Source organism: Gastrolobium bilobum, unplaced genomic scaffold, assembly GCF_033153095.1.
Source record: "Gastrolobium bilobum isolate Gb01-03AN ecotype WA unplaced genomic scaffold, APGP_CSIRO_Gbil_v1 utg19765, whole genome shotgun sequence".
NCBI classification, from domain to species: domain Eukaryota; kingdom Viridiplantae; phylum Streptophyta; class Magnoliopsida; order Fabales; family Fabaceae; genus Gastrolobium; species Gastrolobium bilobum.
This window is the reverse complement of record NW_026897847.1, coordinates 72,444-144,532: the sequence shown is the minus strand read 5'-3', so window position 1 is coordinate 144,532 and position 72,089 is coordinate 72,444. Positions and strand designations below refer to the sequence as shown.

General features: G+C 33.4%; 3 protein-coding genes and 1 pseudogene across 3 annotated transcripts; 2 read left to right on the top strand and 2 right to left on the bottom strand.

The window, feature by feature from the left end:
- Positions 1-19,978: 19,978 nt before the first annotated feature.
- LOC133310810 (pentatricopeptide repeat-containing protein At1g12300, mitochondrial-like) lies at positions 19,979-26,644 on the bottom strand (annotated as a pseudogene).
- A 995-nt stretch (positions 26,645-27,639) lies between these two features.
- LOC133310809 (pentatricopeptide repeat-containing protein At1g63400-like) lies at positions 27,640-38,686 on the top strand. Its single transcript, XM_061511798.1, has 5 exons — positions 27,640-28,507; positions 35,941-36,113; positions 36,472-36,769; positions 36,857-37,766; positions 38,567-38,686. The coding sequence occupies exons 1-4, from the start codon at positions 27,655-27,657 to the stop codon at positions 37,753-37,755; spliced, it is 2,223 nt and encodes a 740-aa protein (XP_061367782.1). The 5' UTR covers positions 27,640-27,654; the 3' UTR covers positions 37,756-37,766; positions 38,567-38,686.
- Positions 38,687-55,274: 16,588 nt separating this feature from the next.
- LOC133310808 (uncharacterized) lies at positions 55,275-55,811 on the top strand. The gene has a single exon (XM_061511797.1). It carries the CDS (start codon positions 55,275-55,277, stop codon positions 55,809-55,811), a length of 537 nt encoding a protein of 178 aa, XP_061367781.1.
- Positions 55,812-67,582: 11,771 nt separating this feature from the next.
- Positions 67,583-67,927, bottom strand: LOC133310807 (protein GLUTAMINE DUMPER 6-like). Its single transcript, XM_061511796.1, has one exon. It carries the CDS (start codon positions 67,925-67,927, stop codon positions 67,583-67,585), a length of 345 nt encoding a protein of 114 aa, XP_061367780.1.
- Positions 67,928-72,089: the final 4,162 nt, after the last annotated feature.

Here is a 72,089-nt window from a genome sequence, read left to right as displayed (position 1 = left end):
AGCATGATTGAACACCTCAAAACCTATAAAGGTATTGTGAATCAGCTGTCAAAAGCTGAGATGAAAATTGATGATGAGATGCAGGCTTTGCTGCTGTTGAGCTCGCTGCCAGAAAGCTAGGATACTCTGGTGGTGACTTTGAGTAATTCAGCTCCAGAAGGAAAGTTGAAGATGGATGTCGTGACAGACAGCCTCCTGAGCGAAGAAGTCAGGAGAAGAGAACGAGGTGTTTCAAGCACGTCTGAGGCCAACATTGCTGAGAACATAGGGAAATCCGACTCTCGGGGTAGAAGCAAAAGTAGGGGTAGATGTCGTGACAGACGAGAAAAATCCTGAGGTCGGTCAAAGCCAAAATATGAGTTGAAGTGCCTTTACTGTTGAAAGACAGGTCATAAGAAGCCAGACTGCTGGACCGTGCAGAATGATGAGAAGAACGGCTCTGTGAAGCCGGATCAGATTATTCCCAAGAAGAAGGAAGACAAGCACTATTGCGGTGGCTGCCAACTAGAATGCCGAGATATTCCTCCTTGGTGAGGATAATGATGTGCCTCTGGCAAGTGTGGTTTTTCTGTGTTAAAATTGATAAGAATTGAGTCATAAGAGAGCAATTTAAATAAATATTTGCTATTTATATTGATTCTTTCTATGTCAATAATATTCACCTTTTGGTTGTGTTTTTACAGAAAAAAGAGGAGTGAAAATTACAAATTATAAAAATCCTCTTAATGCAACTCCACACGGATGTATCACAGTACAAATGCCAGCAGAATGGCGCAGAATGGCGCCACACTGGCGCACACCCGCGCCAGTTTCTAGATTTCACAGCGGTACCTTGCAAAGTGGCGCCAACCGGGGCCGGTATCGTGAAGAAATAAAAAGTGGCGCCACTTACCGCCAAACCATGCTAAGTGGCGCCAAACTCAAGCAAAATGGCGCCATGTTCCATGCCATCTAGCGCCAAGGTCATGAAGAAAGCAATGTCACAGTAACTTGGCACCTAGTGGCGCCAACTGGCGCCGGTTTGCGGGAAAGAAACACCGCGTTGTCTGAAGGGTACTTTTGGAAGAATAAAAGAGACTTATAAATAGGATCCTCAAGACAGAATTAGGGATCTAGACCTATTCTTCTGAAGAGAGACGACGACAGAGCTCTGAGAGGATTCTGAAGAGCAAGTTCTTCTTCTTCTTTCTTTCTCTTTAATTTTATGCTTTCATTGAATATTGGATTTTTAGCTATGATTATGATTGGCTAATTTACTTTTTATTGTAGTTAGGGTCACGAGCCCTATGTGAACCCTTTTTACGCTGGAGTGATTTATAATTCTTCGTTTATATAATTATCTTTATCTCTACCATGTTCGTAATTTATATTTTCTTTATTAGAATTGATCACTCTAATAATTGATAATAGTGTTAGGGTTAGATCCCTAGATAAGAATATTGGGGTTTTCATCCTGAAAGGGGATAGGATAACGGTTCGTATGCATGCTAGGAATAGATGTGTATTGAATTGAAGATGCCTAAATTATTGAATTCATTGCTTAATTTTCATGAGGGGTTGCTAAGGGATTAGGATTCCAATTGAGATTAAAGGGTTAAATTGCCAAGGGATTGGGATTTAACTAATTATTTTAGATAATAATTTATCCGAGTAATTTTATAAATGAATATTGTAAGTCAACCAAAATAAGAAGTGGGGATCATAAGGTGAGTACGCTCTAGCTACAATGTTTTTCATACATTTAGAAAAATCAATTCTTATTTTTATTGTCTGTTTCTCATAAACAAAAATTACAAAAAAATAAGTCTTTAATTTCAGTTCTCAATTTCAAACCAATCGACAATATTTGTCACAACCTTTGAACTCTTCCATTCTTAAAAGGAACAATTAATTGATATTCGACCCAATCCATGTGGAGACGATACTTTACTTATCGCTGTGGATGAAGAAGTTCCTTATGGAACTCGGCCATGATCAAGACAAGTACGAGCTGGGTTGTGACAATCAAAGCGCAATCCATCTTGGAAAGAATTCGACCTATCACTCCCGCACTAAGCATATTGATGTGAGGTATCACTGGATCCGGGATGTGGTGGAAGGTGGAGGCTTGAACTCGTCAAGTGCACACTGACCGAAATTGGTCCGATATGATGACAAAGCCGGTTCCAGCAAGGAAATTTGAAGACTGCTGTGAAGGAGCTGGGTTGATGCTGAAGCCGACGCATTGAAGTCGGAGGGGGAGATTTGTTGGGCTTCCTCCTTCAATTCTAAGCCCAAGCCCATTGAGGGGTTTCCTAAAAATCCTAACCCTAGATCTCACCTCCTCTATATATTCATTAGTTGTGGGTGGAGGCTAGGCTAAGTGAATGAGAGAGAAAATTTGAGAGATAATTATTTGATTGTTTGAGCAAAGCTTTATGCTTTGCATTTGAGAGATCTCTAGAGAGAGTTTGAGTGAAACATCTCTAGGGAGGTTTGATTATCACCATTGTTGGAGAGGTTGAGTTAACCACCACATTGGTGATTCTGATTATTTGTAACCATTATTTTTAATATTGGATTTTTGATCTGGACTAGGTCCCGTGGGTTTTTTTTTGTACGCTTTCTTTAGCTAATTAGTTTTGGATTTTGTCATCCAGACACTTTTTTTTTTATCCAAACCACTTTAATTTGGTTTGAGAATAATTGTACCCATATTAGGACATTCCTCTCAGTATTATTTTTATTATTCTCAAGAGTGAAACTTGAGATCGCTAGAGGAAAGGAATAAGTTTTTCACTGCTTAAACGAATAATAATTGGAAATTACATAGATTAAAGTTATAAAAGTATCTTTATACCACCCAATAAGCTCCATACACTGGGGGAAAAAAGAATGAAGGAAAAAAAAAGTTTCTTTTCTTAAAGTTGCATGTGACAACTAACTTATATATACGGAGTAAGTAGGAAGAATTGAAAAACTAGGAAAAGAAAGCCTAAAAATATCAGCCCTCGCAATGACTAAAAAAACATCTCTGGATTGGTAGGGTTAGATGTAACACTCTGTGTGCACCTGGTGTATTAAACACACATATGGCAGTAGCTGATAACTCGTATTTTATTACACTTATTTGTTACTCTTGATTAGTATTTTTAGGATTTATTTGAATAAAATAATGATGTTTTGAGTTAATTTACATTTTTAGTTTTTGATTGGGTTTAATTTATTTTCGTCAGAATTTTTCAGTTTTACGTTACTTCTGTATTTTGGCCATATCTCAGTCCACAGTTGTTGGATTGACTCCGTTCTTGTTGAGTTTTTCAGATAACAGAGAGGGCTACAATTCTTATGAAGAGTTCGAAGCCCAATTCGAACTAGAAGCTGGTCGATTTCCTAAGCCCAATTTATTGGACTTGACGTAAGAAATCGACCAGCTTACAGTTTGAATTGGGCTTCGAACGCTTCATAAGAATTGTAGCCCTCTGTGTTATCTAAAAAACCCAACAAGAACGGAGTCAATCCGACAACTGTGGACTGAGATATGGCCAAAATACAGAAGTAACGTAAAGCTGAAAAATTCTGACGAAAATAAATTAAACCCAATCAAAAACTAAAAATGTAAATTAACTCAAAACATCATTATTTTATTCAAATAAATCCTAAAAATATCAATTAAGAGTAACAAATAAGTGTAATAAAATACGAGTTATAAAATTTCCCCACACTTATCTTTTTGCGCACTTGGGCAAAATCTAGAATAGAAAAAGAAAGCAAAGAAATAAGAAGAGAGTGAAGATCAACTTATCCTTCCTAATAATTAACAAGTATACAAAAGATAACAAAAATCACAAGTCTTGAACAGATAAAACAACCAGGACAAAAATTCTTTAATCTCAAATCATAAGACCTGTCAATTTCAACTACAACTGCTAACTACACAAAAATGGTTCCTCACAGGATGCTCTCAATTTTTCTCTCAAGTGTATAAGTTAATTCAGTATATCACTCAAATCAACTCAAGAAAATCATCCTACCATAGGCTTGCTCAAGTTCTACTTCTCCACTGCTAATAACACATGCATGCACAAAACAAGAGGGCTTTATGCAGGGTTGTAATGGGGCTGAGGTAAAGGTATGGATGAATATGAAAGAGAAAGCTAAACACCCCAGAAATTTACAAAGAGCAAAAGTTAAGAACTAAACTAAGAACATAAAACAAATATAATGAAAAGATAGAAATAAACACAATTTTTGTTTTTTTGTTTTTCTCTTCTTTTTTTGTTTTTTTTTGTTTTTTTTGTTTTTTGTTTTTTTTTTTGTTTTTTGTTTTTTTTTTGTTTTTTGTTTTTTTTTTGTTTTTTTTGTTTTTGTTTTTTTATTTTTCAGAAAGTATAATGCAGAAAAAATATCCAGATGGTTACCCCCCACACTTAAACTTTGCACATCTCGGGCAAACCCCCACACTTAAACAAAACACTACAGTAAAACCAATGCTCAGTAAATCCCCAGGGTGTGGAATTAATTGGTTTTTCACTTAGGCTTGTAATGTGGCTAAAGAAATAAAGGATATAAAGGCTCAAAGGGGCTCACCAAGGGATAATAATGTAAGGGATGGCTATCTGGCTAAAGTGGGTAAAGAAAGAAATGAATGCCTCAATCATATTCATGCATGTAAGTGAAAAATGCAGTTTCAAAAAGAATCAGAGCAAGTTCTAGAGAACAAAGATCAAGAGCAGAAGCACACAAGAAAGAAAGCATGGCCAGAAGATATGCCATGTATACAGGTTCAAAACCACACAAAGGTATACCAAATCATGCAATCAGCAGCACAATATCAAGTAACAAGTAATGCAATCCAAGAATCAAGAACCAAGCCTAAACATAAATTTTTATCAAACCCTGTGATTTAAGTATAATCCATGTATAACTCATTAATTACCAGAAATAAGAGAAAAATCTACCTATGAAAGTCAAAAACTAAAAGAAAAATAAAAATGCAAATAACAGAAAGAAAAGAAAAAGAGGGAAGAGAACTCCCTGAACTCCCTAAGGAGAATAAACAGCATCAAGTAGCTTGATTTCTTCCTCATTGGTTTAACCCTTTCTTCAAGCAAAATGCAGTGCATGCACATGGAAGGGCTGATTTCCACATTATCTGCTAAAGTCCATCCAATTGCCTTCTTACTTTCTTTCAGCAATGTCAAAATCTTTTCCTCCTGCTCAGGTAGAAGGTTCTTGGCCACTATCACATGTAACTGTTCATTTTCCTCCAGATATGAATACTTCAGATGGTCAGGCAGAACCTTTAGTTCCAACTTAGGTGGCTGCTCAGTGGATGAGGAGCAAATCAAGCTGCATGTTTTTCCTTTCTCTTTGGACAGTGGAGCTAAGGATTGGTTGTACTACTTGCCACCTTCCTCCATTGTAAGCTGGAATGACATGTCAAGATTGTTTCTTGAGAAATTCTTCCCTTCATCCAGGGCCACCTCAATCAGAAAGGAGATCAGTGGCATAAGGCAAGCTAATGGGGAGAACATGCATGAGTATTGGGAGCGGTTTAAAAGGCTTTGTGCAAGCTGCCCACACCATCAAATTCCAGACAATCTCTTGATTGTTTACTTCTATGAAGGATTGCTGCCTATGGATAGGAACCTTTTAGATGCAGCTAGGGTTGGCAAAACGGGCCAACCCGGCTCGACCCGGCCCGACCCGCATTCAGCCCGAAAAAAATGAGTCGGGTCGAGTTGGCTCGAAAAAAAAAATGAGCCAGAAAACCCAACCCGGCTCGACCCGAGCCGGGTTAGGGTTGGCTCGCGGGTTGGCTCGATAATCAGCTCGCGAGTTGGCTCGTAAAAAAGCTCACGGGTTGGCTCAAAAAAAGCTCGCGAGTTAGCTCGAAATGATGCTAGTGGGTTGGCTCGCGGGTTGGTTAGCTCAAAATATTGGCTCGCTGGTTGTCTCGCGGGTTGGCTCAAAAACTTTAATTTTTGTGGTTTGTTCTCCTGTATAAAATTATTGTATTTTGCAGTCCAACTACAAGTAGAGTAGTTTACAAAATCCAAAAACATTAAATGAAACACAAACCACTCCACTAATCACAGGAGTCATTTATCATGATTTTCTGAATTACTCTAACTCACGATAACCATAAAACGTATATAAAGCCAAAAAATAAAAAATAAAAGAAATCCATTATATATTTCAACGATAAGTATCTAAAATCAAAAGCCAATCATGAAAAAAAAGGACCTGCAAAAGCGACCAATATAGTAAAGTCCATCAGTGGAGAATCCATCAGTAAAGTCCATTGTATTTTATTAAAAAAAAAAAAAGAGTAACCCGCGAGCTGGCTCGTTCAACCCGCGAGCTGGCTCGTTTGAGCTCGGGTTGGCTCGGGTCGGGCTAAATCGAGCTGGCAGCTCATTTTTGCCAACCCAACCCGGCTCGTTTTGTGCGGGTTACGAGCCAACCCGACGGGTTGGCTCATTTTTTCCATCCCTAGATGCAGCTAGTGGAGGAGTCCTGAGCAATAAAACACCTGATGAGGCAAAAGAGTTGATTACTGAGATAGCAGCTAATGCTCAGCAATTTGGCACTAGAGCAAACAGCAGTGCAGTGTTCCAAGTGCAAACTCCTCCAATGCAAAATCCAACAGTGGCAGCAGCAGGAGCATCAAGCACAGATAACCAGAGAATAGAGAACAGACTTGATGAGCTGACATCAATGGTGAGGCAGTTGGCAGTAACACAAACTGTGCAACCTTATGCTCAACAGATAAGCAACTTGTGTGGCATCTGCTGTGATCCTTCTCACCCCACGGATGCTTGTCCTTCTCTACAAGAAAGTGGTTTCCAAGTTGATCAATCTATTGCTGCAGTTTTTCCTGCAAAGCCACGATACCAGCAGATGCAGCAGCAGCAGCAAAACAATCCTTTCTCTAATACATATAATCATGGCTGGAAAAATCATTCAAATCTCAATTGGAATCAGAACCAGCAAAGTGCACCATTCCAGCAGAGGCAGCAGTTTGCACCTTCATAGCAGAGGCAAAATTTTCAACAATTTGCACCTCCACAGCCAATGCAGCAGCCGCCAATGCAGCAGCAAGCCAGTAGCAATGGTCTTTCTTTGGAGGATTTAGTGAAGCAGATGGCAACTAACAATCTGCAGTTCCAGCAAAGGACTGAGTCTTCCATCCAGAATCTGCAAACACAGATTAATCAACTTGCAACATCAATGAGTCAGAATCAACAAGCAAGTGGCAACTCCCTTCTATCCCAGACAGTTCCAAATCCAAAGGGAACTGGCAATGTTAGTGCCATCTCTCTGCGATATGGCAAGCAACTGGAGGAACCAAACCAATCTGCTGTTGAGTCATCTCAAGGAGGTGACACTGGTTCAAGGAAGCAGAATACTGATACTTCTAATGTCCATAACCCGTTACCTTTTCCTCAAAGAGCCACTCAGTCTAAAAAGCAAGCAGCAAAAGCTCAAGATAAAGAGATTCTTGACACCTTCAGAAAAGTAGAGGTCAATATCCCACTCTTGGATGCGATTCAGCAAATTCCAAGATATGCTAAGTTTCTGAAGGAGTTGTGCACAAACAAGAGGAGGCTGAAAAGAGATGAACGAGTCAGCGTCAGCCAGAATGTGTTAACACTCATCTAGCCCATGCCTAAGAAGTGCCAAGATCCAGGGACATTTACTATCCCTTGAATTATTGGAAATTCTGTTTTTCATGATTGTATGTTAGACTTAAGAGCATCCATTAATGTTATGCCTGAATCTGTGTATAAGTCTCTTGGTTTTAGTCCCCTGCGTGCTACTGGTATTGTTGTTCAGTTAGCCAACAGGAGTAGTGTTCATCCTTCTGGTGTAGTTGAAGATATATTAGTTAGGGTGAACAATCTGATTTTTCCTGCTGATTTCTATGTCTTAGGGATGGAGGGTGAGATTCTTAGTAGTACAATTATACTTGGTAGACCTTTCATGAAAACTGCTAGGACTAAGATAGATGTGCATGCTAGTACTCTTTCAATGGAATTTGGTGATAGCATGGTAAATTTTAATATCTTTGATGCCATGAAATTTCCTAGGGAAGAGCATTCGGTTTTCTGTATGGATGTAATTGATGAAATGATTGATATATATTTGCTAGCTTAACTGCTGAATTTCCAGAATTATCATCATTCCTTGATTCTGATCTGTCATGTGGTTGTACCGACAGTAGTAATTGTACTGTTTGTGCTGAGATAGCGGTGTGTTGTTCTGATGTTAATCATGCATTGAATGATGATTTGCACAGTGGTTCTGCATTGAAGTTGAATTCTGAATTTCCTGTTGAAATTATTGATGATTCTTTTTCTGAGAATTTGATTGCAGGCATAGATGTTAATGTGTTTTCTGTAGAACCTGCACCCGCTAGACTTCTCCCATCCACTGAGCAGCCACCTAAGTTAGAACTAAAGGTTCTGCCTGACCATCTGAAGTATTCATATCTGGAGGAAAATGAACAGTTACATGTGATAGTGGCCAAGAACCTTCTATCTGAGCAGGAGGAAAAGCTTTTGACATTGCTGAAAGAAAGTAAGAAGGCAATTGGATGGACTTTAGGAGATAATGTGGAAATCAGCCCTTCCATGTGCATGCACCGCATTTTTCTTGAAGAAAGTGTTAAACCAGTGAGGAAGAAATCAAGTTACTTGATGCTGTTTATTCTCCTTACGGAGTTCAGGGAGTTCTCTTCCCTCTTTTTCTTTTCTTTCTGTTATTTGCATTTTTATTTTTCTTTTCCTTTCTTTCTTTTAGTTTTTGACTTTCATAGGTAGATTTTTCTCTTCTTTCTGGTAATTAGTGAGTTATACATGGATTATACTTAAATCACACGGTTTGATAGAAATTTCTGTTTAGGCTTGGTTCTTGATTCTTGGATTGCATTACTTGTTACTTGATATTGTGCTGCTGATTGCATGATTTGGTATACCTTTGTGAGGTTTTGAACCTGTATACATGGCATATCTTTTGGCCATGCTTTCTTTCTTGTGTGCTTCTGCTCTTGATCTTTGTTCTCTAGAACTTGCTCTGATTCTTTTTGAAACTGCATTTTTCACTTACATGCATGAATATGATTGAGGCATTCATTTCTTTCTTTACCCACTTTAGCCAGATAGCCATCCCTTACATTATTATCCCTTGGTGCCCCTTTGAGCCTTTATATCCTTTATTTCTTTAGCCACATTACAAGCTTAAGTGAAAAACCAATTAATTCCACACCTTGGAGATTTACTGAGCATTGGTTTTACTGTAGTGTTTTGTTTAAGTGTGGGGGTTTGCCCGAGATGTGCAAAGTTTATGTGTGGGGGGTAACCATCTGGATATTTTGGTTGTATTATACTTTCTGAAAACAAAAAAACAAAAAACAAAAAAAACAAAAACAAAAAAACAAAAACAAAAAACAAAAAACAAAAAAAAAAACAAAAAAACAAAAATTGGGTTTATTTCTATCTTTTCATTATATTTGTTTTATGTTCTTAGTTTAGTTCTTAACTTTTGCTCTTTGTAAATTTCTGGGGTGTTTAGTTTTCTCTTCCATATTCATCCATACCTTTACCTCAGCCCTATTACAACCCTACATAAAGCCCTCTTGATTTGTGCATGCATGTGTTATTAGCAGTGGAGAAGTAAAACTTGAGCAAGCCTATGGTAGGATGATTTTCTTGAGTTGATTTGAGTGATATACTGAATTAACTTATACACTTGAGAGAAAAATTGAGAGCATCCTGTGAGGAACCATTTTTGTGTAGTTAGCAGTTGCAGTTGAAATTGACAGGTCTTGTGATTTGAGATTAAGGAATTTTTGTCCTGGTTGTTTTATCTGTTCAAGACTTGTGATTTTTGTTATCTTTTGTATACTTGCTAATTATTAGGAAGGATAGGTTGATCTTCACTCTTTTCTTATTTCTTTGCTTTCTTTTTCTATTCTAGATTTTGCCCAGGAGTGTAAAAAGATAAGTGTGGGGGAATTTGATAACTCGTATTTTATTACACTTATTTGTTACTCTTGATTGGTATTTTTAGGATTTATTTGAATAAAATAATGATGTTTTGAGTTAATTTACATTTTTAGTTTTTGATTGGGTTTAATTTATTTTCGTCAGAATTTTTCAGCTTTACATTACTTCTGTATTTTGGCCATATCTCGGTCCACAGTTGTCGGATTGACTCCGTTCTTGTTGGAGTTTTTAGATAACAGAGTGGGCTACAATTCCTATGAAGAGTTTGAAGCCCAATTCGAACTGGAAGCTGGTCTATTTCTTAGACCAAGTCGGACGCATTTTGCTGAAGTTTTATTTTATTATTGGACTTGTAATTTAAATTAAAACCCAGTTACTTAAGTGGCCCAAAGCCAAGTTTTATTTTTATTTTATTTTATTTCGTATTTTAGACAAATGGGCCGATCAGAACTGAACCCTAACCCGCTTTGGGTAGAGGTATATGACGGCAGAGTAGGAAACATTTTGGGGATTCTGAATTTTCGTATTTAGGGATCAAAACACTTTCTTTGGAGCGTTCTTCGCGTTCTTCATCTTTTTTTTCTTCTTCTTTTTATTTTATTTTAATAATGTTTACCTTAGCCATGCGAGGCTAAGAACCTTTTAATCAACCTAAGGGTAACAGATTCCATGGATTAGTCTTGAGGGTCTGCGCTTTATTTTAAATCAGATTTGTTTCCCTTCGCAACCCAGGTTGATATCGTGCGATCGTGGATATTCAATCTGAGGTTCACGATTGCAATTATAGAAAGGGATTAATCATCAGATTTGATGGTTAGATTGATTGACCCTATGACCTTAAATCAAATGGGCTGATACTCTGCGATTGTATGAGTAGAAGCACCGTATTTGATCAAATGCTAAGTGATCGCTTAGAGAGTGTTGTCAATTGGAAATAAGGATTCTGATTCGATTGACGATCAATCACGATTCTGATATCTTTTTATTCGAGGAAAGATGTAACACCCTCTCTTGTATGCATCCAAGAGAGTTGTTTGCTAAGCGGAATTAGAGTTTGTTCATCATATTTTAACTACTGAAAAATCATTTTCTTGTTGCTAATAAAAGACTTATACTTGAAATTGAGTTCCTTACACAAATCAGAGTACGCTTTCAAAATTTCTTAAGTTGCTGAAAATATTATTTTCCTGTCAGACCTTGTTGTCTTTAAAAATTCGTATAAAATCAAGTTTTCAAAATCCCATTGTAACGTTTTAGTAATCAAAAACTAGACATGTGGGGCTTCGCGTGCATATAAAATAATAAAAAATCGGTCGTTTGCCCCTCGAAACAGAACTCGCAAAGTGCTCGCAAGACTGTTTAAAAACCAACACTTAAATAACACGCCAGAAGTTGTTTTCGCAAACATTTCTAGAATTTGTTTACAAAATATTTGCTGATCATAAAAATCTTAAAACAGTAATAAAATCACAATCTAACAGTAATCAAAACTTCTCAAATTAATACAGTTATCCATCAAATAAACAGCAACAGTAAAAGCCCAAACAGCAGCACATAACAGCAGATATTCATATAATCATGTCTTCATGTGCTCTTCCGTCCTCCTGCTATTTTGTAAAAATAGCAGCCCCAAAGGGGTGAGAAAAATCCCAGTAGTGTGGCAACAAAACCAGTAATGCAACAGTACTGACTAAATACAGAATTACAAAGCAGTCGCATCATCAGTTCAAATCCGACGAATACTAATCATAATCATAGTGCGTATATAACGCCAGAAGTGTACGTTCATAGCACTACTGTGCACGTATCACTAACAGAACAGTGGAGTACCCTGGGTGGCTCCTCAGAAGGGCTCCAACTGTACCTAAGCGGACTGAAGCCAAGTGTCCCATACCCTGGTACCGGAGGGATGCCTATATGATGCGTGCTCAAACGTATGCTTACTTTTCATACTTATTTTTAATTCAGAAAACAACATGAAATTTATGCATGTATGCTATGTCATGGTTCACACATAAACAAAAATCTAAAAATTATGACATGAGTATGCATGACTAGATAATAATCAGAATGGCATATACACCATGGATTTCCAATATCAAGTTGCTGAATATATTTACTTTTGAAAACAGAATATCCAGCATACCATATTCAAGAATAGCATACGAATGACATATACATAATTCGAATCCAAATCATGAGAGCAACGTTCACAATCCATGTACTAGCTAGCAGTCACAGAAGGTAATGTCACCAGACACTTACCTTGGCACTTTAGCTATTTAAATCAAGCATTCCACAATTATCCAAACAGCCACCAATTCAGTCCACATTTAGTGAAATTGCGCACCTATATTAAAAGAAAACAAAACACAATTTTTCAACACTGGCTCATACACGTAACAAGCTCAAATCATGCCTTCAACCCTTATTTTATTTTTGGTTTCTAGAAACCCATAATTCTTAATTTTTCTAACTTCACCTAGTTCTATTTGACTTGTTATCATAAAGATACAGATTCTCCAAGTCCTAAACCGATTCTGTTTCCATAACTAAAAGTTAGAAACTTTCTTTTAATTTTTTTTTTTTGGCAAGGTATAATTTCTCTATTACAGGTCTGTCTTACAAAATGCATATAAAATCGACCTTAATAGCTTTCAGAGATTTTCTACATTATTTAGAAAGTACACTTCACGAGCTTCGTATACATATATAATTTGACTCATTCCGAGTTCCGTAGCCCCGGAAAACAGAACTCAAAAGCAACCTAAGACTATCAGTCCAAAATTCCGAATTTCCTATAAACAGTCTTGAATTTAATTCCAGAAACCCATTTATTCCAAGTTTATTATCCAAATTAATTTCCTACACAATGCAGAGGATAATTTTCTTATTTAAAGGAGACAAAGAATAGAACACTATACCCTTCCTCTTGAAGGTCTATAACTCGGTTTGACAGGGAACAAAGAGGAAGATGAGCTCAGCTCCCTTGATGTTTGTTGTTTCGGCCACGAGCAGAGAAAGGGGGTTGGTGGCTCCTCCTTGGTCTTGAAACCTCGATGAAGGAAGGTACACATGCAATGGTTGAGGTCCATAACCGAATCATGCAGAGAATGGAGTGGACATTAGGATGGTTCTTCCCCCACTCAGCTCACTCACGGTTTTGAGGAAGACAAGAAGATGAGGACATAGGATTTTTCTACAGGTTCTTTTCTGTACTCCCACGGTTTGGAGGAAGTGGAATCTGCTCTTGTATTATGAGACTTGTTGCTCCCCATTCTAGTTCTTAGGTCCGATGGTTTGCGGGGGAAGAAGATGGTTCTGTCTTGTTGATTTTCTGTTTTCAGTTCTAGTGACAAAGAAGACTCCTTGACCGACGGTGAAAGGAAGATTAAAGGCTTGGGATGTTTTCTGATTCAATGGAAATCAAAGAAGGAAGGAAGAGATTATTTTCGACCAATGGAAACGCATGCAAGAGTGGCTTGTGTGTTCATTTTGACAAAGCTTTCAAGACTCAAAGTGTGCAAGATTTTCGGACCAATGAGACAACCTGCAAAGCTGACTTGGTTTTAAGTAATTTACACACAATCAGATTTCTCATAATGTTTCCCTACTTTTGCGCAGACCAAAAGCCATCTCACCATCAGATTTTTCTTTTTCTTCATGGGCCTATATGAGTGTTAAGTTTACACATTATAATGGCTGGCTACGTGGCCTAAGTGATCAAATTTGTGTTTCTTCTAAGCGCATGAACAAGAGGAAAATAAGTGACAAGAAATTGGGCTGACTTAGTGAGCTGGATCAACTAAAAGAATATAGACTTGAAGATTACTCAATACTAAAATAATAAAGATTTATGGGCTGAACCACCAAAAGATGTGGCTTTGGAACATTACTAGATTAGAGTTAGGGCCATACCATGTTGGCCAAGATTTAATTGAATCAAAATTAGAGTTGGGCCAAGTCCTCCACAATCAATATGCATCGGCCATGAGACATTCAAGGGCCCAAAGCTTTGTCCAAAGTTTTCCTACTCAATATTACTTAAGCCCTATTATATTATGTACTCTAATATAGTACCTTAGGGTTTATTATTTTGTTACAGTAAAATTAATTACATACATTAATAATAATTACTTCCAATATTTCTTATAATAATTTCTCCTTCTATGTTTCAATAAAATTAAATATACACTCATGACTAAGATGTCTCATATTTAACATTAAATATTTATTTTCCATTGGAATATGAATTGGTTCCATAATTTAATTTAATTCCATCCTAGCATATACAAGAGCATAATTCTGAAATAAATGTCCTACACCTTCCTAATTGTACTTTAAATAAGGTTCTAGTTAGACGGGATGTTACAAAAGACGTCCATGGAACCCTAGCCTTAGGTTAGTTAATTTTTAAATACGAATTTTTATTCCAAATTTATATTCTGCCTTTTTAATTATTCAATCAAAATCCAAAACCTCCCTTTTAATTTTCTGTCATCATAAGCGATTTTTACCAAAACAATTTCCTTGAGAGACGACTTAGGATTTCCACTTTACTACAAATTTTCTGAACCCTAATAAAAAATAATTTTTAATTTGCGCGAGTTCGACAGCTCGTGTCAGTAGCGCAACTAAATAAATGTGGAAGCTAACTTTTTCTTTTCAATTATGACGTCGTCATTATTAACCAAGTTGATTACTTAATCCTTTTTCGGAGTATTACCTGTATGTAAATTGCAATAAAGAACTAACTGAATAACTTCGTAATATTAATAACTGTGTATCTAGTTACAGAACTACAACAGGTAGACCAGACAATATTCTGATACATTATACAACTCAAAACTAAATAAACATAACATAGTCAATGTGGCATGGACAACCCTCATACTCACCAAATAAGGCAACAAAGCCCACTCAATGTCTCAAAACAAATAACCATATACTAATATAAAAGCATAACAGTATCCAACATGTCAGCACAACAACATGCATATCAACTCAACTCCGGCCTCCTGCCGCTAGAGGTATCAACCCCCGAGGTACCTGTACCTGAAAATGTGCCCCAACACGGGGTGAAATCTGTAACACCCCGTGTATACCCGGTTTGTTATCATGTCATCGTATTAAGTGTTGCTTAATTAAAAATGCGAAATAAACTTTTTCTTTTCAATTATGACGTCATTATCAATTACCAAGTTGATTACTTAATCATTTTTCAAAATAATGTCGGTATGTAAATTGCAATAAAAGCTAAATACACTGAATAACCTCATAAATAAATAAGTGAGTATCTAAATCACGGAACTACAACACGTAGTCCGGATCATAATTCTGATACATTACACAACTCAAATCTAAAATGACATAGTCAAGTCAATGTGGCATGGACAACCATCATGCTCACCAAATAAGGCAACAAAGCCCAACAGAGTCTCAAATCCAATAACATGATAATAAATATAAAACATGTCAGCATCCAAGCATATCATCATAAAGCATAAATCTCAACTCAGCTCCAGCCTCCTGCCGCCCGAGGTATCAACCACCGAGTTACCTGAACCTGAAAATGTGCCCCAAACGTGGGGTGAGATCTCTAAATAGAAATCTCAGTAAGACAAGGGGTCCTCAAGGATTTCTCCACCCCAAGCTCACTTACATGTGCAATATAATTTCAAAAGCAGTAATATAATATAAGTTCCAAAATCAGTGCAATGCAGCAGAATAATCATGTCATGTGTGTCAACTATTCTACTGGCCAAAGATATGCAGAATTTACATACGTCTATTACATACAATCAGTGCAAGACACCACTTGCAACCACCCACAGAATCACCCTATGGTATGTCTCCTATATACACAAGCTTACCGTCTAGGTGAAACAACAGATGCATATCATAAGGCACTTGCACATAACAGCTCAACAACATTTTAAAATCAATACATGAAAACACATTATGCATATAAACCATCCCCCCATGGGCTATGGTGGAACCAACAATGGCTAAACCGAGGACACGAAAGCTTACCTCTCAAGCTATCCATCCAAACCAAGAGTCCACACTGTCCCAAGGTCACCAAACAGCACAATCACAGTCTGTTTATATCAAAAATATCATCAATAACCATACTTTAAAGGTTCATTTCATTATGACAACATTTCCTTTTTCGTTTACATCTTTTCTAGTTCATAATTATCAAGCATTAAATCCCTTAATTAAAGGTATCACTGTTTCCCAATAGTAACACAAACTTCCTAGGCCATCATGCCCAAATGGGGACTTTCCCACGCATAAAACTGGTTTCTGGTCATTTTCACAAGGGTAATCGATTACCATGGACATGGTAACCGATTACCAAAAACAGGGTAATCGATTATTGAACATGGTAACCGATTACCAACGAAAAGTAATCGATTACCATGCGGGCAGAACAGTTTTTTGCAGAATTTTTCTGCATAATCCGAAGTGAAAATGGCTCCCAATGATCCAAGGTTCGGTTTTGACCCGAAACAGATGTTCATTATCACTTATTAACCCTAGATTAACAACCCTAAGCTTGAAAGATTAAAGTTATCTCTTTTCATGACACAAACAAGCTATTTTCATGAAATTTCAAAGAGAATGTTCAAGGTATACCTATGGGGGCTCAAACTCAGCAGAAAAATAGGCTCTTGGAGCTCTCCAATTTGTCCCAAAAATCAGGTTCTACAAAGCCACAAAAATGGTGACCAAAGCTTGGTCTTTTCTCAACCAAAATGGCACCTTGAAGCTTCAAATGGCATGGAGATGGATCCCACACCTCACAACCCCAAAGTCAGTAGCTTTCTCCCCAAAACAAATCCCACAACTCAGAAATGGCTGGACTTTTACCCACCCATAGCTAGAGCACACTCATACAAGGAACTTTGGTGAAGAAAGTTGGGGAAAAGGTGCTCTCTTGGAGCTTTAATGGAGGAAAGAAGGTGGAAGAAGGGGGCTACCTCAAGAAGCTCTGAAAATGTCACGTAGGAGATGAAATTTCTGACCTAGGATCATGTGCCCCTTGTATTTATAGGCGCGCTTAAGTTAATCGTGCAGTATTAGCGTTAATAGCCACGCTTATCATTTTAATTCCCAACTTCATATTCTGAACCTAGCCATTTTTCTAATATTTTTCATATTTTAATTTTTAATTTTTTGCAACACTTTTTTGGCAGGCGTTTTAACGCTGACAGTATTAGTTCTGACACCAGTTCTCATTATTTTGACTTGAAATTTGTTATGCTAGTCATATATATTATTCTAGTGACATATACATACTTTTCATAATTTTCTGGGATACTTCAGCGGTACGCATTTATACCGTGGAGCAGAACCGGTGTCTGCACTTTTCGTCAGAAAAGTGACTTTCAACATTATTAATCACTTACCATAATTATTTAAGCCTTCTCCTAATTATTAGGGTCAATTATGAAATTATCTCATTAAACTCTTAATTAATTAATTAATTAAATTCTTAAATTAACAGTGCGGGTTCTTACAAGATCTCTAAAAAAAATCTCAGTAAGAGAAAGGGTCCTCAAGAATCTCTACACCCCAAGCCCACTTACATGCGTAATATAAGTTCTAAAACAGTAAAACAGTCTAAGTTTCAAAATCTGTGCAATGCAGCATATATACATGTCATGTGTGTAATAGTCCTACTGCCCAGAGAATAAACATGTAGGGATTATATATGTCTACAACCTACAGTATAAGGAACACCGCTTGTACCTCACCCACAGATTTATCATCTTGTATGTCTCCACATACTCAGCTTATCGTCTATGTGGTACACCACATATATATCATAAGGCAATTGCACTTAATCAAATAGCTCAATAACATTTCAAATATTCACCACATAATTTCACAAAACACATCATGCATATAAATCATCCCTCCATGAGGTGTGGTGGAACCAACAATGGGCAAAACTGAGGACACGAAAGCTTATCTCGCAAGCTAACAATCCACTCAAGAGTCCACATCAGCCCAAGGTCCACAAACAGCACAATCACAATCTGTTTAGACTAGAAATCTTATCAACATTCATAATCTAGGAGTTTATGACATTACAACAACATTTCCTTTTTCGTTTAATGCCATTAGGCTTCTCCCAAAGCCTTAAGCCTTAATCTAGGTGATTCTGGCTTAGTTTAATTATTACTGAGGTTCATACTAACCATTCAAGGGTCCAGAAACCCAATCTACACTTCTGTTTAGACAGAACAGTACACGACTCAAAATTTCCAGAATATTCGGATATTTCACGGGGCCATATCCGGATATCTCCAACCCCATGTCCGGATATCAATATCCGGATATCTTAATCAGATATTTTGTGACAGAATGCAGTTTATGCATTTCGCGAAGATATCCCTTCAAGGTCCCTCTTTTAACACCCTTACACATTAAAGCATGCATCTTTAAACCCATTTAGACCAGTGATCATGTTAGCTACTTAATCCTATCATTTTTTATGCCAAGACTTGATGTTTAACAAGGAAACTCATGATCAAAGGTGAGGAACATACCCCAAAGGCTCAAAACAGAAACCACAAGTGCTCTTGGAGCTCTCAATCCAGCCCCAAGGTTCTGACTTCAAAGGTTCACGAAAATGGCTGTCAAGCAAGGTGCTTTCTCTTCAAAGGTAACTTCTTGAAGCTCCAAATGCTAAGACAATGGCTCCCTCCATGAAACTCAAGAACTCAGCCCCTAAACCACCACTAAGTAGAGACCATAACTCAGAAATGGGCTAACTCTCACCCTCACAAGGTTGCTCACACCAAGTTATGGTGATTAGATGAAGAAAGTTGAACAAAAAGGTGATCACTTTGGCTCACAAGGGGAAGGGATGAAGGTGACAAGCTTGGAGAGAAAATGCAGCAGCCACACTCACGTAAGAAGCTGAGGATCAGCCTAGGGTTGTGTGCAAATCACTATATATAGTCTCATTAAGTTATAAGTGTTGGTATTAGCACTAATAGCTCCGCTAATCATTTTAATCTCAAAGTTTGGATTCTGAACCTAGCCATTTTTTTAGGATTTATCATATTTTTATTATAATTTTCGCAGCATTTTGCCAGTACGCGCTTTTACGTAGTTGGTATCAGTCCTGACGACAGTTCTCATTATTTTGGCTCCAGACTTGTTATAAAATTCCTATATATTAATCTAGTAATATTCACATACTTATTATAATTTTTCGGGATACTTCATCGGTACGCTCTTATACCGTGAAACAGAACCAATATCTGCACTTTTCATCAGAAAAGCGACTTTCAACATTATTAATCCCTTATAATAATTATTCAAGTCTCTCCATATTTATTCTACGTCAATTATGGAATTATTTCATAACCTCACATTTAATTAATTAAATTCCTAAATTAACGGTGCAGGTTCTTACATTAGACAACAGATTTATATAAAGGAATTGTGAACCTCATAAGCTAACACCAAAAAGGGCAAGGGGATAATCTGATGTATAAGGCTCCCCAACTAGCGCGTAAGGGTAGATTACATGCAGCTTTACCCTTAGAGACCGCTTCCCAAACTTGAATCCCCTTTGATCCTAAGAAGCAACTTTACGGCTACTACAAAACTTGCACTCAAAAAAGCAGTTCCTGTAGAAATATCATAAACACCACTTGTTTGCATGATACAATCCAGAGAGCTAGCTACTAGGGAAATATTCTCAAATGGTATAACCTAAAAAAGCACCATGAAGCTGGGTCAATTTTAGCTTTTAAGCACAAATATTCAGCTGGCAATAAATCACAGGGACACTTTGGCTCAAACATCTGATTCACAACAGGATACTGTTGATCTCAACTAGAGGCCCAAATTTAACATATGCTCAAACTCCATATCATTGTCTACATATTTGGTCCAGAGATTTTTGTATTGATTCAAAGCAATAAAAAGCCAAGGTTTCATATTTCTATTGTAATGAATGACTACAGCATTGTTGATCTCATCCAAGCTAATACTAATACAGGGATTGTATCGTAGCTCAAGCACATGCCAGGATTTGTCCAATAACATGGTTGTTGAGTAGAAGATGCCCAGACCAGAGCACGAATAATTACTTCAAAAGTTACAACATTAGGGATGCAACCATTGTCTTCCATTTTTGATAGCAAGGCCAATGCTTCATCAAACAAACCCTCTTTGCAAAGTCCATTGATCATAACAGTATATGTCAGGACATCTAGAAGATAGCCTTTAATGAAAAGATCCTGAAAAGCCTCTTATGCATTCTTAAGTCTTCCACCTTTGCATAATCCATCCCATCAATAAGTACAGTAAACGTGAACACATCTAGCTGAATACCTTGATCTTTAATTTTGGTGAATAATGCAAATTGCCTTGTCTAATGATGGTTTTTGCATAAAGAGTCTACAATGGAAGTGTAAGTGATTATATTGGCTGGTTGACCTTTATCATGCATCTCATCAATAATCATACTTTTACAATGCATCTTTTTAAAAAAATTTATGGCTTCATCAACCATTCCAATCTTACATAGTCCATTAATCATGATAGTGTAGCTCCAAACATCAGGAGTCACTCCCCTTTGGACCATAGTGTTGAACACAATTTTCGCATTGTTTGCTTCCTTAACTAAGAAATACTCATCTATTAATGTACTATAAGTAACAAACAACATTAGGTCTACACCTTCTTTTGTCATCACAGCTAAGACACTTTTAGCCTCATTGACCTTTCCTTCCTTGAAAAATGCATCAACCAATATGTTAAAAGTAGGAGCATTTGGGTTGATGTTTTTCAATAACATTTCATCAACCAATTGCCTCTTTCAGTTGACTCAGAATGCAAAAGCCATAGATTAGAGTGTTGAAGGAAACCTTAGGATGGAAAGGGCATACCGTATTCTTGACATTGACATTGACATTCTTGACATTGTTAGCAACTAACGGAGTTAGGGTTTACGCAAAATGAAAACAGAGCAGAGGGCACGATGAAAATCACATGGAAGATCACACCGTTGAAGAGGACTGTGATGTAACGGTGGATCAGTTAACGGCGCAGGCAAGAATTGTAGTTTTGGCCTTTCGAGTTGAACCTTCGGTGATGAAAAGCTGTGAATGGATTTAGGGTTAGAATCAAAGCGTTAGTATTTCGTATATAATGAAGGTAATTAACATTTCTTCGTTATTCATCACCTTTTTATGAGCCATTCGATATTTTGAAGGTAATTAAGTAGTTTTATGAGCCATTAACTAATATTTTTGTTAGTTAATAAGGAAATCACGTAAGGGGAAAGTGTGTGTCATTTCAAATGACACAAGTCGTGTCATTTCATAGACACAATGAGGCGAGACCCCACTTTTTTTGTCTTTATTTTTTTAGTAGGACCTACACCTCTTTGTGTCTAGGGATGAAAGTGGATCGGGCTGGCCTACAGGGGCTTATGGCCTAGCCTATATCAGACCAAGCTTGGTCTATTACATATAATCAAATAGAACAGACCCGAACTTTTAAAGAAGTCTATTTAGAAAGCATGTCATAGGTTTTTTTTACATGCCGGGCCTATAAGCCTATAGGTCAACCTATATCATATTATTTATTTTAAATAAAATAAAATAATATTATTCATAGTAGTACCAAATGATGATAGTTTAGTTGGTGCATTTGAGCTAGTAGGTGGTGGAAGGACCTATGTCTGATCCCCATCAATACTATCTTTGGGAGTATCATAAGATTTGTATCAATCTCTACAGTACCATCAGAATCAATATTTAATGTTGGAGGAAAAGTTATTGATGCCTATCGTTCTAGCTTGGTTGAAGATACCATCCAAACTTTAATATATGGTGGAGATTGGTCACGTAATAAGTATGGTTTGAAGAAAAAACAAAAGGTATAAAAAAAGTTTTTTGCTTTTAATCTTTTTTTTCTATTCTTTAATCTTGTTTTTTGTTTTCTATATTTACAAATAGTTTGTAAACTTATATAACCTTGGAATTGTATTTGCAAGGGAGAGAATATGATGATAAGTTTTTGGCTACTACAAGCATCATGATGCATTTGTTGGATTCATGCAGTTGTTTTAATTTACATAATATGGTTTGATTTGTTGGATATGATGAAATATGTATTTTTTTTTTGGTAAATTAAAAATATATGTTATTTAGTTTGGGCATCTTGCTTCTAAAAGTGACTTAAATGCATATTTTGATATATTGTTGTTGTGATTTATGATTTTGTTTAAACGTTGAAATTGTGATTTTTGTTTTAACAATAAAATTTGAGTATTTTGTGAAGTTGATTCATGTTTTGCTTGGAAGTTAAAAATTAACAGACTAACGAGTCAGACCAAACTAATTAAATTGTGTCTATGAAATAACACAACTTGTGTTATTTAAAATGATACATAATTTTCCCATCATTTAATAGGTATATAGTCCATCAAAATAATATATTTTGTGTTGGGTTTTCCCCCCTATTATTTCATAACTATATATAGTGTTTATAATTTAATTTTTAATTGAAAAGAGAATTTTGAGTTGAGAGTGAATTAAAAATTACAATTGCTTGTATTATTCTTATTTAGGATAACAATTCCACCCAGAAAAGGAGTCATTTGTCCTTCTCTTATTATAAGCTTAGTATACTTCCTTTTCTTAATTTCCTGACCATATACTAATCATAAAAACATGAGTGTTATATACTAATTACTTTACTTGATTTTTAAAGTTTATGAATTAATATCTTTTCGTTTTATTCCTTATTAGTTATTTTAACAAAAACCCATGTTTGTACATGCTTTAATGAATAATTAATTCAAAGGGCCACTAACAATATAAAATTAACATAAAGGAAAAATTTACCATTACAATTGATCAATTAATTTTTTGATATTGTTATTTTGTTCTTTTACCTTTAATTTTTATATTAGCGGTCATTCTTTTGTTAATTCTTTTTCCTATTTTGCAGACAAGTTTGTCAAATAAGTTGGCATTATTTAGCAATGGTATTGCAATCAATGCATAATATAAGCAAAGATGTTTTTCAAACATATATAGATACATAGGCAATTTTTTTTTCTTTTTCTTTTAATTCAGGTTATTCCCATTATATTAAGATTCCAGATGAAGTTATTAAATCACGTTTGCATCATTTAGTTCATACAAGTTCGCTAATTGGGATAACGAACTAGCCGCAGCAGGTTGTCATGTGGCAAAGGTTCCTTTGGAGCATTGATGAAGTTCTGAGAAATTACTGAGGAATGACTAATCAGCGTGTGTCACAGGCTGTGGGAAAAGTTTTTTTTTTGCAATTTTTTTGACAGTGATTGCATGCAGTGAGGCCTTTTGACTCTAGTAATATGTTTTTTAAAACATATCACCGCAATAATTTCATTATGAAATGATATATCATTATAATGCATAACGACGTGGTAGATGAGCAACCATTATAAGACGCGTCCTCGTAATGAACGCGTTTCATGCAACCTGAAGACCGAGCACATCTTTGGTGCTACTGTAGTATGTACTCCTTTATTAAAAGTAGAAAATGGTGATGGTTTTAGGGAAAATAACCATACAAGAAAGGGTAAAATGGTAAAGAAAATATATTATATTTTCTAAATTGAATAAATGATGTACCGAGTCTTCAGTACTACAGTAGTACCGAAGATATTTCCCTGGGGAAGGCGGGATTTTTGTAGTGGTCCTGGATGTACCTGACGCGGCTGGAGAGTACCGTCTTCGAGACGAATAATTCTTTGGTACTACTGTTGTACCAAAGATTCAGTGCATCCCACTAATGAAAATATTACATGTCAATTAAAATTCTTTTTTTCTGTCAAATTTTTTCTCTCTCCTCTGATGTGTAATGTTTTCATTGATGGGATGCACTGAATCTAAGTACAACAGTAGTACCAAAAATTTATTCCTTCCCCAGCAGCTTCTCCCATTGTCGTCGATCAGGGAAGTCGGAGAAAATAGCAGTGTTTTAAAACCCGGCTCGGACCGGGCGGGTCGATTCGGGACTCGGTGACCCGATAGGTTTCCCGGTCCGAGCGGGTAGTTAGACCGGTTATGCAGTCAGTCCGGATTGGACCGGTTGACCTGGCCGAAACCCAGCAACCCGGTTGACTCGGGTTAAACTAGTTTTTCCTTCTTCTTCTTTTTTGGTAATTTTTGTTGTTGTTGATAAGACTTGAATTAAATCATATTCATATTTTATGATGAATATGATTAAAAGTAAGGTGAAAATAATAAGGTATTTTAGATTAGTGTAGTTCGTTTATGTAATTTAGTTGCATTTTATAATGATTTCATGAAGTTAAGTGGTGATAAACACTGATGGTCTCATTATCTCATCTCAACGGTCTAGAGCTAGAAGCTTAGAAGTATATAATATTTGCTATCATTGAAAACTAATTTATTTTTTGAAGCTCATAGATAGTTTTCTTATGTGAATTTTTATTAATATAAGTAATATTTTTAATATGTAAACCGTAAAACTGGTTCAACCCGGTTGAACCAGTGACCCAATGACTCAGTACCTCGACCGGTTCGATGACCGGTCCGAGTTTTAAAACACTGGAAAATAGTGTTTATTTTACATTGCTCAAATAAACAGCCATTGCTCACATTAGAAACTATTTGAATGACAGTTGTGCAATTAAAAAAAAAATGGCAAATGGGTCACTAACACTTTAAAAAATTTACTATTTGAATCACAGTTGAACAATTTTTTTTTAAAAAAAAAATGACAAATGAGTCACTATTTCATAATATTAAATGACACACAAGAGAATCCATAACTATTATTTATGCCTCATCCTTCTTTTTATTTTATTTTTATAACAATAGATGTAATCTTTATATTCTAAGAACATGAGCCACATTTTGAAATATAACCCTTTCATATGGGAATCAATTGCGAAGAAATTTTCACATTCTCATATCAACTATCTTCTTCAATTTCGATATGCAATAGAATCATTTTGTTAAAATAATTTTTTTTTCTTCATAATTTTAATTTTTTTTAAAAAAATCGTTGAAGCGTTTTATTATTATAATAGACATTTATTGCTGCATTTTTTTAAAAAAAAAAACTAAATAAAATTACTATTATGATATTTCAATTTGGTATTTAGAAAAATGCTTTGTAAAAAAATTTCATTAAAATATAGTTTTATAAAAGATTTTAACATATTTTTAATAAAAAAAAAATCAATCATTTTGTTATATTTATCCATCATTTTTATTTTTATTTTGTATCAAAGTTATCCATCATTTTAACCTCCGTTATATTTCAACTAGAGGGTAATCTTTAGGAAAGAATAATTCATCCTCGACACTAAAGTTAATGGATAATATGAGTAAAACTATTTCAAAAAATTATTTCTAAAACTTTTGTTCCCTGGAAAATAATCATAATGATAATAATTTTGTTAGAATCTGCTCATGCTCTAACATTTCATTATTTAAAATTTCAGTATTTTTTAAATAGGATGACAAATGGAAGATGAATGCCTATAAAAATTTGATCTTTCGATAATTATATTTAAGCTTTCTTAGCCACGAAAAAATTTATTATTTATTGTTGTTATTATTACGGTATTTCTGATCTCATAAATTGACATGGGAAAAACTTTGTATTCTCATACGATTTTTTTAGTTAAGCCAAATTACGGATTACGTTAAGAAAAAAATAGACAAATATCTTGAGACTGGGGTTGTGTTTGTCAAGTGAATTTTTTTTTAAGAGAATAAAATATATTAAGGTGATAATAATTAAATTTTTAAAAGATAAATGCTGGAAATACAGCCGTAATAATACACATTACAGACGAATATTAGTTTTATAAGATATTTGTTTGATCCGTGCAAAATTAATGTAATGTAAATATTTTTGAAAAATAAAAGTTTAATGCAATAACTCATGATATATTCATTTTGCTTCATAACATGTCCATTTTGACATTATTTAACAAAGCCTGAAACAAATTTAAAAGAATAATTAATAGGGAAAGAGGTGTGTCTCATTTTAAATGACTCACTTTGTGTCTTTTATTTTCACAAAGAAATAAGACCCACACTTTTAAAAAATTTCTTTCCACTCTCTTTTCTACGATCTATCTCTTTCTCTTATTTTATTTGTTTTTGGTGAAGGGCACAGCCCCAACAAAAACAAAGAAATTACATCAAAGAGTGCCTAGCTCTGTGAACAGAGTTAAAATCAGAAAAGTAGAACCACCTAATATCAGGGGGAACATGAAAAATCATAAAATCTTCTTGGTCTAGCTTTAGCAGAGGAAGATTAGCTAGTCAATCTGCACAAATATTTCCTTCTCTGTAAGTGTGAAGCAGCCTAACAGTCCAGTCCTTTGAGAGCCATTCCCGTATACGAGTCACTAAATGAGACTCACGGGACTCATCACCAAGTTTGGTGAGCAAAGTGATAGCATATGTTGAATCACTCTCCAAAATAATTTTCTTTCAACCCCCTTCCCAAGCTCTTTCCAATCCTTTAAGAATACCCCACAACTCAGCTATAATTGTTGTGCAATGGCCTATTCTATAAGAATAAGCTTCCAACCATTTTTCATCCGATCCTCTAATCAAACCTCCACAAGCAGACATACCTGAATTTCCTTTAGAGGCCTCATCTGTATTAATCTTTATCCAATCATCTTCAGGAGGTATCTATGTATAATATTACCATCTGATTCCACTGATATCATAATCTCCCTAGCAAACAACAAAATAGCATCCAGATTATACCTGTTAACCATACTGCCCGAACCATGCATCATGTCATTCCTCCAAGTCCAAGCCTTCCAAATGGTTATACCAAATAACAGCGCCCAGGGAATATTAAAGCAATTAGATGACAGCTAAAATGTGATACACAATTTTGTATCTTTTAAAATGATACACAATTTTCCCTAATTAATAATGATACATACATATTTTTATATGCCCATCATTTTATATTTGTTCAGTTTTCGATTTTCAATTACAACTAATTTTGGATGAAATTTCAAACACTTAAGGCATACACTCTGATTGCGTGTCAATTGAAAGGAGAGGAAAAAAATGTGATCCACAATAAATATTTCCTAAAATATACGCTGGAAAAAGTTAATATTAATATTAAGGTTCAAACACATATAAATAAGGGATAAGATATTCTTACTATCAAATAATATTACTATTAATATCATTATCATATCTTAACTTTTAATTTCCATCAATCAACAGTAATTATTTTCACAAATTAAACTTATTAATTAATTATTAATTCACAATTAATGATAACTGTTGATTGAAAAAAATCAACAATTAAGATATGATAATAATATTATTTTGCAGTAACAATATCGTTATAAAAAAAAGTCATTTTTAACTAAACATGCAAATTTGAAAAGAAATAATAAGTAGTATTTATTTTACATTACTTAATTAGATTGATTAATTAAGATGGGGGCAACTTCATCTGTAATTTAATTTGTGGCAATAACCTGAATAAGTAAATAAAAAAGGGGTCAACGTGTAAGAGAATTTCTCCTGATGTTGTCACTTACAATACTCTATTCTATGGCTTTTGCATTCTTGGTCGATTGAAAGAAGCAGTTGCTTTGTTTAATGATATGCTATTGAAAAATATCAAGCCAAATGCTCGTACCTTTAACATATTGGTTGACGCATTGTGCAAGGAAGGAAAGGTCAAGGAAGCAAAATATGTGTTAGCTGTTGTGATAAAAGAAGGTGTAAAACCTAATGTTGTTACTTATAGTACATTAATGGATGGGTATTGCTTAGTTAAGGAAGTGAACAATGCAAAATATGTGTTCAATACTATGGTCCCAAGGGGAGTGACTCCTAATGTTTGGAGCTACACAATCATGATTAATGGATTATGTAAGAGTGGAATGGTCGATGAAGGCTTGAATCTTTTTAGCGAAATGCATCGCAAAAAAATGATTCCTAATACGGTAACTTACAATTCTCTTATTCATGGTTTGTGCAAATCAGGGAGAATCTCTTCTGTTTGGGATCTTATTGATGAGATGCATGATAAAGGTCAACCACCTAATATAATCACTTACAATTCCGTATTAGACTCTTTATGCAAAAACCATTATCTTGACAAGGCAATTGCATTAGTCACGATAATTAAAAACCAGGGAATTCTGCCAAATATGTGCACATACACTATACTTATTGATGGATTATGCAAAGGTGGAAGACTTAAGAATGCACAAGAGGTTTTCCAGGATCTTTTGTTTAAAGGCTATCTTCTAGATGTCCAGACATATACTGCTATGATCAATGGTCTGTGTAAAGCAAGCTTGTTTGATGAAGCATTGTCCTTGCTATCCAAAATGGAAGACAATGGTCGTATGCCTGATGCAGTAACTTTTGAAGTAATTATTCGTGCTCTCTTTGAAAAAGATGAGAATGATAAGGCGGAGAAACTTCTACGTGAAATGATTGCTAGAGGCTTGTTGTAAGAGTAAAACTAGGTGAGATGTTTTCTAGTTACACATTTAAGTTATTTTGAAATTTTGATGATGACTAATCTTTATTTCGTTTGATAGTTACACATAAAATAAAAAATAGACTATGCAATGGGCTCACTATCACTTTAGTTTTAATTAAAAGTAATATGTTGTTAGGTTCATCTTGATATTATAACGATAACAGTTGTCAGTGGTCAGTTTTTTTTTTTTTTTTAGTCTTGAGGTAGCTATGCTTTTTCTTACCAATGTACTAGCGATCTGCTTCATCTACTTTTAGGGGGCGTTTGGTTGATGAAATTTTTTTGGAATAGTAGGAAAATGAGATAGATAGAGAAATGATTGGAAAATGAGATAAAGTGAGATGGGTAGAAAAATGTAAAAACAAGTTGTTTGGTGGGGAAAAACTTTACTGGAAAAATTAGGTAATTTTATGAAATCAACAGTGCATTAAAAGTGAGATAACCGATTTTCCAAAAAATCCCACCTTCAAACTGGGTTTCTAAACAGTGCGGATATCTATGTTTCTCTTAAATCCATACAAATTAGATAGATGGGTTTTTGGTGAAAATATGTTGAAACAAACATGGTGTTTCTAAAAGCTATACTTGAGAAACATATATATCTCTTGAAAAGCTCCAAATCACTACTCATCATTACTGTTTCAGATAACAAAACAAGCTGAAGCTAGCATGATATTCTGGAATGCATTTTCTGCTATTGTTGGGACTCTATTTACCCCAAATTATATAAAGTAGAGCTGGTTTCTTTTTTGGCTGTATATTTCTTGTGGTGATTCTACAGAAAGTGAGGATTTTAAAACACAAGCATATTTTGGTTACATTATTTGAGTTGTCTTAGATGTTAAAGTTGCTGATATTTTCCTGAGGTCATTGCCGCACAAATAATTTGAGTTTGTTTTATGGTTTTTAGTTATGTATCAATTACATTGTATTAGTATTCTTTTATATTATTTCATACAGCTGCTAGAGCTTGCAAAACAATCTCTCTCTATACTTAATAATTATTTGAGATCAGTGAGAGAGTCACAAACTCCTCTATCCATTTCTTGGTTTTATCTCTCCATCTGCATTGTTGACTGTGGTAAAACTTAGTTGCTTCGAATCATCAATGCAACTCTGAATTACGAGCTCTTCTTTGTTGTTGCTAATCACACCTTGCTTGATGTTGAGATTGATGCAACATTACAAATCTTTCCAACCAGAGCAATCATAGTTGCTTCTGGCCAGACGGCTAATGTTCTCACTTCTAATCATGTTCTTTATTCTTCAGGCATGTTTGTTACAGAAGCTAGACCTTTAAGCACATATGTTTCCCTTTTGATAACTTCACAACTTGCATTTTTGATGTACAAAACACAAATCTGAGAAATCCAAGTGGTATATATTCTTTCCAATCTCCCTGAAATTGAAGGTATAACCTTTTGATTCTTCAGAGAGGAATGCAGTGGTTATTCCGAGGGGAGGACCGGTAGCAATTGAGTTTAAGGTTAATCTTAATGCATTTCTATCGTGACAAGCATATATCTTTGGGTCTTGCCATGGCTTTTATTGTGAAAAAAGGTACTTCAGTATCATAGTACTTGCTGCCTTCATTGTCCTTCCTGTTCAATCTACTTCAGCTAGCTAGCTACTTGACAAAGTGTGAAATTTATTGATGATTACTTTGGTGCAAGTTAGCTTACCAGAGTTTCTGAGCTCTTATTAGTTTTAGATATTAAGTTGACTTACTTTATTTAGGATAGAAGCAAATGAAGGTTCTTATATTGTGTTAGTTTGACTCGTCAAATTGGTTTGACATCATTCTTTAATTAAATTGAACCAAATTACCCTCCTCTTGTTCATATCCTTTTTCTCTAATCCCAGTTCCAAGGTATTCTCAATTTCTGATATGATGTTGACTTGTAACAAACATAACTTGTGGTATTTACTGGTGTTAGGAAAATTATTCAGATGATATTTTTTCAAACAACTTTATTATGTTTGAAGAGTAGGAGGTGAAGTGATTGATCTAGAGAATGGAAATATGATGGGAATCAAGAACTCACTGCTATGAGGTTTCTAGTACGTTAATACTCTCTTGACTTTATGATTTTTTCCAGTTATATTTGTTTCGCGCTTAAAGGTGGCGAACCGGAGCAGTGGTAAAGCTGTTTTTTCATGACTAAAAGGTCATGGGTTCGAATTCAGGAAATAGCCTCTTTGCAATTATGTAAAAATAAGGGTGGAGCTGGCAAAACAGGCTCGCCTTGGCGGGCCAACCTGCCAAACGGGGCGGGCGGGCTCATTTTTTGGCGGGTTGATGGCGGGCATAGGCAGGCCGAGGCGGGTCAGTGTAAAATAAGCTCGGGCTGGCGGGCCAACCCGCCCAACCCACCAACAAGGCGGGGCAGGCTGAATTTTTCAGCCCATTTCCAAAAGCGGAGCGGAGCGGGCTGACTCATTTTTGGCGGGTTGATGGCGGGGGGGGCGGGGCGGGGCAAGGCGGGCCGCCCACTTTGCCACCTCTTTACCTCCACCCCACACTCGTTAGTCGGGTTTAACAGGAGTGGTTTTTTTTTTTTTTAATATTTGTTTCGCGCTTATAAATAATGTTATAAAAATAGCAAATATAGCTGATATGGCCACTAATCAGGCCACTTCAGACTTCCATACTTGCACACTGAACAGCCTATTCTTTAGGAGGTTTATTTTGTCTATTTTTTGCATATATTTTGTACTTTGTTAAGTGCGTCTAAATTGATCCTGATATAATTTGTTTTAATTTGCATTCTTTGTTTTTATTCTATCGAAGGATGAGGATGATTTGTAAAGTACTGGTGATACTGGAATATGTTTGGGTGGAGCTGGAATATATTGTTTTGCACAAGGTCGCTTAAAATTTGGTGGACTGTTGCTTTTAAATAGTTTTTTAAATTCTTAATCCCCCCTCTCTTGTTTTAAATTAGTGCAGAATCCTAAATAGGTTTAGCTTTATGATCTGGTACTAAAAAACATTGTCAATCATCAAATAACAGACTCAGCTTGCTATGATATAATTTGATCCTCTCATTGAATGCAATTGAGTGATGTTAACTATTGTAATCTATTTGACATTATAAGAGTCACTACAAATTAATTGTCTAATTTTTTTCATGATACCTAATGTTATAACCGATGTCAAGATCCCTTGTATATTTTATTGCTGTTGCACTAAGGGAAATCCCACTTGCAAGGCCAGAGGTGAGAGAAGTCCTTATACTTAACCTTACCCTTCACCCTTCACGTATTGAACATTTCAATTTTTCATTTTCCATAGAGGAGTTTGTGTTCCCAAAAGGATGAAAATAAATCAAAACAATGATTTCAAAAAGCCAACTGGATAAAATCTTCAGAGTTTGGATTTTGGAAACTTGGATGCACAAAATGGACCCTCCAAGCTGAACTATAGCACATGGCCTATTGAAGAATACCAGCATTAGTGCTTTAAAATGTATGGATGGGAAACCAAGTAAAGATCTGTAGGTAGCTAACTCTCTTTTCAAGTGTTGTCCTTGTGTTGAGTAAAACGGGAGATTATTTATATACCTACTTTTTTTATTGATGAACTGTCACATAGAGAAAAAAAACAAAATTTCTCTTTCCTCCATGTATACAAGTTAGAAAATACTAATTTTCCATTCATTGGCTTAGACCACTGAATCATTGATGAGCCTGGACCATATTAAATATTTCCGTAAAACAGAATAGTACTTGCTGGTAAGTTTGAAATCATTAGAATATCCAATGATTGATTTTGATTTCCATGCTCTACCAAATAGGATCAGTGTGTTATTTTTCTCTGTTTCTATATTCTGCCATTATTTTTTCCTTTCAAATTCTATCATATTTCGTGTATTTATAAAAGGGAAAAAGAAGTATAATGTTGTAGGAAAGTGTTTAGGTTATGTTATAGAGATAGAAATTATGGGACCCACACTTTTTTTCAAAAACCAAAAAAAAAAAAAAGTTTGGGTCTCACAATCTCTATCTCTATAACATAACCTAAACACTTTCTTATAAGATTATATTTTCTATTTCCCTTTATAAAAATACAAAAATTGACATATGCCGATCTGAGTTTATTTTCAAATTTGTATTCTTTTGAATACATTTCTCTCCTGATTATGTGATAGAATTCTTTTTTCACATGAGGAGCCAATTACAGAGGTCAATGATGAGACATTCGGTGAGTTGACAGTAAAGTTTACTGTCCTCCATTCATAGTTCAGGCTTTGATTCATAATTTGGATCTAATTTACTTTAACGATTCAGAAGCCTTAATTCAATCATAAACTCCTTTCCTCAAAGACCAGTCATGTAAGTATCTATTAGTCTTATGGTACTCATTATCACATCACAATTTATAGAAGCTTAGTCATCAAGCTGACCCCAAAAAAAGCCATAGCTATTATAGTAAATTTTACATTAATGATATATTAAATTATATTACATATATGTGAATGCTCAAAAATATAAAATCAACTAAAATTAAATATATTTATTTGTGATTAATTTTTTTGTCACTTTCATTCTAAACAGTTACAAGAACATGAAGAAAGCAAAAAGGTTGGTGTGCAAAAAATCCTAAAACAAGAGAGGATGCTTGTAATCATAAAGTACTTAATATTTATTAAAGTGACAAAGCAAATAACCCACCCCGCCCGCCAATGTATTAAAAATATGAATTTTTTTAAAAATTATACTTCCCATATGTATAAAGGTTATTTTTTTAAAAAAAAATAACTTGATTGTTCAACCCGTTCTTACGCAGGACGGGTTTAAATGAATGAGCAAGTTGGAAATCACAATCCAACTCGCCATTTTTTATTGGTTTAACGGGTCAATTAGACGGTTTAAACTTGATTTAAATAGTAGGTAAGAATGGTCTGTTGCAAGGATTATTTTTTTTCACGAAAATATTAGCATATAATGATCTAAATGAAACTAAAACGTACAAGCATTTGTAGATTGAATCTAATTCATTTTAAATTTAATACTTTCTTTTTAATTAAAAATTAAATGGTAAAAACTACAATATTTATATGATAATAAAAAAATACAAGACAAAATACTATATTTGAAACAATAATAAATTTAAATGTATAAATGATTTCTAATTAAATCAAGCCAACATGAAGCATAATTTCAATAAAAAAAAGTACCTTAAATTTATTTTTATTACATCATTCTACTGTTTTTATTAATTTAATAAACACATAAATTAACAAACTCAATTCGGAAGCTGCCAACAACAATGTCAATGTCAAGTTTAAGGTATGCTTTATCCTCGATAAGGTTTTTTTTGGGGATCTATTTCTAAAATATGTAATATGTGATAATTATTTTTATTTTTTTCGAACATCGTTTTCCTTGTCTGCATCCCTATTAGTTTTGATGACTTTTCCTCCTATTAACTTCCTTTTCTTTATAAAATGTTGTGGGCTTTTTCACTGATATTTTTTGAATTTCTCTCATCTTTTAACCGAGCAAATATTCACTGATTTGGCTCATGTGAGCCGAGTAGAGAGAAAAGAGAGGAGAGAAGAAAGAGAGGAAAAAAGAAGAGTGAGAAACGGATCATGCAATTATTTTTCCTTTTAATCAACTAGAGATTCTTAAAACTTGTGCTTAGGCCTAGAGTGTAAATGTTGGAAGTGTGTAATATACACATATCCTTATCATACATCTTAAAAATAAAATAAGAACAGCGGATATACATTTTAAAAAAAGTTCATTCTAAAAGTTTTTTTTTTTTTTTTTTCATTATACATCTTAAAAAAAAAAAATTATTGTCACCCTTATTCCTGGATTTGTTTCCTTCATTTTTATCTCAATCCTACCACCATCTACGATTAAAAGAAATAAAAAATAAATGTCATCTTACTTTTTTAATTAAGATTTTACTTTAAAATCTTAATTAAGATAACATTAGAAAGTTTTCACATGTCTTATATTTTACTTTTTCGTCTTCGTTGGTAGGAACAATGGCCAAAGTGTCACTCTTGGAAAAAAAAAAAACCAAAATGTCATGTCAACAGTAAATTTTGCCAAAATGTCACTTGTCATATTTCGCTACACTGTGTAGCGAAATATGTGTGCAAATAATTCGCTAGACGGTATAGCGAAATATGCCACGTCAGAACCAAAAATGTCACGTGTCAAATAAGCAGAATTTCGCTACACAGTGTAGCGAAATTCTCCCTGTCTGACACGTGGCATTTTTGGTTCTGTGCATTCTGACGCAGCATATTTCACTACACCGTGTAGCGAATTATTTGCATATATATTTTGCTACACATTGTAGCGAAATATGCCACGTGGTATTTTGACAAAATTTACTATTGACGTGGTATTTTGATATTTTTTTTACCCAACAGTAACACTTTGGCCACTGTTCCTCGTTGGTATGCCAAATATAACAATATTCATATAAAATTTCAAAATATTCACATTTATCACTTTTATACAAAATACATTATTACAAGCAACAGCGTTGAAACATAGTGTTTGAAAGCTCAACTCAAAAAAAAATTCTCATGTAATTAACAAAAAAAAATAATAATAATAAAGTTTTATGTACTTTATACACCCTTTTTCAATTTGTATAATTCAGACAGAAACTCCGCATTCTATTTTTTTAATTAAAAATTAAGTTATAAAAACTACGAATAATTACGTGATAATAAAAAATAGAAGATATTACTTTTTAAATTATGAAGAGAAAAAGATATAAGGGAAAAATGTGTGTGTAATTTTAAGGATATAAAATTGTATTATTTTAAGTAAGAGAAAGAGATAGATCATAAAAAAAAAGTAGATAAAAAATAAACAAATGTGTGGATCTCACTTCTTAGTGAAAGTAAAATAATACAAGTTAGGATGTAATTTAGAAGGAAAAACGCTCTTCCCAACATATAAAAGATTCTCAATTATCGACAAAAACAAGTCATTTAAAAAAAAATAGTTATATCATTTTTATTAGTTTATTAAACATTAAAAAGACAGACAAGCGTTCAGGGAACAGTGATCAAAGTGTCATGTTTGGACAGAAAAATTATCAGACTGCCACGTCAACAGTAAATTTTGTCAAAATGTCACGCGGCCTAATTCGCTACACAGTGTAGCGAATTATGTATGCAAGTAATTCGCTACACAGTGTAGCGAAATATGCCACGTCCGGAACGCACAGAACCAAAAATGTCACGTGTCAAATTTTGCAAAATTCGCTATTCTAGCGAAATATGCCACGTCCGGAACGCACAGAACCAAAAATGACACGTGTCAAATTTTGCAAAATTCGCTACATAGAGTAGCGAATTATGTCGCGTGACATTTTGGTAAAATTTAGTCAATCTGGTAATTTTTTTTTTTGTAGAAACGAGGCAAAATGATCACTCTCCCAGCGTTCAGCCAATCCGTATGTCAAGCTGTTTTCATTTTGGATCGGCAAACCCTAACATTACAGTAACACAACTTGTAGCTGCTAACAACAATGTCAATGTCAATGTAAATGTAAATGTCAATGTCAATGTCAATGCCAAGTTTAAGGTACGCCGTTTTCATTCTAAGGTTTCCTTCAAACCCCTCTTTCCTTCTTTGCTTCCCTTCCAACACAAGGATGAGACAATACTCTCATTCTCATTCTCCATTAATTGACAAACCTGATGATAATGATTCTGTTTCCTTATTCAATCGCATGCTCCTTATGCGTCCTACCCCACCCATCATTGAATTTGGCAAGATTTTGGGGTCCCTTGTGAAGATGAAGCATTTCGCCACTGCAATTTCACTTTCTAAAAAAATGGAATTCCGGGGAATCACGCCGAGCATTGTTACCTTGAATATGTTGATCAATTGTTACTGCCACATGTGTCAAATGACTTTTGCTTTATCTGTATTAGGCAAGATACTCAAGAGGGGTTATCACCCAGATACCATAACCTTGAACACTCTTATGAAAGGTCTCTGTCTTAAGGGTGAAGTTAAGAAAGCACTGATCTTTCATGACAAGGTGGTAGCTCAAGGATTTCAGTTGAACCAAGTTAGTTATGGGACCTTGATCAATGGGTTATGTAAAATAGGAGAAACAAAAGCGGCCATACAGTTGCTGAGAAAGATTGAAGTGCAATTAGTTCAGCCTGATGTGGTAATGTACAACACAATCATTGATAGCCTATGTAAAGATAAACTTATAACTCAAGCCTTTGATTTATATTCTGAAATGGTTGTCAAGAGAATTTCTCCTGATGTTTTGACTTACAGTACACTAATATATGGCTTTTGCATTCTGGGTCAATTGAAAGAAGGGTTTGCTTTGTTTAACGAAATGCTATTGAAAAACATCAACCCAGATGCTCATACCTTTAACATATTGATTGATGCATTGTGTAAGGAAGGAAAGGTTAAAGAAGCAACAAATGTGTTAGTTGTTATGATAAAAGAAGGTGTAAAACCTAATGTTGTTACTTATAGTACATTAATGGATGGGTATTGCTTAGTTAAGGAAGTGAACAATGCAAAATATCTGTTCAACACTATGGCCCAAAGGGGTGTGACTCCTAATGTTCACAGCTACAGTATCATGATTAACGGATTATGTAAGATTAGAATGGTGGATGAGGCCATGAATCTCTTTGAAGAAATGCATCGCAAAAATATGATCCCCAATGCGGTAACTTACAGCTCTCTTATTGATGGTTTGTGCAAAACAGGGAGAATCTCTATTGTTTGGGATCTTATTGACGAGATGCATGATAAAGGTCAACCAGCTAATATAATCACTTACAATTCCATTATACACTCTCTATGTAAAAGTCATCATCTTGACAAGGCAATTGCATTATTCACCAAAATTAAAGATCAAGGTATTCGGCCAAATGTGTTGACATTTACTATACTTATTGATGGATTATGCAAAGGTGGAAGACTTAAGAATGCACAAGAGGTTTTTCAGGATCTTTTGATTAAAGGCTATCCTCTAGATGTCCAGACATATTATGTTATGATCAATGGACTTTGCAAAGAGGGTTTGTTTGATGAAGCATTGGCCTTGCTATCAAAAATGGAAGACAATGGTTGCATCCCTGATGTTGTAACTTTTGAAGTAATTATTCATGCTCTCTTTGAAAAAGATGAGAATGATATGGCGGAGAAACTTCTTCGTGAAATGATTGCTAGAGGCCTATCGTAAGAGAAAACTAGGTGAGATGCTTTCTTGTTACGCATTTAAGTTATTTTGAATTTTGATGATGACCTATCTTTATTTTTTCTGATAGCTAGTCATAAAATAAAATATGTACTATGCAATGCGCTCACTATCACTTCAGTTTTGATTAAAAGTAATATGTTGTTAGGTTCATCTTGATATTATAATGATAGCAGTTGTCAGTGGTCAGCTTTTTTTAGTCTTGAGGTAGCTATCGTTTTTCTTCCCAATGGACTAGCGATCTGCTTCATCTACGTTTAATGAATTTTCAGTCACTACTCATCGTTAGTGTTTCAGATAACAAAACAAGCTGAAAATATCATGATATTCTGGAATGCTTTTTCAGCTATTGTTGACTCTATTTATTACCCCAAATTATAGAAAGTAGAGCTGGGTTTCTATTATGCTGAGTTGAAAACACAAGCATATTTTGGTTCCATTATTTGAGTTGTGTTAGGTGTCAAAGTTGCTGATATTTTCCCAAGGTCATTGCCACATAAATAATTTGAGTTTTTTTAATGGCTATGATTTATTTTGGTGGTAAATATATTGGAATGTGTGTTCTATTGATTGTCTAAACTTTAGTTTTAAAAATAATGAATAAAGTTAATTTAAGGATTGGGGGTTATTTAGAGGTCTCAAAATTAATTTTATAGTTTTTATGTGATTTTTATATTTTGTTAATAACTAACCCATTCCCTTATTAGAGATTGACTATAAATATGATGTGGATATGAATTTTTTCTGCCCGCTGGCTTAGTCAGACTTTAATTACATCTTTTATCTTCTTGTACAGGTACTTATTTTGTTTCGATATCCTTGGGGTTCTTCATTCTTTTGATTCAGCAGCTAGGGATGGAGTTACTTGTCACTTGAGGTTTTCAGATCCGTTGTCTTAAGGAATGTAAAAAACTAGCTGTCAACTTTTATTTATATATTTTTGGCCTAAAATGTATTTGTGAACTTAATCCCGTAGTCACAATTTCACTTTTTGCTGGCTAATTTTGCTCCTCTGGTGTCTCGAGGATCAAAGCAGTGTGTTTAATTTCTGTTCCTGAACAAACAGAACTTATAATGAATACCAAGAAGGCAAAAACATAGTGTCTGCAGTTACTCCAGACAATGCCTACCATATATAGTAGAAACATGTCAGTTTTCAAATGCAAAATGGGCACAAAAGTAGATGAGTATATGATGAATGAGAAAAAATACCATGATGAAGTATGGAAGTAGACCCCAATTGTTTTAATGCTTACTTCATACTTGGTCTGCTAGGCCCTCTGTACCCTTGTTCAAATAAAGGCATTTAGTTAATTTGGCTATTTTCAACAAATTTCCACTGGACTACCTGCGTTTGGTAATCAAAACAACTTAAATAAAAGAAGGCTAAACATTTCAAAATCATAACAATTATTAGAGAACGGTGAGAGAGTGTCACAAACTCCTATATCCATCTCTTGGTTTTATCTCTCTATCCGCATTGTTGATTGCGGTAAAACTTAGTTGCTTCAAATCAAATGTAACTCTCAATGAAGAGCTCTATTTTGTTGTTACTAATCTGATGTGATCCATCCCAATAAGAAATATAGGAGGATGTATTGTAAGAAGAGGTGTAGAGGATTGGTGAGTCAGCATTAGTTAGTTGGTTAGAACAGTTAGTGGCATCTTAGCTGGGATTTGGGTCTGGGAGAGAGTAGAGACTCTTCGATAACTTTACACTATTCTCTAGTTGTTTCTAGTTTCTTTTGTAGCATTTTCCTTTTCTGTCTTCAGGTGTAATTCCTTGTAATAGTCAATTGATGCCTTGTAATTCTGAGTTGAATTTCACAGTGTATTGTTGTTACTCAATATCAGTGTATTGTTGTATTCAATATCAGTAAAATCAGTTCTGTTGTTAGTCAAACCTTTGGTTGAGTTCAGTAATTTCTTGATTACTGGTTGGATCTATCATAATCACACCTTGCTTGATGTTGTGATTGATGCAACATATACCAAACCTTCCAACAAGGGCAATTGTGTTAATGTTCTTACTTCTGATCAAGTTCTTGATTCTTCAGGCATGTCTGTTACGACAGCTAGACCTTTAAGCACTTATGTTTCCCTTTTGATAACTCCACCACAATTGGATTTTTGATGTACAAAACACTAGGACTGAGAAATTCAAGCCCCATATATTCCTTCTAATCTTCCTTTAAGCACTTATCCTTTTTGATTCTTCAGAGAGGAATGCAGTGGCTGTTCCAAAGGGAGCACTGATAGCAATTCGGTTTAAGGTTAATCCAGGATTGTGGTTAATGCATTTCTATCATGACAAGCATATATCTTTGGGTCTTGCCATGGCTTTTATTGTGAGATATGCTCCTTCATTATCGTAGCACTTGCTGCCTCCTCCTCCAGAAGATTTTCCTTCCTCTTGAGTCTACTCAAGCTACCTAGCTGCTTGGCAAAGTGTGAAATTTATTGATGATTGTTTTCGTGCAAGTTAGCTTTCCAGAGTTACAGAGCTCTTATTAGTTTTGGATATTAAGGTAGCTTGCTTTATTTAGGATAGAAGCAAATGAAGGTTCTTAACTTGTGTTAGTTTGACTCATCAAATTGCTTTGGCATCATTCCTTGATTAGAATGAATCAATTTACCATCCTCTTATTCCATAACCTTTTTCTCTAATCCCCGTTCCAAGGTATTCTCAACATCTGTTTTGGAGTTGATTTGTGCTAACTGCTAACAAAATAGCTTGTGGTATCTTTATTGGTGTTAGGAGAATTATTCAGATGATATTTTATTCAAACAACTTTATTATAATTGAAGACTAGGAGGTGAAGTGATTCATCTGGAGAAGGGAAATATGATGGGAATCAAGAAGTCACTGCTATAGGTTTATGGTACGTTAATATTCTCTTGACTACATTCTTTTTTCCTGTTATATTAGTTTCTCCCTTATAACTAAGAGAAAAGTATTTATCCTTTTAAAGGATAACACACAGTGTTTCATTTGCAAAATTATTTCATTCCTTTCTTCCAAATCCATTCTCCCTTCTCATCTCTCTGCAAGCGAGCGGTTATTCTCCCTTCTCACTCAAACTTGCTTTCCCTTTCATTCTCTTTTCCATTCTCATAGTTAATTTTTCTTCAATTTCGTTCTCACCCAAACACTTTGATATAACCATTGATTCAGATTCATGCTGAAGGCGGAAAGAGATGTTGCAGATAAACATCGAGCAAAGGAAATACCAAAACGGAAGATCAGAAAATGGCGCCTATACAACCAATAGTTGAAAAGGTAAAACCATCAAGCCTATTTCTATTTCAGGTAACTGTCACACTTTTTTTTGTGGGACTTTGATTCATATTATGCCTATATCTGACCGTGCTTACTTCCCAAAATTTTGTTTTTTCTCTCTCTTTTTTTTTTTTTCGTTTTTAGAGCTGTGAAACCACTTGATGGAGGATATGAAAGCTGTCAGGGAAATTGAGGTGTCTGAATTTTTGCAGGTTTGATTTTTATCCCTTTGTTTGAATTAGTACCTTTTTATATTTGGCAGATTTCCACTGCTCATTATCAGCTGCCACTGATACCAACTCAGCTTCAAGTTTTCTCCCAAGCGATACACTGAGCCTCACCCACTTTCATCTGTATTATCCTATGACAAATGTTCACCATCATATAAAAAGTTTTGCCTCAGTATTAGCAGTTATCAGGAACCTAAGAGCTACACTCAAGCATCACAACATGAGGCTCAGTGAAAAGATATAAAGCAACATTAGTAGCTAAAGGTTACACTCAACTTCAGGGAGTAAATTACCTTGAGACCTTTTGATACGACTTGTATTAAGAGATAAAGAATGTTACTTAAGAAATATACTTAGTCATTAGAAAGTTAGGAGATGGTTACTTAGTTAGATGGATTGGTTTTGTTTGTATAAAAAAAGGATATGTCCTCACTATTGAAGTCAATTTTAGTTTTTTCTGAATATAGGCAGAGAATGCTCAGTTAGAAGGGGAGTTTCCAGGGGACTGTGCCCCTTGGCTGGAGAAGTGTCTCTTGTGTGTTGTTTGTTTCTCTTTTCATCAATAAACACATCTCTTTTCTTCCATTTCCATTTGTTCCTCTGTTCTTTCTTTCTATAATACCCAATTCCAATTTCTAAAGAATCCAGAGTTGTAACACCTTTTCTCCGGTAGTTAAAATGACAATTGTTCGAGCTCTTCTTTCTTTTGCCACTGTCAAGGGGTGATTTATGGAACAACTTGATCTCAATAAAGAGAGAAGAGAAGAAAAAACAAGACACAAATTTATCCTCCTTTAACCAATATGGATTACATTCAGTAATATTTTATTATATTCTCCTCATCGTATTTATAAAACACTTTGTTTATAAGAAAAATATAAATAGGCTTAGAAATCCTAAGTAACAATAGTTATTCGTGGATCCAAATCCTAACTGCTAAAAAAAAAAAAAGAATAAAATAAACCCGAGGTCCATACCAAAATCAGGCCTATGTGATGCCTATTGGCTTTCTCTGCTTCCAACTAACAAGAGTCGGTCATCTGCATGCGAAGTATGAGTTATATCTAACATTAAAGAAAAATATAAATATAAAGTAATTTGAAAAAATTATATGAAATTCTATTATAAAGATTACTTTTTCTATTTATATCATATCCTAATATTATTGCCATAAATATCAAATATGATATATTTTTTCTATCAAACAATTTTTATCGAGGGCGCATCAAACATGAGAAATGATATTACAAACATAAGCATTTATAGATTGAATTTAATTCACTTTAAACTCAATATTTTCTTTTACTTAAAATTAAATGCTAAAAACTAAAAATAATTATGTGATAACAAATAAAATATAAGTATTTGTAGATTGAAATTTACTCTAAACTCAATATTTTTTTTTTGGTAAGCAATATTTCTTTTTAATTAAAAAATATAGTATAAACTACAAATAGTTATGTGATAATAAAAAATATGTTGTAAAAAATAAAATTATCTTCTTTACACACATAAAAGTATTATTTTTTAATTAAAAGGTTGCAAACTTAGGAAAAAAATTGAGTTTAATTTACATTACTCAATTAAGCAGCTATTAGTCACATTAGAAATAAATGCTCTGTTTGATTGTGTTACTTTTTTTTTCTTAAAATTATTTTATAGAATAGTTATGGAAGATACATTTTTTATTTTGAAAGTTAAAAGTCAAAACACAAAACAAAAATAACTCGGAGACATGTTCTCTAAATTTGACTCTAAAATAAAAAAATATTATAATTTGTAAACTTTTTTTTGCAAAACAATTCTTGTCAAATGAATTTTTTTATCCAAAAAATTAAAAAAAAAAAAAAAACTGTTTTTAGAAACGGTATTCAAACATGAATAGGCTTATCTGCAATCTCAATATTATGGGAATAACCTGATTTAAAAAAGGGGCAATGCTTTTCTCATGCATCGTGAGATAGTATTATCTCATGTAGAGATATAATTGGGTGAGTCCCATGGTTAAAAGAAAAGAAAAAAGAAAAAGAAATGCTGACTCGGAATGCGATGTGTCTGTGACATGAGATAAAAAAGGTTTTGGTGTTTGTCATTTTAAATGACATAAGTTACGTCATTTTAGAAGAGAGATAGACACAGAAAAACGAAAATGATGGGAGAGAGAAAGTGAGTAGTTTTTTTAATTTAAAATTCAAATTTTCTGTGTATGTATCTCTCCTAAAATGACATAACTTTCTGTTATTTAAAATGACAAACACTTTTCTCTTAAAAAAATAAAATAAAAAACTGAATAAATAATTTTATAATTATCAAGGGAGATCGATGAGCCTCTTCATCCGTTAGTATCTCAATCTGTTTCCATTTTACATAAACCCAACCCTAACTCAATTCCTAAGCTCCCAACAACAATATCAATGTCTATGTAAATGTCGATGCCAAGTTTAAGGTACGCCGTTTTCATCCTAAGGTTTCCTTCAAACCTCACTTTTCTTCTTTGCTTCTCTTCCAACACAAGGATGAGACTATACTCTCAGTCTCAGTCTCCATTCATTGATAAACCTGATGATGATGATTCTGTTTCCTTATTCAATCGCATGCTCCTTATGCGTCCTACCCCACCCATCATCCAATTTAACAAGATTTTGGGATCCCTTGTGAAGACGAAGCATTTCCCCTCTGCTATTTCCCTTTCTAAACAATTGGAATTCAGTGTGATTCTAATTTGGAAAGGTGTGAGACATGGGAAGTAACTTCACCTTCAAATTTACAATAAGACAAGTTGAGGTGCGTGAGACTCACTAACTCTCCAAACTGAGATGACAGTTGAGAGTAGGGGAAATAATTTAAACCTTGACAACCCTTATGAAAGGTCTCTGTCTTAAGGGGGAAGCACTTTCGCGACAAGGTAGTGGCAAAAGGGTTTTAGTTGAACCAAGTTAGTTATGGGATCTCAATCAATGGGTTATGTATAATAGGAGAAACAAAAGCGGCCATGCAGTTGCTAAGAAAGATTGAAGGGAAAGTAATTCCATAGTAGTTAATTGTGCCGCACTAGCACCGCGAGCTGTGCCGTACGGATGTTGTGGTGTCTCGCCGTAAGAAACCGCGCCGCACTGGAACGCAATAGCAGCCATTGCAATCGCATTTGTGACCATATTGCTGTCATAAGTCAAAATGTCAATTTTGTATTAAATTTAAATGTGTAATAGAGAAAATTTAAGGATTTTCTAGTCTATATGTGTCTTTCTCTGTCACTTCTGTGCTATATCTGCCTTTAAAAAATATTTTTTTTTGTCATTATTTCTGTCATATATTTATTCCGCTATTTCCGCAACCCGCTATAACGCTATAGCATTTTTCGGGGTTGGCCGCGACATGCCGTAATCCGCATTTGATAACCTGATATGGTAATGTACACCACAATCATTGATAGCTTATGCACTTTGTAAAGCGGGCTTGTTTGATGAAGCATTGGCCTTGCTATCCAAAATGGAAGAGAATGGTTGTATGCCTAATGCTGTAACTTTTGAAGTAATTATTCTTGCTCTCTTTGAAAAAGATGAGAATGATAAGGCGGAGAAACTGCTTCGTGAAATGATTGCTAGAGGCTTGTTGTAAGAGTAAAACTAGATTATATGTTTTCTAGTTACATATTTTAGTCATTTAGAATTTCGATGAAAACCAATCAATCTTTATTTCTTTTGATAGAGTAAGAAGATGGACTATGCATTGCGGTAACTCTCACTTTAGTTTTGAGTAAAAGTCATATATTGTTAGATCATCTTGATATTGTACTGATTACAGTAGTTAGTTTTTCTTTAGTCTTGACATAGCTATCCCTTTTATTCCCAATGTACTAACGATTTTCTTCATCTAATATTAAGGATTTTTACCATGAAATTATTTTGATTGTTACTTCCTCTACTGTTGGTTGATTGCCTCTTTGCTTGGTGTACTTGCTGTAGGAATTGACAGTTGAATGAAGCATAGCCTTAAATGCCAATTTTTTTTCCTGCCCTGGGGGATATGCTCCTTGGTTGTACTTTTCATTTGCTGTACACTAATCTTATGTGATTTAACTATCAAATTATTTAATATGTTTCAAGAGTAATGTCTCTTAACTGTTATTATGTTTTGATCAAGAAGCTTATATTAATATAATATATGTTGTATCTATAAATTTTACGGATGTTAGAGATATTCCATCTCTCTCCCAGAAGGCCACTAATTGCTCCCAACTTGGCATTTGTGTCTCTTGGAATTTCTTTAATGTTAACCAGCATGTGAATTGCCTTTCTCTTATATATTTCAAATTTAACCTGTTGTGTGATCTTTGTTTTCTTAATTTTTCAGATCTCTGAAATGTCAAATTTCAGAGCTGCTTTGAATTCCTATTCTCAATTTAATGTGAAAATCACTTTGGTTTGTTGAAGCTTGCAGTGACAAATGGAAATCAGTATATGATGTTATGAGTAGTTTGCTTGCTCTCTTTTTTTCTTTCTGAAAAATGATTTCCCTTGAACTGTAATGATTAATAACAGATTTTAACTATATCATTATTATTCACCACTCTCCACTAAACCCCGACTAACGTGGGTGGAGTGAGGGAAATCCTTATTCACAATTTTATCTTTGCATATTTACAAAGAGACTGCATCCCGAATTCAAACCTGTCATCTTTCGGTCACAAAGAAGCAGCTTTAGCAGTGCTTGAGTCTCGTCCTCTTAACTATATAATCATTATCATGCAATTTAATTTAATTTATTAACGCCTTTCAGGACAAAGTTCCCTTTGCTAAGGCAAAGATGAAGAGAGAGGAATATGAAAGAAAACTATCCAGGTCCAAGTCCAACAAAATCAAATTGGTCATTACTTTTCTTTGTCTCTCTCTTTCTAGGATTATGCTGCTGGTACTGTTCTACTTTTACTGAGATTCTTTTCTTTCTTTCTTTTTTTTTGGTAATAATGATTAATGACAGAACTTAATTTCAATTATTTGGATGCGTTTATGACAATGTGTGTTGACTCTAAATTCAAATTAAATAATATTGGTAAAACATTTTGATGACTTTTGCTCCTATTAACTGTCTCATTGGGTTTTCCACTGATACGCCTGGCACTTGAATTAATCTCATCCTTTAATCAAGGAGAGAATCCTAAAGCTTGTGCTTGGGCTTACGGTGTGAATTTAACCTTTATGCTTGGAAGTGTGAAAGATGCTTAGATCCTTACCATTATTGGCAGAACATGGTAAATTTGTTTTGCTTCTTGTTGCCTAACTCTTTACTCCTCTATACGCTGATGATGTTGTACTCATATTCTATATCAGTTGCCTTTTTCCTTTTCTTGAGATAAACAAAACTGCAGTCATTCATTACAATGGAAATATGAAACCTTGGCTTGATATTGCTTTTAGTCAATACAAAACTCTCTGGACCAAATATGTAGACAATGGTATGGAATTTGTGCAGATTTGAAATTTTTGCCTCTAGTTGAGATAAACAGTATCGTATTATTGATCAGATGCTTTTGCCAAAGTGTCCCTTGTGGTTTTTCTATATTATTTCAGAATTGAGGATATCAACTTAGCCGTAGCCCTTAAGAGGGAAGCTCTATGTTGTATTTGTCGTTATGTCTCTTCTATAATGGGAATGCCATCTGATAATTTCATTGGGAAATGTACGCACAGTAATGCTTTCTTTTTTTGTGCCTCCCCCCCCCCCCCTCACATGATATTTAGCATTTATTGATTTTATGGTGGGTTCTGGAGAAGAAAAAAGTTCCATTAAAGTATGTAAAGGCAATTAAGGATATGTATGATGGGGCTACTACATGTGTAAAAGCTTGTAACGGATCATCAAGTTATTTTCCTATCACGGTAGGTGTACACCAAGGGTCGCCTCTAAGTCCTTACCTCTTTGCCTTAGTTATGGATGAACTAACAAAAGATATTCAAGAGGAAGTGCCATGGTGTATGCTTTTTGCAGACGATATTGTGCTTATTGATGAGAGCAAGGAGGGTGTTAATAAAAAACTTGAACTGTGGAGAAGCACATTGGAATCCAAAGGATTCACATTAAGTCGAAGCAAGACTGAGTATCTGAAGTGTGAGTTTTCTCTGGTACGAGATGGGGACCAAGAGCCCGTGCATCTAAATGGTCAAGAGGTACCCAAAAAAGATGTTTTTAAATACTTGGGCTCCATTTTACAAAAAGGTGGAGAGATTGATGAGGATGTAAATCACAGAATCAGAGCAGGGTGGATGAAATGGCGCAGTGCATTTGCATTTTTGTGTGACCGCAAAATCCCCCTGAAGTTAAAAGGAAAATTCTATAAAACGGCAATAAGACCGGCAATGCTATATGGAGCGGAATGTTGGCCAGTACATAGGCAACATGAGCATAAGATGGGAGTAGCAAAGATGAGGATGTTAAGGTGGATGTGTGGTTACACAAGGATGGATAAGATAAGAAATGAAGATATTCGACGAAAGGTCGGAGTAGTACCGGTAGCCGAGAAGATGAGAGAACATAGATTGAGGTGGTTTGAGCACGTGATGAGAAGACCCATGGATGCTCCTGTAAGAACAGAAGTTTGTTACCAAGAGCTAGACACAAAAAAAGGCAGAGGTAGGCCGAAGCTTACTTGGGGGAAGGTAGTAAAACAAGATTTAATGGAGTGAGATATAGATTGACGGACAGTAAGTCTTAGAACGGAATGGAGAAAAGCTATAAGTATGGTGGAGGGTTAGACCCGCTGTTATTCCTATGTTCCAGATGGTCCCTTTTTAGTCCTTTTCCCCTTCATTTCCCCCACTTCTTCTTGTCCCTTTCTTTTTTACTTTTATTTATTTATATATACATATATTTTTATTTTTTTTTATTTTTTTTATTTTTTATTTTATTTTATTTTATTTTATTATTTATTTTTTTATTTTTTTATTTTTATTTTATTTTATTTTTTTCAACCGTTTTGTAACTTTCATGTGGGTTCATCTACCACCGACCCCAATTAATTTGGGATAAAGGTGTTGTTGTTGTTGATGTTGATGTTGATGTTGATGGTAAGTGTCACACTGTCACTGTGATCTGTCTGATTGATGAGAACGACACTAATTTATACCTTTTTAATATACCAACATATTATTTGTTTGTTTTTCTAGTTATGCATCGTTTTATCTGCATTAATGATAAGGAAAGGCCATGAGGTAGCCTACATTGCTTTCAGGTTTTCGTTTCATTTGTTTTTAAGTGCAATGCATTTTCAACCAGGGATTTTCTTCCTTACAGCTTTGAGGTATGTAGTTTTCCTGCCTTCTTATTTTGTGAAGTGTTTTGTTTTGAGAATGTCATCTATGGTTCTTAAGAGGGGATTGGAGGTTTATTTTTTTTGGAATATTTTGTTAGATGGATCTGCGGAATGAAGGTTTGTTTGTTTTTTTAACGAATCTTTGATAGATGAATCTTTGGTATTAAGAGTAGGTTTGAATGAAAAAAATCATTGGGAGATAAGTGATAAAAAAAGAACATAGGAGAATAAATGATAAAAAAATAAACCATAATATTTTTTTTTGAACTTTTCCGTTTAGGTTATTTGGCTCCAATTTTTCCAGTAGGTTTTAATATGTATGTTCTTCATTTAAATAAGACACCCGTATAAAGGAAAGAGTAGTATTATTTAATACTTCTTAATTTACTATCCTTCTTAAAATTTAATTAAGATTTTTGAAACAATAATTACTGTCATGTGACAAGTAACTGCACTCCCAGTGTTCCAAAATTTCACTTTTTCCTGCTAGGTTTTGCTCGTTTGATGTCTTGAATTTTAAAACAGTTTATTCACTTTATGTTCCTGGACATGACACAATTTATAATGTATACCAAGGACATAATGTGTGCAGTTACTCCTGACAATACCTGCCATATATAGTACACATATGGCGTTTTCAGATGCTAAATTAGCACAAAAGCAGTTGAATACAGGATGAATAGGAAAAATGGCATGGGTTTAGTATTGAAGAAGATCCAATGGTTCTAATGCTTAACCCCATACATGGTTTGCCAGAACAGCTGAATGCTTGTTTAAATAAAGGCAGTTAGTTGATTTGCCAACTTACAACAAATTTCCCATGGATTACATGCAATAGGAAGTTAAAACAGCTTAAAGAAAAGAAGGCTAAATTTTTCAACCTCTTTTCATGTGTGTGCAGATACTTGAATCTTTGTTAGATATATCATATATAGATATGATTGTGTGACTTTTATGGTTTTTAGTTATGTATGAATAGGTGTTATAGAAATAGAAATATAATATAAAATTATTAATGTGATTTATATCAACTAGTTTAAACTTTTGATTTGAATTAATGTTTTACAATTTACATGGTATTAGAACTTTTGTAACCAAATTGCTAAATGTCAATTGCTTAGAATCATCTATGCAACTCTCAGTGATGAGATGCACTTTGCTGTTGCTAATCACCCTCAGTGTTTGAATTTAAATGGTGAATATATGGGTCAGGATCATTTTACACCAGTGTAAGTTACACTCTCATTCTTGTCCATTGATCTCATTTATATCTAAGGGCTTTAATTTTTTAGTAATGTGAGTCATTGGATACAAGTGGATCAATGGTCAAGATTGAGTGTAAGACTTCTAACTCTTACACTGGTGTAAGAATATCCTACCTATATATATATATATATATATATATATATATATATATATATATATATATATATATATATATAACACAATGTAAAGATGGGTCAGGATCATTTTACATCAGTGTAAGTTATACTCTAAATCTTGTCCGTTGATCTCACTTATATCTAAGGGTTCAAAATTTTTAGTAATGCGAGTCATTGGATACAAGTGGATCAATGGTCAAGATTGAGTTCTAATTCTTACACAGGTGTAAGAATATCCTACCCAAAAGTAGATCCATTTTAGTCTTTTTAAGTGACTAATTGGGTCTTTTTTGAATTTGTGAGGACCACGATTTTAACTAAATGAGTCCATTTTGAATTTCTTAAGGACCTTAGGACTAATTTGTTTTTTTGTAAGAGACGAATATGGGGACCATATTTTTTGTTAAGAACCCAGGTTATTTTTAAAATTGTTATCTCAAATAAGGTGTCCTTACTCATTACAGTAAAAAGTTAACGTGAAGCAGTCCCTCTTTATAGTAATTATATACAAAAATTTCATTCGGTTCCGCTTATAGCTTGTCAATTTTTATCATGCATAATTTAGTCTTTGTTAAAAAAAAAAAAAAAAAAAAAAAATCAAACTACGAAAGATTTAGCGATGCAGTTCAAATATAATTTTATGATAATTTGGTTAATAGAGTAAAAAGTTGGACATGAGTGAGTAAATTTTAATTCTAATATTATCCATATAAATAATTTAGAATTAGCTTTATCTATAATATTTTTAACTATTTTTGTCAACACACATATGATTAAATAATAATTTCTATAGTTTAATCATTATAACAATGACAATAACATATGTCACCTCACGAGAGCTTTGATAGCCCAAAACATTCAAAATCCTAATGAAATATTATAAAGTCAAATAACTTATAACAATATCCTCAAAAAAAAAAAAAAAATCTAAACTTACCAAAACTAGCTATTGTTTCTATCCAACCTAATTATATTCTTTTAGCATAATATGCAATGAACATTTCCATGATTTTTTTCTTATGCTATCCCCACTTTTCTGCTCCTCATTGTGAGAATTCTTAGAAGAAGACTTGCTTTGTTTTTTCTCTTCCTTTGAGACTATGCCATGACTACTATGGCCCTTGTTATAAGGAATCTCATCCGTGGAAGCATCTGAAGTCAATGAATCATCACTTTCATACCCATCAATAATCCTAGTTTTCTTCCACTTTCTTGTGCCTTTTACCTTTAATTTTTTTGTTTCTGCAGCATCCAGTATCCTCTGACACCTACTCCAACCAGAATCTGAGTCACTATACTGCTATGCTTTTCATCCAATTGTTTAAATGACTCATTTTCTGAAATAGGAAAGGTGTATGTTAATCTTAAGAAAAAACACACTGAGACAATGAATGAAAATCTAGCTACTTTGAAATGTTGGTATATATACAACAAAATAGTTTGTCAAATAAAAGGAGTTTTATCGCAAGGTCTTAAATTCCGGAAAGAACCAAGAAGGGACCATTCATCCTCTGTATTATTAAATTTATTATGACCAGCTATTAAGTAATTTTTTCCTTATGACAATTTTTCCCCTCATTAATTAATTTTCTGATTAATTTGATTCAAGTTCTATCATATCCATATAGAAGGTAAATAAACTGTTATTTTTTCCATTTTTTATAATCAATTAATGATTGTATTTTTAGGGACAAAAGCATAATTTAAGAATTTTTTTTTATATAGATTAATGAATTTTAATTTCTAATATATATAAATATGTCATTTGAAATAATATTTTATAATTATATTTAGGGAAAAGTATTTTTCTTGCGATAGGAGATAATGAACCTAAAATTATGTCGTTTTCAGGATTTATGAAATTAATGAAGATTTTTTTAGCAATTTTATTTGTTTATTTAGTACATGAATTTTACTAAAATACTCTCCACTAATTTTCATAATTCTCGAAACGATATAATTTTGGGGTTATTGAAAATAATTTTAAGATATGTAAAAAGATAGATGGCCAAATAAACTTTTCTCAAAAAAAAAAAAAAATTTAGTTTGATGAATGCGAAATTTTGAGTTTTGCGAGTATTGACAAATTTAGTAGTGTTGTTAACTTAAACAGCTTGAGAAAATATGATGAATGTTATATCTACAAACTTTTTGTTTACAAACTCTTACAAATTACATTAAGTATGACCAGTCATACTTCAATCAAGAGTGTATGACCAGCCATACTTAGTGTAATTTGTAAAAAAAATTTGTAAATGAATCATTCCCCAGAAAATATATGTTATGCAACCAATTTTTTCAAAAATCTAACTGGGGTAAAGGCACATGAATAGTTTTATTGGATCTCTGTTAACACGCTTCACCCGCAAAAATCCTTTGGACTTTGAAGAGTTAGCAACAAATTTCCTAAAATTTCAAAATTGTTAGGTAAAGACACAACAATTTTATTAATCTCTTAACAATATCAATAGACGTCTTTTCCGAGTAAAAATCGCTACCAAAACCATAATATTCTCTACAGTTCCTACTAATTTCTGCATATTTATAAGTTTAATTTTACACATATATCATTGACAGATAAAAATTAACAAATAAATAAATTAGAGAAGGCAAACAATAGATACTTAAAACAGTAATGCATGATGACTCGTACCTTTTGTGACTGCAATACGAGAACGGGATGACATGTTGATAATGAAGAATAATAATGAAGTTATTTCTCTCCTTGCTCCTTCTTTCAGCGTTTTGTCGGAATTATGCGTAATTCAACGTATGTTCAATGGAAACCAATGGATTAATTTATAGACAATAACAAGTATAGGGGTGAGATGATCTATTACTCAATCAAATCAAACTTAATTTAGGAAAATAATATTGACCAATATATTGAAAAAAAATTTAACAATATCCTCCATAAATGAAAAATAATGTAACACTATCTCACATAATTTTAAAAAACAAAACAAAACATCTTATATAAAATAGAAACAATCAACGTCGATATACCATATCCTGCAAATCAAATCTTAAATTAATCGTACTAAACAACATTAAGGAACGACTATATAACAAGGGTTAAATATTTTTACCGTCACTTTAGAAAAAGTTGTCTACAATTATCTTTATTAATTAAGGGATTGTATTGGATTAAGATTTTAAAAGATTTTTTTTGAAGATAAAAAATATTATAGATTTCAAAAGACTATTTAAAATTGGAAGGACTTTAAAGACTTTTGTAAAATATTTTTTTTACAATCAAGATTTCATAAGAATGGATTTTAAAGAATTTAGAGTAAATACCATTTTGGGTCCCTGACAAAAAACACGGTCCACACTTTAGTCCTTTACAAAAATAAATTAGTCAGTTAGTCCTTAACAAATTCAAAGTGGATCCATTTTAGTCCTTTTGAAAGACTAATATGAGTCTTTTTTGAATTTATGAGGGACCAGGATTTCAACTAAATGGGTTCACTTTGAATTTTTTAGGGACTAACTGACTAATTTATTTTTGTAAGGGACTAAAGTGGATACCATGTTTTTTGTTAGGGACCAAAAATAGTATTTACTCAAGAATTTATAAGATTTGAAAGGACAATATGGATTTATAAGATTTTAAAAAACATATGAACTTTTAACAAACATTCAAAATTCAAGAGTCAATAAAAAAAATAACAAAGAAATGCAATGATATTAATAAAAAAAATAAAACCTAATATAATTTTCTCAATCAGTAAAACATAATATATGCTTTAGCATTTTCTCGTTCCTGCTCTTGAGTTTGACCAATGGTTGAAAATTTTCTTCTTCATTTGACATCAGAGCTATGCATATATGATTATAAAACTCAATTTTATTTATTTATTAAAATATTCTAAATTTTCATATAGAATATAAAGCTCATGATAAAATTTCGTTTGAAACTTTTTGCAATTGATCTTGAAAATCGTGGAATTTGTGTTTTACGTGATAAGAATTTTCTAACTATATATTATATGAATATTTTCGTTGAGTATTCTAAGAAAATTTCGAATCTAAATTTCTGGGTTTTATTACATGAAATTTTAGAAAATTTCTCAAATTATTTTCAATCTATATATTGAAACCTTAAATTGCTTTGGGGCTTTTAAAAAACAAATTTTTAGTTATCTATTGACACCAAAATTGTTTGAAATTGTTTCCTATAATGAAGGAATTTCGTTCATGAATATATTGTTATGAAATATAATGTTCATATTATGAAAGTTTCAATCTTTCTTTAATTTGATATTGTTTTATTGATGTAAAACAAAAATTGGTTGGAGGGTTTTAGTTCTCATGTTGTTTTTCCATTGTTTTATGTTGTTTTTAATACAAAAATAACACATTTTGTGTCAAGAAAAATCGTGACCCATAACTTGAAAAATTATTATATAAACTTTCAAAAACTCTCGAAAATCGATAAAATGTTTTCTATTTTTGCGATGGATTATATTAGAATATTGTTGGTTTGTTGTTCCTAGATTATTTTATGATGAAAAGCGCTAAAAAATCGGTTGTTTTTAAGCTTTGACAAAGTTTCAATGGTAGAACCTGATTTCTAGCAGGATAACTCGCCAAAGGAAGAAGAAGACACTGCAATGGAGAAATCTCAAAATATCCAAGGGATAGGATGAGATTATGAGAGAGGCATTCTATTTATATTTCTTATTAAAAAGTCTCACGAAATCCACACTAATAGAAAATCCATTAAAATCGTAAGATTTTTGAATACCACAAGATTGTTTTTCTTTTATTTAAAATTCTGATTGAATATCAATGGATTTGAACCGACTCTAAAATAATCTTTTAAAATCCTAATCGAATACCACGTTACTTTTTTCAATCCTTTAAAATTCTAATTAAATATCAATCGATTTTTTTGTCCAAAAATAATCCATTAAAATCACGAGCTAGTTGATGAAGCTCGTGATGTTGTAATTAAAGAACAAATGGCATTTGTACTTTGGTATGTAAACAAAAAATGGTCCATTGTTGAATGCTTTATTGGCATAATTCATGTTTCAGATATTACTGCACAATCACTAAAAGCAGCAATTGGTGAGCTATTTTCTAAACTTGGTTTAAGTTTGTCTAAATGTCAAGGTCAAGTCTATGACAGTGCTAGTAATATGCAAGGTGAATTCAAAGGGCTTAAGAGTTTGATTTTGGCAGACAACGAATCTGCATTCTACATTCATTGTTTTGCTCAGCAGTTACAATCGACACTTGTGAAGGTTGCAAAATATCACAAAAAGATTCAATAATTTTTTAACATGCTTCAAAAGATGGCTACCATTGTGGGGGGTTCATGCAAGTGGAAGGAAATTCTTCAAATGAATCAATATGAACAAATAGTTGAAAGAACCGCTCACGGTCAAATACCAACTGGAAAAGGTTTAAATCAAGAGACAATCTTAAAGCGACCCGGAGACACTCGTTGGGGTTCCTATTTTGGTACAGTTACAAGTGTTATCTCAATGTTATCTCTAATAATTTTCTTGATGAAAATTATTAAAGACGAGCCTAAGAATGATGCTGCAAGAAATGATGCAGGTTGTATTTTGTATACCGCGGAGGATTTTGAGTTTGCATTCTTGTTGCATCTTATGCAACTTATCTTGGGGATTTCTTATGAGTTGTCACAAGCACTACAAAGAAAAGATCAAGACCTTTTAAATGCAATTGGTTTAGTGAGGGTAGTCAAGTCTCACTTACAAGAGATGAGAGATAATGGTTTTGATGAATTGCTTCAAGAAACGAATATTTTTGCAAATAAATATGATATTGACATTCCACATATGGAAGATGTTTATTGTCCCTAAAGGGATATCAAGACGGATATTAGAATCATTCACATTCTTGCACTACTTTAAGGTGGAGTTATTTAATAGTGACAGATACTTAGCTTCAAGAGTTGGGTGATCGATTTGATAATGTCAATACCAAGTTGCTTGAGTGTTTGAGTTGTCTTGATCCTCGTGATTCATTTGCTACTTTTAACAAAGAAAATTTGATTGAGTTGCTAGTTTTTATCCTTTGGAGTTTAATGAGCTTGCAGATATTCCTTTTCTTTCTTCAAGTCTCGATAATTTTATTGTTGATGTAAGAGCTGGTTCTGATTTTATCAATTTGAAAATAATTTCTCACCTTACTTTAAAGATGGTTGAGAAGAGAAAGGATATTGTTTATCCATTGGTCTATTTGTTGATAAAGTTGACACTCGTTCTACCGGTAGCTACAACTAGTGTTGAGCGAGTTTTTTCTGCAATGACTTTTGCTAAGGATAAGTTGCGCAATCAGATAAGTGATGATTGATTTAACACATGCATGCTAACTTATGTTGAACGTTATATATTTGATAAGATTGATGATGAAGATATAATGCAATATTTTTAAGGAATGAAGAATCGAAGAATGCTTTTGTAATCGTTATATTGTAATAGGTTAGTTTACTCTTGATTACTATTTATTTATGTTAAGTTGAAGTTTTCTTTTCTTTTCTTGTTGATATATAATGAGTCTTCTCCTACTTTCTGTGTGACCTTTTTTTTAATTGGGGTTTGCTTTCAGCTTATGTGCTATATTCTGGCTTAAAAAGAGAGGATTAATGCTAGGTTTGACATTCTCAAATGAGTTATTCTCTAAAGATGAGGGCCTTCAATGTGATTTTGCTTGCCTTCGGTACATGTAGTGTTGACTTTTTTATTCACCTTTATAAATATAATGATGATGAATGATTGTACTGGAGTATATTCTCATATTTGTTTTGGAGGATTGGTAAGATTTTTTTTTTGGGGGTGGGGGGGGGGGGGGTAAAGGATTGGTCAAACTATTGCCTGCAGCTTGTTTTGGAAGCAACTAGATTCTGAGCGGGTTTGTAATCTTGTACATAAAGTGTTGATTTAAACTTTCTATACAAATTTTTTTTGCATGGTGCAGACATAAAAAAAATTTCCTGGGTCCGCCACTATTTTTAATGGTTTATATTATGCTCTATCACAATATTTGCCACATTTTGTGTATCTTCTATGTAATTGAGTTTCTTGGTAATTTGCAAATGAGGAAATTTGGAAGTCATGTGCATTTCACATGTAAAATACTATTTAATTCTAGTTGGTGTTAGGAAATTAGATATAAGTAATTCCTCATATTGTGACCCGTGTGATCGATGACATGACATTCTGTTTGACATATCTCGCTTAATAAAAGTATTTGTTGCAAACTTTGTCTCATTTTGATATTAATAAATAAATTATGTTATGTTATTTTTCATTTATGATGAAATAAATGTAATAATATTGTCATAATATATATATATATATATATATATATATATATATATGGAAATATAAGCCTCATGTTGCATAAGATAGTTATCTTATACTATACATCCATAGAGTTTTGGGCTAATGTGAATGTATGTGAATGTTGATTGCACGATTAGATAGATTCTCTGGCCAGTAGAATAGATTCTTACCAGCATTCTGGGGAAGGCTGATGGACCTGAGGAATGGGTGTGGTTGATGTTAATAAACCTTGCATCGTTATATACTAGTTATTGTGAGCTTGTATGCATAATACTGTTTTGATGCCTATATATCATGGAAGTGAGCTCAGGGTTAGAGGAGCCTCCAAGGACCTTGAGTTTACTGAGATTGTGTTTCACCCCGTATAGGGAATTATTTTTCAGGTACTAACAGTGATAGTATTGGTGTGTCACATGGCAAGAGGCCAGATATAGCATGAGTGCATAGCATATAGCCTGATTACTGTTTTGTTGTTATGTAATCAGTATTGAGCAGATGATGACATGATAGTTTTGATTACACATTTTGTATAATCATTTATTACATTTGATAGATGATCATGCATATGATTATATTTTGAGTATGTAAAATGTGTAATGAGATGATGAAACAGATTATGTAATGACATATCTTGAAATTCTATGCCAATGAGATACATTAATGAGCTATTAATGTTTAAGTTTTGAGAAGAGAATGATAGATCTTAGATGTAAAGCCTTGAAATGGCTAAGAATAGCATAATATATGTTAAATTGTCAATCGGGTGTCATATCAAATTGGAAAAGTATCCCTAACCCCCAAGGAACAACCAAGTGTTGTCCATTTGAATTCTGTTAAATATGGGCGACTTAGAACGCCCATATCTTACTCAATTCTTAACCAAATAGGGCATATTATATATCAAATTAAATCTCCAAGAGTTTAGTTTCTTGCATCTAAATTTTAGAATTTTCTGGGCAGCGCAATGTTCCTAGTTTAGTGTGGAACCAAGGCTGCCAGAAAACTCTATTTCACTGGTTGTTAAGAAATAAACAGCCTGTTTGGAGATCAAAGTGGGAATGACCCTTGAGTGGGAACAACTCGTGAGTGGGGACGACTCCAGTGTGGGAACTCCAATTGTTCCAAAAATAGAAAAGTAATTTTAACACCATGTTAGCTTATGGGGGCTGTATGGTAATGATATTAAGATAATATAAAGTAAGAGTTGCAATTAAGTAGTTGAATCATGTGAGTATGGAATTAATGTTTAAAAAGTAGATAAAAGAAAAATTTTATCTCTAATTTTAATTCAATTATTGTGATTATAACTGCGCTTAATATCATATGTAATGTTAACAAACTGGATGCATAGGTGGTGTTACACCTCCAAACTCCCAAACACATCCTCAATTTTTGCTTATAAGGAGAGGAAAAGTTAAAAATAAGAACCGCTAAATAGGCACTTAATCCACTATTCACATTTACTTTTGAATTTCAAAAATAAATAAATAAAATCATTGAATCATCACTTTTGTCCCAATCATCTCTAGCTTTCTTCTTCTTTCTTGTGTCCTTCCCTTTGTGTCTTCTGTTGCGTTCTTCTTCATCCAACTACAGCTTTATTCACTAATGTTTTGTTCTTCATCCAATTGTTTAAAGACTCATTTTCGAAAACATGAAAAGTACGTGTTAATTCAAAAGAAACTAATGCTACAAAAAAATCCATCCCGTAGTGGAGAAAAAAAATAGAGGCATATAATATAAAAATTATTGATTAACCTTTACTTAATAGCTTAATCTTTTAGGTGAGATGATTGCTTTGTATAATATCTGAGCTTCTGTGACAATGGGTCACAAGTTCCACACTCATCACCTCCGCTTCCTAGTGGAATTAAATCCGCATACGGTAGAATAAAAAAAATAGACCCCTCGATATCCATGTTTGAAGCCCAAAACCCTCTTGAGAGTGTTAGAAAAATATAATGCAAAAACAATTGATATATTATCATTTAACAACTTAAACTTTTAGGTTAAATGTCTGGTGTAAAAAAATCTACCACTAAATAAGGAGAGATTTAACCACTGTAGTGTATCGGTCGCTAATTCGATCATTAATTATTTTAGCAACTAATTTCTAAAAATAATAACATATTTTTTGTTCCTGATTAATTATTTTACTGTAGTGCATCATGATCATCACTTTCTTTTTTTAGATTTCTTTACTATTTCGTTAATTAATTGACTAATCTAAGTATGTTGGATCGAATTATAACGACTACAAAATTTTCCTTAATCTTTTACACAATTACTTACTCAGGGCTCGAATTCAAAATCAATAATTAATTTATAATAATCTCATATCAATTTATCCACGTGATTAATTGTTGGGAACTCAGTTCCCTCAAACTCAACACGGAAGCGTATCACAAGTCAAACGTTGAGCTCGAAGCTTGGCAGTCACAATCAGTGGTCGGCCTGAATCACCAGATCGGCCAAAGCAGCAGAAACAGAAAATGCAGAGGAGAAAGACAGAGAAGAACACATTCAAGATGTTTAACGTGGAATCAATGTGAATTCATAAAAAAATTCACGGTACAGTAGTCGAGAATCAAACTTCCACTATGAGAGTAATGAATACAAGATATCAAACTTCACCAATAATGGTGGTACACTCAAACCTAACCTATAATGGTGGTATTCAAAACTTTCCTAGAGATGTCTCTCTTAAACTTCTCTCCAGAGGTGCTCTCTAATACAAAGCTCTACGATTTTCTCAAAATCACTAACGGCCCAACCTCCTCACCTTTACACACCACAAGTATATATAGGGGAGGAGGAAAAATTCTAGAATATCAAAAGTGAAAATTAGAATTTGTTGAACCCCAAATTTCTTAAACCCTACAAAAGTAACTTTCGACCTTTGGGTAACCAACAATAATATCATCATAGCTGCTTTTTGTTAGGGCCAGATGGAGTTACTATGACACTTGTACTCGTGCACTTAAAAAACAATTACTCCCACTTGCTCCTCCGCACTCCACAATGTACGTGGTGTGTTTAGTCCAAGTCATGAAATGGGAAGTGTTAACATCTTTAGCACACCTCGAATATGTAATGGGAAGTGTTAACATCTTTAGCACACCTCGAATATCCTTAGGATATATTTATCTAGGATCCAACTTCAACACCTTCTAGGATCCTTTTGGCAATGGGCTATTTGACAAACTGTCACCAATGTCTCCCATTACTCAAAAAAGTTTCTTAAACATGTTGCTTTTTCTTTTTCTAAGATTTAATTTCTTTTAGCCATTTCCATATTTTTAAAAAAATACGGATACACGGGATATTATACAACATGGCATAAATACATAGATATGATAAATTTTAAAAATTATAGAATACAACACGGCTAAGACATAAAATTAATATATATATATATATATATATATATATATATATTATCCTTACACAAATCTTAATTTAAAATAAAGATATTAATTAATATTTTATAAGTTAGGATTAGTCACTGTGAATATGGATTTGTCTCTTCTAAATTGTGAGATTCACATTAAAATAAAGAGTCCTGATTTATATATATATATATATATATATATATATATATATATATATATATATATATATATATATGATATAAACTATTGATTTTCTCATTAATAATGGTAACTTTTTTTTCTCTCTCTTTAAAGATAGGAGTCAAATCCGACAAAGACAACAAAATATTATTATTTATATATTCATTGTACTATCTCATTTGTATTGATACACAAATTTAAAATATATAAGCTATAAATATCTATGTATTGGTTATGTATATCTAACGGCTAAGGCAAAATTATAAAGTGTCACCCTCACCCACACGCGATTAAGTGTAATGATAATTAAGCAAAATGCACTCTTAAGAGGGAGTAAAGATTGGAACCTTGTCTATCAAAAAAAAAAAAAAAAGATTGGAACCTTAAAAATGTCACTTATACAGTATTATGTTTCAAAATTCAAATGATGTTCCTGTTTGATCCGGGTAGATCAAAGGTTGATGTTAGATCTTGGACTGATGGTATTTACGAATAAGATGACCATAGTAGTGTGTGTATACGACAAGAGAAAAAATATTAGGATTTCATATGCGTGCCTATAAATTTTATGGATCCATAATAGTTTCATAACTTTTATGTAAACATTCATTGACGCCACCCAAAATAAAATTATTTTTTTGGCCTCTAACATTTTCGTGGCGCCGCATTTTCATAAGCAAAATCGAGAACAAAAATCATTTTCTAAACAAAAACTAGTGCGTTTCGCCGCTGCACAGTTCGATTTGACCAGTAATGGCTATTTTTTTTTGGCTCTTTGTTACAAAGTGAAGGCCACGTTACAGAAACACAAAAGGGTTTCACATCCACATGTCAAGATGCTCTGTCAACCACAATATACCACTTTCCTTTGAGACTTTGATGGGCTTTATGACCCACAATGCTAGCCGATGATTTATTTGACCATCAGTTCACAAAAGATTCTTCTCTCACTTTTTTTCTCAATCAAAGTTTTAAATTGTGGTCTGCAATCACAATTGTAGTTGTAATTTTTTTTATTTTTTCCTGATGTATCCCCACACAATCATTTTATTTTCGGAAAGCTAGCTCCTCAAATGAATAAGGGTGTATTAAACGGTGGTGGGTAAGACTAATCCATTATGGAGGTTTCGAGAACATAAGTTTATCCAACCTTACCATTGTTTTGTGTAATGTATAAAGTCTGATAGTATAAATTTATACTACATGTTAGACACTTTTAGTTATTTGGTGTGACCATCATGTAATATTTATACAGCAGAATTCTTTAATACATCAAAATAATGTATAACTTAATTCAACTTAAGGACATGTTTGGTACATAATATAGGATAAAGCCTGATAGTATAAGACATGATTGTATAAGACCTGATTAAATTTTAATACTATCCAGCATTTAGTATGACATTGTATAAAATAATATATTGTATAAGATAATATCATCTAATGTTTGGTAATACACTGTATAATACTAGATAGGTTAAAAATAAATATTTTTGTCAAAAATACCTTTTAATAATGAATTTACATATTTCTTCCAAATATATTAGTGTGTCCAAAAAATATATTAAATTTTATAAAAATAAAAATCTCCAATATTTTAAAATATTATATACTGAAAAATTGTTCTTTATTTTAATATATTAATATTAAAATAATATATTAATTCTTGATAATTGTATTGGTTAATACATCAACCCCTTATCATGCTTAATCCTACCCTTCTAGGCCTGATTAAGTTATACATCATTTTGATGTATAAAAGGATTCTGCTGTATAAGCTTATACTATACGATGGTCGCACCAAATAACTAAAAATGTCATAACATATAGTATAAGCTTATACTATCAAGCCTTATACATCACACCAAACAGACCCTAAAGGGATGAGATCAGGCCTGATAAGGGGTTGATGTATTATATAATGACCCTAACTGGTAAATCTTAATTAGAGATTTAATTTAAGGATTTAAATGCCATAATTAGACTCAGAGTGTTATTTCGAGTATTTTGATTGTAATCATGACTGGGTTATGAACAGTGCGTTCTGCCGGATAATTTGCAGGCTTGTTAATTAACCAGTAGAGCTTAAATGAGCAAAATGATTTTTGAGACATAATTTGACAATTCTGACGCCAAATATGAGTTCAGAACGAAAAATTATATAGTCTGGCACTTTCCGTGAAAATCTCATGAATAGTGTTTCTACCGGGTATTTTGTACTGCTGTTTAAGCAACCGGTAGAGTCCAGAGCAAATATTTGATAAAATAAGAATAAGAAAGTCCAATATATGCCAAGCAAGTCAAAATAGGCCCAAGAATGATAAGTTCATAAGTTTTAAGTTTCGTAAGAAAACGAAGCACAATTAGTGATACACAGTGCATTTCGTCAAAAACGATGCAGAAAACATACTGTGAATTTTGAATATTGTTCCCTGGGAAATAAAAATTAATGTAAATGAGTTCAAAAAAATAAAAATATGTCTGTAGCGTTAAGTCAGTTCGGGATTAGTTTAAGATAAAATGTGCGAAAGAAAAACATCCGTTAAAAGGTCACATGGGTCTATATAGCCTAGTCACTTAAGTGAAACACTATTCACGCAACAAATTCTCCCTTCTCTCTCTTCTTGGTCGAGCTCTCTACCATGGAAGGGGCTAGGGTTTTTTGTTTGGTTTTTCCTTGATTTCTCCCTAAATACTCATCCAAATCCTTTGATCCATACATTAAAATCATAGGAAAAAGTCCAATGAATCCATTCCACCGATCAATTTGAGCTATAGTTGAGTGTGTGAAAAGTTCTTTCTCCCCCCATTTCGAGCTACTATTCATCAAGGGAAAAAAATGGAGCTTTTCTTGGAGCTTTGCTTGATGGATGTCTTCTAGGCTTTGGGTAGTTGATTAGAGGTAACAAAACTCTAACCCTATGATTTTAGTCTTGTGATTTAAGTCTTGAAAAACTATGAGCATGTTGGTGGGAAATAAATATAGTTTAAAATTGAATTGATGATAGATTATTGGTGTGTTAAATATTGGAATGCGAAATAAGCTTGTGAACATGTATAAAATTGGAAAAAAAATCCCATGGTGAAATGCCCTTTATGCTTCGGCCATCATAGATAATGGGGAGGATGTTGTGCAAAAATTTTATTGTATGTTTTAGGAAGAGTAATATGTTAGAGGAAGTGGAAAATTGATGAGTTAGCTAAGAATGCAAAAGTGGGGAAAAATCTTATGAAATATGCCCTTATGAGTTCGGCCGTGACGGGCTTTGGAGGGGTGTTTATGTTCAAAAAAATTAGTCGAATACCTTGTGACAATATACCTATATAGGCTTAGGTATATGTGAGTTATTTTGTAAGTGAAGAAAATAGATGAAAAAGAAAGAAACCCTTGGCTTCTCCTTTATGGATTTCGGCCTTATAGGGTAAATTGAGGATGATTAGATTATGTTTTATTTTGTTAAGGTGTTGAGTTTTCAATACATGAAATTAATAAGATTATGAAGTGAAATGGTTTAAAAAGAAATTATGGAAAAATATCTTGATTTCCTAAGTGTAGGTCCACGACCTTTTAAAGAAAATGGCATGAATTATGTGGAAAATGCTCGAGTGAACATTTGATTAAATTAAAGAACGCTAACGAGTATAAAATGGTCTAGACTTGTGTATTGACATAGGATTGGCAAAAATATAAAGAAACGAAAATAAGCGATAGAATGTATGCCTTATGTAAAATCTAGGCATGATAGCATTTTATTGATTTGTATTTTGGATTCTTTCTCTAGGTGTGCCTAGGGACTGAAAAGGGTCTGAATCCTGTTGAAGCGGTATAAGTAACTTGTGCCACAAGTAAGCGAATTTGAAAAGCTTCAAGAGGTAAGCTCTATGTTTAAAGAGTCTTTTCCTGCTTGAGTGCTCCACCATGGTTATTGAACTATGGTTGGACTGTATGACTGTTGTTATGATGCTTTGTATAGATGCATTCATATAGAGCTATTTGATAATATGATATGACTTGTTCTGATATGATTTCTGTAATGATGATGTACTCTTGGGGCTTCCCTGAGATTGACGATGTACACCTTTGACATGTTCTGGTTCTGCTTAGGGTCCTCCCTTGGGAACGCGTGCGTTGATTTCCGCTTGGGGTCCTCCCTTGGGAATGACGGCGCACACCTCTGATATGATATGATAGGATATAGGCTTTGTTCTATTGGGAACACGTGCGTTGATTTCCGCTTGGGGTCCTCCCTTGGGATTGACGGCGCACGTCTCTGATATGATATGATATGAAATATGCTTTGTTCTATTATGATATCTGTTATAAATGCATTTGTATAATCTGTATCTGACTTTCATGCAGGAGTGAGCCAGGGGTATGGAGAATTCTCTATAAACCTGGAGCTTATTGAGATTTGTAATCTCACCCCTCTTTGGGGACATATTTTCAGGTGCCCAGATTCCCGGTGAGTCCTCACTAGGCAGAGACGCGACACGTGGCTGAGACAATTGACAGATCGGATTTTGAGTGGCTGTAGGCTACTACCTTTTTTGGAGTGTATTAGTGTATTAGTATTTTCAGTTATTTTGGGGATCTTGATGTATGATCTGTCACCTTGTATATGGCCTGTATATGTCTTGTACATGTCTTTCAGTTTGATGCATGTATATTTATGTATTCAGGCATGTTGATATGACTAGGTAGTATTCAATTATGTTATGTATTGGATTTCATGCTATTAGATTAGTGGCACGGAGCCAAGTTTTGCATGCACCCATAGATGGATATCTGAGTATATTTGCATGACTGGTACTTCTGGATATAGATGTTGTTCAAACTGTCTATCAGGAATTCTTGAGAGTGGGATGGGAAAATCTTCAGTTGTCCGATTTACAGAGGTTACTCTGTCCGATTTTCGTTTACGCCTAATGAGAAAATGAAAAAGTTAACCCGTATTTTCGTAAGTTAAGTCTTTCGCTGTTTCTGTTTGTATCATATGCATGTTAATTGAACCGGCTCGAGACGGGAATGTTACATATTAATCATCGCTGACCAGTGCAATTATCAAGAATTAATATATTATTTTAATTTTAATATATTAAAGTAAAAATTAATTTTTCAATATATTAATTATAAAATATTAAAGATTATTATTTTTAATAAAATTAATATATTTTTATAAAAAATAATATATTTTTATAAAAATTAATATATTTTTTATAAAAATTAATATCATATGACATATTTGGAAGAATTATATAAATTTTTTATTAGAGAATATTTTTATCCTATTTAGTATTGTAAAATGCATTACCAAACACTTGATGATATTATCTTATACAATATATTATCTTATACAATATTATGCCAAATGCTGGATAGTATTAAAATTTAATGAAGTCTTATACAATCAGATCTTATTATATATTGTGCATCAAACATGCCATAAGACACGCTCATATGTTTCCTTTGAGATTTATGATTGTAATATTTTTTTTTTTCAATATCAATGTGTTAAAAGTCATAATGAACTCGATTAATTCGATTTCGTAAAAATATCGAACCTGACCTAATCATTAAGTCACATTCCGCTATCAAATATATCACCTTTGAGATTTATGCTTGTAGTAAAAAAAAATTTAATAGATACTAATCGGTGTCAAAAGTAATAATGGATCGGATTGTTTTGATTTCAGTTTGAGCCTCTTCATCGTCTCACAAAAATATTTTAATTTGAGAAGTTTTTGCAACCATATTAGCCATGTTTATCTGCATTTTTTTTTTAATTTAGTAATCACAATGTAATCTTAATCTCAAATATGAAATAAATTCTCTCATATTAAATTATTATATATAAGATCCAATGAAAAAAAAGATAAATATAAAAATATTAAATACTGCAAACAAAATTTAAAATCGTACTGAACAGAGCACTAAATATTATTTCTATTGGTCATTGATATGCCCCACTTCATTTTTCTGGCCTTTGCGTCCAGATACACTCTCTTGTTGAGAGGGCTTGATGACATCCCCTGAAGGCTCAAATAGTCTCTTTTTGTATATGCTTTAATCATAATTCAACAGAGAAACAAGTGGAACCTATGATCCATTGGTACTATCTGCATCAAATATGTATTTAATATCGGTACTTGTTTGGTTCACATGAATATACCCAATCCTCATTTAATAAACACGTATCCGATACCACTCAAGTACAAATTATCAATTTATACTAATTAAATACTAAGTTTTGTTGTTAAGTTGTTTGATTTGCTATTATGGAATTTTGTTGAAATATTGGAATCAAAACAATAAGAAAATTATATTTATCTTATGATTTAATTTCTTTATTGTTTATGTTTTTTTTTTATGTTTATCTATAAAATAACATTTCATATCCGTTTCTTATTTTTCAGGAATTTTGTCATATTCCGATACTCATATACCCATATCCATGCAACTTAGGGTGGAACCATACACTAAATATTGGAAAGGATTTGGTAAAATAAATGACAAGTACAATTAGTAGCAAAGTAAATATATATAATAAGTCTACACCATAATTCTTCATTATGAAACAAAAATCCACAAAGACTCATTCATAGTCATAATCAATTTACATATTCGGTGCACCTAAAACAACTAGAAAAAGAAAAGGAAGAACCACTATATAGCAAAACTATGTTGATTCTAGCAAGCCAATTGGTTAACTTTGCTCACTTGCAGGAACTTGATGAAGGGGTTGTTGATTCAACTTCACAGGTGCAGTGAGTGGAAGAAGTGATTGGTTTAGCCAGGTATGTGGGTTTGTCATCCCCTGCCATGGTCACAAGTATCTTGGGCTCTGACTCAATCTCTATGTTCTTGGGCATTACTTGTAATTTGATGTCTTCACCTTCAGTTGACAACTGAGAAGCATGCTTTTTGTAGGAGCAAAAAAGGATCACCAATGCCACAGAAATCAGTATCAGCAATAGAGCTAAGCCACCAAAGAGATAAGGAATTGGAGACTTCCATATACTAATACCACTTGGTGATGATGAACTGTTTATTGGCCTCATCTTTCTTCAATATCTTTCTATAGGGGTAGTGTTGGTGCAATTATAGTGAAATGAAGTGAGGTGGTAGTACCTGAATTTATAGTAATATTGGCACATTTTAATTTACGAAAGCACCCTTTTGGGATTGAGGAAGATTCCTTTTTATGCTTGGCCAGATGCTTCATGAGGATGTCAAAAGTGCAAAATATTAATGATTTCAGACCTCAAAAGTGCCTAATATGATATAAGCACTAAGAAACTGCATTAATACTACTCCTGTTTTTCAAAATTAACAGATTATTTTATTTTCTGAAATCAATGTTTGTTGACTTTATAATTTTTCCCAGTTTCTGATTTACAAAACAACATGCTGGCCTAAAAATTTGTTTTATAATTGTTCATATGCAAAATGCATCGGCTTCTCTAGCCAAAATATGGAAAGATGCATGTAAGAAATTTCTCATCTCTGGGAGTCTCTAGCTATTAGGTGGAAATGATAGATATCAACCTTCCTTCCATCTGTTTCCCTTTACTAGATGAACAAGACATCTTGCCTAACTCCAGCTGTTTCTAATTTAGCAAACACTGATGAATCTGGAGGGGCAAAAGGAAAATATCTTTCGGTTGGGTTATGCAATTGAATCGGGAACTAATATCCACCTTGAAAATATATGCTGAATAAGTGGGGAGAGAACCTGCATTTGATTCTCACCAAATAGATTTTTGGAAGAATGCGAGGAATTGGGATCAGGGTTAGTATACTAGGAGGCCTACTATCCTCAAAAAAATAATTAGAGTTGGTATATAAAAAAAAAAAAATTCTTGGTATGCAATTGTATTTAAAATTTGATACAGAAAGTTTTGCCACATTTATCGTCCAATGCAGCTCGAACCAAAATAATTGACTAATCCATGAATCGGTGGAAAAAAAAAAAAAACTAATTAATGTAGCGTACAAAGCTTTTCCTATTTTCCTCTTTTTCTCATCCACAAGATCCATAAGCAATTACGGGTTGCAGCAACCATGTGAACTGAATTCTAGCAATATGTGATCTATATACCACCTATTCAGTCATAACCCCAATTTGAATTTTTTAAAAAATACTTAGGGAAAAATGTTTATCCTTTTAGATGACATAATTTATATTTTTTCACTCTCACAAAGAGATGAGACCCACACTTTTATATTTTTTTGTTAACTCTCTCTTCCTTTATCTATCTTTTTCTCTATGACACAACTTTATTTCCTTTAAAATGATACACACTTTTCCCAAATACTTCTGATCTCTTATAGACATACTTAGTAAGACAAGTAGCCAAGGCACTGGTTTTTCTACTTTTGGAATAAATCAATTTTGTTTTTTAGGTGCAATGTAATAGATACTGAAAAAGTTATGCAGCCATGGAAGTGTCGGCTTCTGATGTGCCAGTTAATTGACGTAAACAGAGCATGTTTATATAATGTTGGTATGTATATCTGTGTGTGTTTGGCTAAGATTTCCAGCAAAATGAAAATGATGCCATAAGAATTTAATAAAACAACGTCGATGAAGTGGTCCAACTCCCAAACATTCTCTGTTCCCATTTCCTCCCAACAATTTTAGAAAACAATTTCAATATAATTCAATTTTTTCCGCAATTCTATCAAATTTAATTTTGTTACCTCGAAAATGGTACATTTGTTTGATCATGATGGACGAAGGTTGCTATAATCAAGGTTGCTATAGTATCTATAGACTTACGGTGTTTATGGAAGAAGAAATAACCGCATGGATTGGCAGATCAGAGAATCAAAGGGGATGCGCGTACTTGGAGACATTAGGTTTTAAGAGAACATATATGGGAAATTGTTTTTTCCGATTGTAGGAGATAATTCATATCAGAGAGATATAAGATGTACTTACAATTTTTTTTCTTTTATTTTTCTTTAACTTGAGGGCTCAATTTTTTTGTTAGTATAGGAAAAAAAAACTTTTTTCATGTTAAATGAAAAAAATATTACCGAACATATATATATATATATATATATATATATATATATATATATATATATATATATAAGGGTTAATTCTTAGGGAAAACTTCAAAAAAAAAACATTGCAAGTTTTCTCAAAATCACTTAACCTTCTCTCCAAAATTCTTAATCATTTACCCCCTACTTAAAATTTCTTTATCACTTATCTCCTAATTTGATTTTTCATCCAAAATTTTGTTAACAGAGTTAATTTTTAAATAAAATACCAAAATTATCCTTAATATAAAAAAGAAAAACATAATTTCCTCACAAACACAGTTTTAGACGAACTCACAGAATGTTTTCTTTAAGGTAGCCTTGTTAGAATTAGTAATTATTAAAATTATTTCATGCAAATTCCATTGCTACTAAACACCGCACTCACAATTGTTGGTTATGTTGTTCGATTATAGAGGAATCATTTCAGCAGGTTTATATCTTTCCTTTTCTGTTATAAGCTTTTCTACTATTATATGACCAACAAATCTGACTTTATAAATTTATTCAGAGCTGCACTTTATTTTGCTTGCACAGCAACTGGAAAGCTTTACGTTTTGTGCTTCATATATGCCTTGTTTTTTCCTTAATCATATGATATTACTAAGCAAACATGCAGAAAATGCTATTTCATTGTTTTCTGTGTCGTTGAGAGTAGAGGGAGGATTCAATCGTTGATTTACATTCATGTCTTACTTATGTGAGTTTGTCTAAAACTGCGTTTGTGAGAAAATTGTGTTTTTCTTTTTTCTATTAAGGATAATTTTGGTACATTTTAAAAAAGTAACATCTGTTAACAAAATTTTGGATGGAAAATCAAATTAGGGGGTAAGTGATAAAAAAATTTTAAGTAAAGAGATAAATGATTAAAAATTTCGGAGAGGGGGTTAAGTGATTTTGAGGAAACTTATAGAATTTTTTTTTTTGAAATTTTTCTATTATTCAAGATTAATGGACCCATTACCAGAACAACATTAATATTAATTAATGAACCATTAATGAATCTTAAACAGATTTTACTTAAGAATTGTGATTTTAACCTTAGGATTAGATTTCAAATTATGAATTCTCTAATTTCAACTTAGATTTCATAGCTTTTTTTTTTTTTAAATATTCCAATCGGTTCATCGCTTCGCAACTAATCCGATTCGGGACGGGTCCAGGATTAAGGCTTTAAACTCCTCCCAAAGATGGTATTGGGGAGATTCGAACACATACTCTTATCCCCACCTACTTAGCTCCTATGCGCCAACTGAGCTACCATCATTTGATAGATTTCATAGCTTTTGATCAAGACTTCTAAATTAGTTGAAGTTCCTAATGGGATGAACCCCGAAAAATGAGAAATGCGAACGTGGGAATCGAAACTGCAGCCATATAATGCCGTTCCTCTGATTACAATTAACAACCATTTATTTCAGATATTTTTATAAACATCACATTTCTATTATCCAAAATAGGGGGTGAATTATATTTTTAAATTTTTTGTCTACAAACTACACTATGTATTATGGGTAGTATATGCTTAAGTAATATACACTACCCATAGTACATAGTATAGTTTGTAAGAATTTGTAAAAAAAAGTTAATAAATATAACATTTTTACCAAAATAATAATAATTTTATTTCTATTCGGATATAATATATCTCGACTCTATAATGTGATTTTTTGGCCATTGATCGTCAGTGCTAATTTTGTTAAGTGTTCCATTGGGTAAGAGGTGGTGGTGCATTTGAAGAGATTCCGGATGCTCGAGTCAGTATAAGATTAAGGTGGAGTATATAAAGTCGATGTGCATATATACATGAAGGTTTGAACTCTGTATTTATGAAGGGTTTACAAGGTGAAAGAGTTTGGGTAGGATTCAAACTCCAAAATAAGGTTCATTATCCAAGATTCCTATTTCGAATTAGGAATGACTTAGACTCTTATCGTCTAGAGCCTCTGAGACCCATTATGTGAGTCCAAAACAAGAGTCAAATTGTTGGGGATAGAATAAGTAGTCTGATCGTTTATCCCTTGAACAAAGAATAGAAGATTCTCTCTCTTATTTTTTTTAGTTTTGCCACTTACCTTGAGTTGTTGCTTCAAAAAACTATGGGCACGTAGGGTCAGTCCAGAATAATACTTTTAAGGTGTGTTTGGTACAATGGTATCAAAAAGATTATTG

Excerpts from the sequence above, each read along its gene's own strand:
- LOC133310807 (XM_061511796.1), bottom strand. The coding sequence starts at position 67,927 with ATGAGGCCAATAAACAGTTCATCATCACCAAGTGGTATTAGTATATGG.
- LOC133310808 (XM_061511797.1), top strand. The coding sequence starts at position 55,275 with ATGGCTACCATTGTGGGGGGTTCATGCAAGTGGAAGGAAATTCTTCAA.
- LOC133310809 (XM_061511798.1), top strand. The coding sequence starts at position 27,655 with ATGCTATTGAAAAATATCAAGCCAAATGCTCGTACCTTTAACATATTG. Across the intron at positions 28,508-35,940 it reads ACGTGAAATGATTGCTAGAG|AAACGAGGCAAAATGATCAC; the intron begins GCTTGTTGTAAG and ends TTTTTTTTGTAG. Across the intron at positions 36,114-36,471 it reads ATGTCAATGCCAAGTTTAAG|ATACTCAAGAGGGGTTATCA; the intron begins GTACGCCGTTTT and ends GTATTAGGCAAG.